This window comes from Electrophorus electricus, chromosome 26, assembly GCF_041902795.1.
Source record: "Electrophorus electricus isolate QZ-2024a chromosome 26, ASM4190279v1, whole genome shotgun sequence".
Taxonomy (NCBI): Eukaryota; Metazoa; Chordata; class Actinopteri; order Gymnotiformes; family Gymnotidae; genus Electrophorus; species Electrophorus electricus.
Genome location: NC_137522.1, coordinates 3168917 through 3239723, shown reverse-complemented (window position 1 = coordinate 3239723; position 70807 = coordinate 3168917). Strand labels below are relative to the sequence as shown.

The window sequence follows — 70807 nt, the reverse complement described above, 5'->3', positions numbered from 1 at the left end:
GAAGTTACTTTTGTCTCAGTAACAGTTGGGAACACTGTTACACTCACCCACCTGCCCACACAAACAAACGCACAAACACACTTGCCCACCCAGTCACACACACGCAAATATGCGTCTGTGCATGTGCATACGCATGCGTATGCATGCACACTCACACACACACACACACACACACTCACACACTCACACTCACACACACACACACACACACACACACACACACTCAAAGATGCATGTGCATACACATGCATACATATACACATACATGCACCAACACACACACATGCACACACATAAACATTTGCAGTAAGACAGAATTGTAGTGCAAAAGCTTTGGAATGCTGCATATTTCTAGGTGAGAACACAAGCACGATGCTCTTATTATTGAGAAGTATTTTTGGAAAAGATTTTTGGAAAACCTGACACAGGGATGACTCCATTGTGGCATTGAGTTTGGGGTATGTAGAGCACATAAGAACGAAAAGAATCTACCACCCTGATGAAAAAAAAGAACACAGATATAGGAATTCTTCATCGGGTGCATTTTGACGGATCTTTCACGGTCTGTCCTTTCATCCAGATACCAAATGTACACATGCAGACAGGATGTGCATCACTTCCCCAGCCGTCTGGTCTGGCTCTCTATCTGCGGAATGTGGACGCCGTCACAGTTCAACCTGAGGAGTCCATTTCCACTGCTCTGATGTGCACGCCGGTGTGTGTCCAACCTCCTTCCTGTTTTCATGTGGGGAAACAGTCGTTTGTGCATATTGAAAGCCGAGAACCTGAAATGTGTATGGCAAGCTTATAAGGAAATCCATGGTGTCGAATCCTATTTAATCAGCTCTGTTCAGCTCTGTTTGCCACACTGCAGTTCTTCAGATGAGGGGAGGGGCTTACAGTAAAAGCTGCACTTGACTGTGCAATGATTAGTGACAGTGAGACCAGTTTGTGTATTTATTTTCTCAGTGAAAAACTCGTTCAGGCTCCGGGAGCACCTGGGCCTGTGTGCGACGGCATGGCCTGCAGCCATTGAGGCGGTGGTGAAGGCACAGTCTAGCCCCAGTTTACACTGAAAAGATGTGGAATCATCAGTTCCTTTGGTCCCTCTGTTAAACACCTACAGTAAATTTGGTTCAACTATTTTTTACTTTTCCCTGAATCCTGGGACTATGGCACTGGGTGAGGGGCCTGCACAAGCCACACCACCGAGCATATGTTAGGCACATGAAACTTCTGATCCTGCTGTTTGTCACATGCTGTAATCAGTTGTTGTGCTATCTGGGTCCTGTCCATGGAACACACAGTGCCGAGACTGATTTATGACCCATTTCCCATTCTCTCTCAGCTGCTGGCCTTAATGGAGCTTAACCAATCCATTGCTCTCATTCAGGTTTTATGTGGCTGTTGGGCACAAAGGGATGACTTGTTGCTGTGTGGCATACATCCAAGATTTAATTTCAATGTGAGGCATTTGGTGTCATGTCAAATGTTTGTTCAGCATTGTGATTTGGGGATGTGCAGAACAAGCTGTCTGTGTTTGCAGATTAATTCTTATCATGAAGGCATTACATCATTATAAATAGATCTTGCAGCAGGAACATTGGTTGATCTTGGTTGTATCACACACTTGTCTTATTCCTAGAGTACCCTCGTGGCCAAGAGGTCAACTTTTAAGGGCCACGTTCCTGTTTTAAGGTTCAGTGCTATGCAAGAATGCCCATTCTAAAAGGAAAGGTCTTACATAATAAGAATAACTTTATGATGCACCCTGACATCCAGGCCTTTTTAAAAAATTTTTTACATCTAATATATATGGACATTTGTGTCTGTGCATTCCATTGCTGCAAGGCTTCCAACAGCTCCTCTCCCCAGTCTCACACGGAGAATCCCATTGCACCTTTCTTCGGGAAAGTACGGATGGCTGGTTTGGACTTTTATCTGGCTCCGGTCAGCAGGGCAGTGAGTTAGTGACCAGCCACAGAGCTGTAAAAACCCTGCCACCCTAATAGCCTCCATCAGTAAGATCAACACACAGCCGTGACTCTTCTCAGGCTGAGGCGTCGCTCTTGGCTGTGGCCCGAGGTGTGCATTCCCACACCCCGCTGTGCTCTCCCCTGCAAAACCCTCCTCACCTCTCAGCCTGCTCCTTCTCTTGCTCTCCCTCCAGCTCTTTCAGGCTCTCCTTCACACCGTCTGAAAACCTCTCAGACCGTGCAGTGGAATAATCGGATTTTATTGCGCTCGGATTGTTATATGCGATATTCTCACCCTCCAGTATTTTCATGTGCAGGATTGTAATTGAGATATTATGTTTTAATTAATAAATGGCATTGCTCCAAAAACAATGGCAAAAACAATGGTAATTTGATATAGCAAGTCATATACCCCTACAGCTTGCAAGATAGAAAAAGCAGGAGCTAGATCTCATTTCCTAGGGTGGTTTATTTAGAAGCACTCTTTTTCTTGGATTTTTCTTTTTTTCTCTGCTGTGTCATGCACAGTATTGCCGCTCCCATGACCTGAAGTGGAGGTGACAGACCTGAGGGGTCAGGACTCCCCTTGGAGCTGGAGCTGTGTGCTCACACAGTCTGCTAAATCTGACACCTCGTCCTGGCTTCAGGCCCTTCCCCCAGCTCCTGATGGCCTGGCCCACACCCTGATCATACCCCGTAACTGACTCGGGCTGTACCTGCTGACAAAGTTTGAATACATTTGTAAGCTTGTTTACACTAGCCGTTGAACGACCTCGAATACTCAAACGTCAGCTGAACTGCAGTAGATGAGCAGCATTTTAAACCTCAGTGTTCCAAAACTGATTACAGTCAGTATTGCCAAAGCTCAGCTGAATTCTAAAGATCCTTACACGTGTACCAGATAAGTCATGTTCTTTAGTTAAGATCCATGTGTTAAAATAGACTTGTGTAGGGTAGGTTTTTACAAACTTTATCGCCAACCAAATATTCTTTAACTTTTTACACTTACAGTATAAAGAGAAAGATAGACTAGTGCACATTGTTTGCTCGTGTAGTTCTTACACTGCAACAAGCATGTGTCTGTATTCTCTTCACTATCAAGTGTCTTACATTTTCATTACTCATTTTCTACTGTAAAAGTCTGGATTTTCCATTTTTTCCTTGACCTCTTTTATGAACTTTCAACTAGCAATGTGTTCTCTTCCTTTATCCACCCATTTTTCCCATAAGTCAGTCACACAGTTACCACTTCCCTGTGGTGGTGCGTCGTTGTTCAGTATTTCTGAGTCAGAGAAACCTGACAAAAAATGGACTTGGAATGCCAACACTGGTTCAGATTCAGTTTCATTGTCACATTGCAAACACACAGTATTAATAAGGAAGTTATTTATGCACAAGTCCCAAGAACAATGCGAAGTGTGGGGTGGGGGCAGGGGCAGTACAAGATACTATAAATAAATCTAACTGCAAGTGTGCAAAAAACAATGTATTTGACGGCAGAAAAGAGTTAACACTTATTAAGGTAATTAATCATGTTTAAATAGGTGTGTAAAAATTTTTAAAAACTTATACCAGTAGTGTTTGTGTGTATGGGTGTGTATATGTGTGTGTGTGTGTGTGTGTGTGTGTGTGTGTGTGTGTGTGTGTGTGTGTGTGTGTGTGTATGTGTGTGTGTGTGTGTTTTCAAAGCTGCAATAAGTTTTAACCATGTAAAAACTAAAATAGATAAGACCAAGCAATCAGGATCACACTTATGCTCAAATTAGTCCCATAAATGCTAGCTGAGTTCTTTTTCCACACAGAAATGTACTGTAACTGACTGCTTGCAGAATGATTAAGAGTCCTCTTTTGTGTGCTGGTCTATGGAAATCTGATTCACACATTCCAAGGGATGCTATGAATGTTAGTTGGGCTTCTTATAAGCCCTTATTAACCAGTTCCCATTTACCACAGACATTCTGAGGCAATGTTGATTGTTCAGGGTGTCTTTCTATGTCCAAATTAGTCAACCAAATTGATCACTTTTCAACAAATTAGGACTTCAGTTTTACACTTCTACAGTCTAGACAAATGACTAATCTTTAAAGAAAGTGACAGTAGTACAAAGGTAATCGAGTCGTGCCGGCTCTGGTTGGTCTACTCAGACCGCTGCACTTCTCGCTGACTCCAAAAGCTACTGCTATTGCAGAAAGTTGGCCATGTTATGTAACATGTCTTGTTTTCTTTAAACAGTCTGCAAGGTATTGCTGATCCTGTTGGTTTTGAGCTTGGGCCGGCATTTACTTCCTTATTTTTCTGCACATATTTTCAGTATTGTGCTCCTCTGTTACTGAAAACATGCATCACTTTCTTAAGCTCTGAGTGTAACTCTGAAAGGGATCAGACATGCTGGTGATTTTGTTTCAAATGAATGCGTATGCAAACTTACCATGGTGGATTTACTCTTTTCTGTGTGTTACCTGTGCCTGTTCCAGATCAGACGTCAGGATTATTTAAGATGATTTGTAACGGGGGAGCTCTTGAATATTTTAATGAGTAACACAGGTTGTCAGATACAGCTTGGTGATGCCTTGATAAGAAGAGGCTTGAGTGGTGAGATTCCGGTTCTGAAGTTTGAGGTGAAATCTTCCACAAAACAGCCTTCGATTTGTGCTGGTGGTTCGTGTGCCTCCTATAATGTTAATTACACATCTGCTTACAATTTTATAATTAAATGATGATGGATTTGTGGTGTTAAAGCAGGCTCTGTTTGGACACTTAGAGCAGTCAGATAACTCCAATGCACCATTCCTGAATCCACAGCCTGTGTCAATCTGCATCTCCAGTACACATGCTCCCATCTGTGATGTATTTAAGAAAAAGAGAACTTTAGAGATAAAAGCCTGCTACATGTGCCAACCTTTGTTGTTTTTCATAGCTGTGCAAAAGAAAGACAAATCACCTTCAGATGTTTTGATCATTTATGATGTAGTTCATTTGACAGTGTTACAGACAAAACATATAGACACAGCGTTTGGAATTGTTAAGGTTGGGTTTACATGTGCTGCTACCGTTTGTTACGTCTCAGCCTACAGATGAATTTGGAGTTTTTTATAAATGTGATGTGCAGTTTCACTTTCAATTGCCAAATTCAATGGCCTGCTAAGAATAATGTGGAGAATTTATAAAGCAGCTGCAAGTCCAACTGATTAGGAACATAAATAATGTTTGGTCTATATGTTAATACAATGCCTGAATACTGCTGCAGTAGTTTGTTCAGATCAGGAGCCTCTTTTAAAGGACTGTGGATTTCTGTTCCATCGTGTTGAACAAGTAACTAAGCAGATGTAGCTTTGCCCTTGCCGTGAACGGGAGTGCGTGTCTCTCTAACTTGTGGGAAGACGGTTTAATCGCAGCACTCAGGACAAAGGCATGAGGCTTTCACACCTTCGCAGCTGAACCTCTGCTAGGGGGCAAGAGGTCAAAACGAGGGACTGAGGGAGATAATTAAAAGGGATTGTTTACCATTCCTATTTTGGGGGGAGGGTTCTGCTGTTGTTTGTGTGAGCCTCCTTTTTACATCTCTCTTGTGCAAAGGTGTGAATGACCCCCACTACACACACACACATACACACACACAAAATGGGGGAACGAAATAAACGTCTGGTAATGTGAAAACTCTTTAAACTAGGTTAGACGCTATAAATGGAGCAGTCTGCTGTGTTGATGTGTTTGTCTGGATGATGGTCTTGCATTTCCAAGCTCTGCCTAACACAGTCCGGTAGAAGTGTGGAAGACCGCAAGAACTAGAAATCACATCACCAGAATCCGAAAGGCACAAGCCCAAAGGTCTACACGTAACCGGCTCTTTGTTTTACCATACGCCTGAACACTAGATGTGCTAATATCAACCTGCTGTCCTCAAATATGAATATATCTGAACATGCTTTAGGAAGACCTGAGTAGTGCCTTGTACATGACAGTACATGCATAGTGATACAGAGCGCTTTGACATGTCTGCATGCTTGTAATGGATTTATGTTTACTGGTGGAATTTGATTGGAAAAAGATTTTTGGAAAACTTTTTTTTTTTTTTCTAGTGCACCACTTTAAACCTTTATGTACAAATAATATGTCATTTTATTCCTAATTTAAATACTTAGGATGTTTGCTGAAGGTTGAAGGTGATGCATTGCTTATTTGGTTCACTGAAAAATGAAAACATGATTTGCAGTAGTAACCACCTGCATGGCGGCTTTCTCTTAGTTGCAGGGGGGATGTTCTTTGTACTGCAGTAGCAACTAACCCAGATATGGCAAAGTGCTAAAGAGCGGCAATGCACTGCAGCGCTTGCAGTATGCGCGATCATGAAATCACTCACACCCTTGGTCACGGCAGAGGAGAGCGAGAGACATAGAGAGATTAACTGAGAGAGTGAGCGAGAGAGAGTGAGCGAGAGAGAGAGAGAGAGAGAAAATAAGAGTGAAACTGAGATGGAGTGAAAGAACAGCAGTGAGAAGGCTGTGTGTGTACCCAGCACAGAGTAAAAACGAGTGGCTGCGTGGATCAACCACTCATCACCACCAGGGTCGGCTATGACTCATTTGCTCTTTCAGTGGGCCAGAATGACACACACTCAAAGGCAGCTCGCACACAACTCTCAGACAATGCCTTCGACTTGCAGGCAGCCGTGCTTTGAAGCCTGCCCTTCTGTTGCTCACCCACATGGGGACATGTACCTTCACATAATGTTATTGCCTCTTGGCCCCCACCTCCACCCCATCAAAACCCCACACCCCCAAACCTCCACCCCCTCCACCTCTTCATGTCCTTTCACAAAACCTTGTACTCTCATTAATGTTTTGATTCTAGGCGAAAGTAATAGTTTTCATGCGGACTAGTCTCCTGACGTGCGAGCAAAGCTCCACAGGCATTTTAATGGTACTGTGCATTTTACTATGCAAAAGGCTTTGTCAAAGCAGTACTACAAGTGAACTGGAAATGGCAGGACAGGGATTCGAAATGTCTCATAAACGAAAGTTTCAATGCACAGACAAATAGCTTCACATTCCTGTACCGCTAAAAATACCTTGCTAATTATTGCTTATATGATTCCTGTGAACTGAGTGAAAGATAATTGTTATGAGAAATACCTGTTGCATTGCTAAGTTCTGACATTGCTGTGTTAGGGGACTTCCACTCACAGAAGGGGAAAACTTACTCAAATAGATTCCCATTTAACTCGTTTAATTTCTGCTGCAGATTGTTACCCCACTTCTTAGAAGAATGCCCTTTAGATCAACTCTCTTCACTTACTTTCTCTAGATGAATAATAATTGTATTCAGATTATGCAGATTATGTCCTAGAATTACTAATTAAGAAGATTATAGCATAGCATTGCATTCATATTTTGTTCAGTGACTCTTTGCTAGTGGGAGGTAACAGTTCATTATGCAAGAAAACGGATGAAAACAACGAGTAAAAAAAAAAAAAGACACCTGTCCACACGGAGTATGACAGTCTCATAGACGCAGTTCTCTATGCACACTATTGGTCTTTGCATGTAGAAGCATTGCAGTTGGAAGAGCTCATGTACTTTTAGGAGGACTTCGCTTTTAACGCCGTTTTATCACTGGTTGCAATGTGTTATGAAAAAGTCCAGATTTCCATGTGTAACGTTTCAGATGAGCCTTTGTTGTCTCTGTGCACCCGCTAATTTGCACTTTCTTTCATCATTTTGTTTTTTTTTTCCTCTTTTTCTCTCCTGCTGCTTCGGAAGGGCTGACGGCTGAGCTGGTGCAGCCTTCCCTCCCTCCCTCCATCTGTCTCCTGCGCGCTCTTTGTCTTTCTCCTCCTCCTCTTCTTTCAGCTTGCATTAAAAACACGAGTGAGCACGGCGTCCCTGTAATACGCCAGCTCCTTTGTTTTTTCAGAGGAGTAGGGCAGTGCTCCGGGGTTTATGGGAGGAGGCAGCAGCAATAAAATGGCCATCAGGCAGCAAGTGCATTAAAAAGCACAATGTACTGTTGATTCATGAATATGTACCACAGAGTCTTCCTAGCCCTGAGTGACATCTGTTCAGGTTTAGTGTGAGGTGATAACTCAACATGGGGAAACTCAGATAACATACACTTACTGCAAGAATGAATGTGCTTTATTGTTCTTGATGTGATATTCTCCATGCTGTGATCTCCAAATGTCTATTGGTTCCTCCACAAGGCAAAGCTGTAATTCTTGCTATCATTCTTCTAATATTTAGACACTTATGAGACTCCTGAATTGTCATAGGCTGTAAAAACATTATTTTGTAATATTGGTAATTATAAAAGAGTTTGGCTTGGTGTGTCTAAGACAATGGAAAGCAAATGCTACTTGCACATAAGTTCTTTGTAAGTTTATTAGTTTAATCATTCTTCTCTATTAACCCATCAGACCAGCACTCCTGTCACCTGGTAATCTTATCTAATGTCTAATGTTAAGGTGATAGAAATAAGCAATTCTCCAGTTAGTGATATTCATTCAATAATTTGTTCATTTGGCCCCTGTTTTTTTCCTCCTACACATGCTGCATGTGTGTAAGGTTGTTGAAGTGGTGAGTCAGATCAGCCCATCACTGCTGAGGGGCAGTATGGTCCACCACTGCTGCCTCACACACACACTCACATTCGGTGATGACATCAAAGTTGGTGCGCTGATCTCATCACGCTCAGCCTCGAGTGGAGGATGACAGCTGTGTCATGCTCCAGGGTGAGCGAGTCAGAGGGCCAGCGTGTGCTCCAGGGCCGCACAGGGTTGGTATGTAGGTGGGAGCGAGCGCAGCACGGAGCTCCAGTTGGAGTTACTCAGGAAAGCCCCAGGGCTCTCCAATACTCCTGAAGGCTGACTCTCTTCCTGCTGTGTAACATTGCCTTGCACCATTTTAAAGTTTCATTACCACAAATCCGGTAAGTAGAACCCGCTGGCTAACTCTAGCTAACACCAGCTAATTGTATACTGTTGGTAATAGATAAATGGATCAGAACTTATGAAGTCCAATGACTTTTTGACTTTGGGCATGCAAATGCACTTACACAGAGGTGCGCATTATATATTTGCATGTGTGTGCAGTCCTGAACACCCGCATCTTAGCTGGATTCAAACCTGCTGGATGAAAACTGTTCCTGGTACAGTTTTTGAATCTGTATTTAGGAATTATAAAAGCTGAGTTTAAAATTTGCTCAATATGGCTTTAAGGGAAACCTTCTTTTGGACTCAACAGAGGACAAAAGCTGAAGCTGCTGCTATGGTAACAGTGCTGCCCAAACATTTTTTGTAATAATCTGTATTAGCACACACAAACACACACTCTGTCATTTACATCTACACACACCCATAGATTAAGCAGAATCCATAAAGGGGGATTTGAATAGTGGTCAAAATCCATAATATTCTTCTTTGTACTGTTGCTCCTTGTAAACAGAGTTTACCTCACCGTGGAGTGCGCAATATGGAACCTGTTGTTCTGCATCCCTGAGGTCATCCATGACCTTTCCATGACCCTGTAGTTCACGAATCTTGATATTTTTCTGTACTATATTGCATGCACCCTTTCTCAGTCATGCTATAGCTTTATATTAATACCACATAAATGCACATGTTCATCCTTTTACTGGTGTCGGTGAACAAGGCACCCAGCCTGAGGGACAGGCCCATCGAGAGATAGACACACGCGCGCGCGCACACACACACACACACACACACATATTTCATCTTCCCCATTCCCAATTCCCTGATGCCAACTCATTTGCCTTTTTTTTTGCTTCTTATCCAGTGCTGCGCCTTGTTTCCTTGTTGCTGTTACTAGACAAACTGAGTGTTTCCCACTCTGCTCTGCTGCATCTCAATTCCCCGAGAGTTACTGCCAGAGTTACACTTTTGCTTAACGTGAAGCCTTCCGTTCACTTGTTAGCCAGCTACACGCTGTGCTTCTTTGTTTATTCATTATGAACAATAAAAGCACTCCAAACTTGCACATGCTTCTTGCTCCCTTCCTGCATCTGTCACAACTGCAACCAATGAAACACAGTCATTTTGAATTTAAATGTCTAATTGAGACGTTTGCATAATATGATTAGTATCGCGTCATCCTTTAAATCGTATCTATTTATTTATTTATTTATTTATTTGCATTAGCCGCCTGCACTGTTCTTTTATTTATTTCATTCATTCATTTATTTATTTATTTTTGCTTGCGCGCGTATGTGTCATGTTTTCACAGCTCCTGGCCCACACTGCTTGCGTACACAATCTCATCGCAGTGCGCCGTGGAACAAAGTAGAAACCGTTTCTGCGGGGTGTTGCTGAGGGGGAGTCGCACTGACACTGACGTGCGCGCACGCACCGCTGAGGGGGATTGCCTGGCGCGGGGGCGGGAGCATGCGCGCCACAGAAAGACAACACTGTATGGAACGAGAGTGAAACTGTACTGCGGTTACCGTGACGATGTGAGTGGGCGCTAACCACCCAGCTCCACGCCACTGACCCACAGCTGGTGTTTGGCTGAGGTAAAGGAGAGGCATTCCAGAGGTTGGGTTTTTCTCTTGTGGGTGAGAGGCAATACCTTTTATTTACTGTGAGAAATGCAGAAAACGTCAGGTGTTGGTATGGCCTTTTTCTCTCATTCGCACTCTCACTTTAGTGCTACAGTGCACCAGCAAGCTGGCCTTGAGTTGAGCTTATACATATAGCTTCCAAACTCCCTGAAATTGAACGTGTCATGTGTTGTAACATTTTAAACTGTTGTGACTTAAGAGTCTCTGTGTCCCCTGATTCAGACACTAGCAGGGTAGTGCTTGGCTGTTTTTCTATCCTCTGGAACTATGTTTTTGGCCTTTTACCCTGGCCTTGTGCCCTGAACCAACACGCCTGGAGTCACAATTTTGCGTCATAAGCTGCCTTGGCAGCCCACACTGACCCAAACTCAGTCACACTCATACAGCACTTACCCAGAAGGGCAAGCTGCCTGTAGCACAAGTAAATTGTAGTACATTTAATTGATTACTTTATGCATTGTAAAATGTCCAACTTTGTTGTTCTTTTTTATTTTGTTTTATTGAGAGCTGCTTTAAGCTGGGTGTTAATAACATGGCATGCTGTTGCAGTCTATTTGCTGGTGATGATACAATGAACCAAATGATCGGCCTCTTTGTACTGATGTCATTTACTGGTTCAAGCCTCCTCTATTGCATTAGGTTGCTAAATAATGTTGTTATAACTTCCAGGAATCGAATTACTCAATTTGTTAGAGATCTGATTGCAAATGCTTTGATCTCCTGTTTATTTTATTCCAGCTCTCTGGTGAAATTTTGATCATCGTGTTCTGTGTTTCAGCTAATCAATACATTTTGGTCTGATGAACTAGAAGTGTAGAAATGTATGCTTGTGAGTATACACGACCGCGTGTGTGTAGAGGAGAATATGTAAGCGATTAAACCGCAAGGGAGGGGTGGGGCGTACGCGGGCAAGATTTCCAGATTGTACTGGAAATCACGTGACACCTCAAGTGGCCCACCACTTCCTGGTTCTCCCACTAACTCCTCCCCTTGCCCTAATATGGTCATGCAGAGGGGCGCATGAGTTTCGTCACTGCCTGCATCACGCAATCCTCTCTCGCGCGCGCTCTCTCTCCCTCTCTCCCGCGCTCCCTCTGCTGCGTTCCCGCTCTGCCTGCTTTTTTGTTCTGAGCCACTTGGTTGTCTACTAATATGCTCTCTTGCACAAACCGTGATGTGGTTTTCAGGGACATCTCTAGCTCAGCATTGGTTCTGAAGTTGCTTGATTACCCTAAATGTCATGTAATTTCTATACTGACACCTCAATATACAACTAGAGAATTGATGTGTTCGTTTTATCACTCATCAAACTTTGGGAAACTTAAAAGCAATTTGACATTTGTTTTGCATGGGAGGAAATCTGATATGATTACTTATTGGCTTTATCACACCAATGAGTTTTTACTGAGAAAGTGCAGTCTGTGGCAGGGGGACCTTTCAGAGACCTTTGAAACCCTACACTCTCACACACAGAGATGTGCACGTGCAGGAGCCTTCCCTTATTTTGCACCCTTTTGGTGGCCTGAGGAGGAGCAGGAGCTGATGACAAGCTGGTGCAACAGAGTGGCATGTCTTGCTGGGCAGCCTCAGCTGGAGTTTCAGCGTGCATGCAGCCTCTAACAGTGGTCCTGGCTATTCTCGGCTTTAAATCTCTCAGGGCTTTCAGCATTTCACAGGAAGCGGGCGTGGGTTCTGTAATCTCATCCTGAACACTAAAGTGGAATTGTAGGCGTTATTCAACACCAGGAGCATAAAAAAGTGCATTTCGTGGTGGTGGAAGGAGAGGGGTCCAGTGGAGAAGAAGGAGAATGAGGGAAACGCTCCTTTCTGGCGAGGTGCTAGAGCCCACAGCTTCTGCAGGGTGGTGGAGTGAGAATGAGCGGTCCTTTGCTTGCTGCTGTCTCTGTTCCCACACACTCCCTGTCACTAGCATATCCTCCCCGATCGCTGAGCAGTGGCTCTGGAAGCTGCCAGAGCACTTGGCTGCTACGCCTGGACATTCACCAAGCGCTAACTAGAAGAGGACAGATAAACTGCATAGAGATGAACCAGCTGCTTAGAGGTTTTTGCATGATATCTAATTAAATGATAGTTGCTGATCTGTGGTCAGCTGGTGCTGGGGAAAAATCCTGTTTTTCAAGCATTAACTGACCACAGATTCAATTCTGGATTGTGATAGCCAGGTATTCTGTTACATTTTAAGGGTGTGCACATGGGCATCATTTACAAATGTGTGCAGGTGTGCATGTGCATGATACTGCATGCAAATTTATGTCTCCTTGGAAAGGTTTCCCTGAAACTCATTCCTGATGGAAACAATTGTACAACTTCATGTGAAACCATGCTCTTAGGTTAAACAAATTAGGGGTGGTACCTTTTAGTCGTTGTTCCTTCCAGATGAAAAGGTCAGTGGTTTGCAGTCTCATGCTTCTGCAACACCATGTGGAGCACATCCGTAAAAGGCTTTGTCGGTATTCTAAAAGACAAGAACACTAAGCACTCACCTTGAGCATTCAGCCCATGTGGATAATAGAACAGCCACTCCGTGCAAGAATGGAAGAAGCTTTGGCATCTTCCCTCACAGTGAAAACATGGCCAGTTATGACCTTGTCCTCCTGGGGACACGACACTGCAATGACTTTAACCTAAATCCCATCCAACAGGTGAAACCACTTTAGTTATGTGTGGCATCCTCTTAATAAGCACAGGTCTTGTGTAGTATCAGCAGGACTAATACAACTTGGATTTGCCTACGTCATATGACATAAATCTGTGTAAGTAAAATAAAAGCACCTTGTGCAGTTTTGATTGCAATCTTGTTCTGTGGTGAATAGGCCCCTGAATTCAGGTGCTAGAGCCTCAGACTTATGAAGAGTCCGTGGAGAGAATGGCTTCCATTGTCCTTTTTTTTTTGTGTACTTTTTTTTCCCCTCTTTTCTTCCCTTTTAAATGTTTGGTTTCTGCCCTCAGGCAAAAATCTCCTCTCTCTGCTCAGCCTGCTCGACTTGCCTGCCCCGCTTCCTTCCCAGATGAACTGGTTCCCGCTCCCAAACCTCTCTCCATGGGGCTAGTATGGCGTCCCACCCAACAGGGAGCTGCATATTTCAACGAGGTGTGGGAAGCATGCGCATTCCTCCTGTAACTGCTAGAATAAACTCAGTTTACACATAACTGCTTCTTTTTAAAGATGGTTTCGGCTAATACGCTGACTATAATTACAGTGATCATCATTATGACTGTCACCTTTTCATGACTGATTTCGTCATGAAAGTCGCAGTGTTTGAAAGGGCTCTTAGTGTGAATTAAAGGTGCCCAGTGTATGCCAGAGTAATCATGTTTTAGAATAAGTCAGCAAGGTGTTGATTCATGAATATGTACCACATATGCTTCTGGTTTCTGACTACACTAAAACCTTTTGTTTATAGGACTAAGCAACACTACTTAATCTGACTGTGTTGAGCTGTCTGTGCGTATGACACAAGTTAAAGTGAAGCTGGCTGGCATGGCTGAGTGGTGCATTGCGTATGTTAAACACTCTGAGAATGAAGAGCAGGAAGTGGAATAGGGAACAGGCATTACATGGGAGGAGGGAAATGTGGATGAAACGGCATCCTGTCACACCAGAAGCAACGTTTGTCTGTAGGAAGCAACTTCAGTATGATTCTCTTTAGTATAATTGTAGTATAATTTGGTATAGTGTACCAATCTTGAAAGAACTGAAATAGCATGACACCAAACACACCAGTGATTACTGTAAATCTAATCTGATGGTAATGCTAACTGTGTTCACTGAATAGTTCACATAGTCATCTAGTTCTCTAGAATACAGTAGTGATTTAAAACTGAAACTATAGTTAAGAGTTGTAGACCCAGTATCAGTGACTATTACTGTCATACGCTCATGATTACTGTTGTTCATGAATGGGATTTTCTCATGTTTTCGTTCATGTTTCATGAGCGAGTGTCACATCTGCAGACTCCCATGAGGAACATTTTCACCTTCATTCACCACCCTCAGATTTTTAAAATATCTTTTTGTTTGTTTGTTTGTTTGATGAGAAAAAGTTCCAAGATGTGTGAACAACTGCCATCAGCTCTGGGAGAACCGTGAATGAAAATCAGAGCCTTAAGCAAAACACAAAGCATTTCATGGATTTCTGGGACCTTTTCCTGTCTATTTGTATAAAACACATGCCTCTCAGCCTTTTTTCTGTTCCTTTCCCAGATCTCTCAGTAGCCTCCGGGATGGCTGGGGCTGATTTGTGTGTGAAGTGTGTGGGAGCTGGCTAGAAGCCCAGTATCACATGACAGCTAGCTGAGAAAGTGATCTTAGAATCCTGGGAGGGGCTTGGGAATGTCAGGTTCTTATGTGTCCATAAGAGCTGTTCTTGGATCAGTTTTGTCTGCCTTGCTTCAGAGCACATTCAGAACTAACCAACAGCAAAGCTTTTCCCATGTCACGAATTCTGGGCAGAAGTTGTATTTCCCTCAGTTTTTGTGAAAAACTTGGAAAGATTGTGTACCTTATGACCAGTCACCTTGTATGTTGATCTGGTATCTGTTTTTTAGAGGGTCAGATCAACATAAATTCATTTGCAAAAAAGTTCTCTTACAGGCCCCTTTTACCTTACTTATAAATTGATAATATGCATATCAAGAGTTTTATAATTGCAAGTGGGTTGTCCAATAATAAGTGTTTAGCACAATGCCAGTGGTCTTTTAATGCAAGCGTGGAAGAGATCGTCTTCCTTGCACAGAAGCAGGGCGTGTCCCATCCCGAATTTTCACTTTGATGCCATTAATGTGTAAGCTTTGAATAGACAAGCAATGAATCATCTTGCAAATGAAAACCGGTAATGTACGAATGTACCATTTTGGTCTAGAGTCAGCACACCACGGATCACTTGGACAAAAATGAAAGAAAACTTTAATTGTCCAAATAACACATAATAAATCATTGGGAAAGATGCCGCAAATGCCCATGACTTTGCTTTTATGTTCGAAGTATGTGTGGAAGCTATCAATATACTTTTTCCCAAGATTGTGCCATAGAAAACTTCTATGATAAAGCCTATTGGCACAGGTTCCTGCCATAAATCTGAGGCTCTGTAGTCGTCATTTCAGTACGTTTTATGAGTTTAGTAATACAGATCTAAGCATTCAGGTTCACCAAGCAACCTTCTTCCTTCTTTCCAGTGACATGAAAGCATACCGTTCCTGCCTTTTTTTCCCATGTGGCTTGGTTTGAGAATACCTTTGTCGCAATCCAAAAAGCACATCCAGGGTTGAGGGGGAATGTTCTTCCAATGCTTCTGTGAACCAGGACAACTTGACCCTGACATCATTCAAAATGTGGAGTAACCTGATTTAAAAACTGAGAGTCTAGGGAGCAAGCCCATCTTTGTGCAGTTGAATTTCAACTAAACGGTTGCCGGCATTATGTGTTTTCTAAAGTATCACCGTTTTAAAAGCAAAAACTACTGATTTGTTTTCCCTCACTCCCATTATTCTTGTCTCCTTTTTAGCTGTGGAAAGGGAATTAACAAGGATCATGCCGTAAGTGGACTTGGCCTGTTGTGCTGGTCTGTCTTCACTGCACCCCCAAGATGAGGAGATCTGATCCGGGGTCAAGCTGACCCCTTTCCTTTCTTGCCCTGACTGCAGGGATCCTATATGACAGGCAGATCCTAATTCATCCTAGGCCACCACAGTTGCCTGCTGTGTCTGGGTATTATCGGTGCTAAGGGTACTGCCTTGAACAGAGTGGCCTGTTCTTTTCCCAGCCTGACAGCATCTCTCTTGGCTCTGCAGTGCAAATGAGGGACAGTTTCAGGTTTTTCTAGCCTTGAAAATTCAGTACAGAGAGTTGGTGTGTGTGTGTGTGTGTGTGCGTGCGTGCTTGTCTGCGTGTGTTTGCGCACGTGCACGCAAACGTCTTAGCTTAACCCAGAAATTTTAACCACCCAGAAATTCAAAAGCTCACCACAGACAACCCTGCTCTCAGGCTATTAATAATGCCTCCGCAAGTCCATTTAATATAGACACACACTGTATCAAAAATAACCTCCCTAAGTTCTATTTATGTTCATCTTTCTTGCAGCTAAACAAGTACCAATTTTCCCCTTAAAACATGTCAATGTAATGGGGTGGTCTGTGCAGAAGGCATACTTTTAGTCCAGTCCCTTAGTCTTTTAAATATCAGTGCAGCTTTCTAAAGAAGCAAACGACATAGTGCAGCCACATGACTGCAGCCTTGGTATGAGGTCATTCTGTGCACCCCTGCTGTAGTCGGGCCTGTAATTACTCATATACCCTTCATCGTCACGTGAGTGACTTAAGCTCATCAGAGGTCGCAGGACATTAGGAACAAAGAACAATCAATCAGCAAATGATAATGTGATTCTACATTATCAGAAAGCAGCTTAAATCAGCTTGTTAACTCTTAGGATCTTTCCCTTACAAGCTGCACCTTTTCTTGCATGTTGGTGAAGTGCATTTCCAAGGCTGTGGCATGAAAGGTGCTGTGGACACATGTAGATGCAAATGTGCAAATGCAGAAAATCCAAAAATTCATAGAAATCTGGTGTGCAGAAGCTCTTCAATAAGGACAGACACATCTAGGTTAAGCCCCAGTGGCAATGTTGTGCTGAAAATAACATGTAATGACTTTGGTGAGAGGCTTTGTTTATCTTCTTTCTCCCACAGTCAAGCACTTGGAGGTGGTGGTGGTGTGTGCTCCTCTGTTGATGTGTCCATCTTAAGGGGATGCATGCAGTGCTGTTGTGTAAACAACGTGTGATGGTGGTCGAAGGAGATGCGAACTGATTGGCAGGCCAAAGGCGGAGCTGCAGCTTCGTAATAATCTCGTGCAGCGTGAGTGGCTGACGCTCACGTTACACAGGCACGCACCACTTGGTCATGCTTGGTCTTTCCTCTCCTCCTATCTGATTAGCCGATACAGCCTCTCAGCATATTGCTGTCTTCCAATCACTGGCGAGCTTGTGTTAGAGTGAGCTCATGCGCTTACTCACCCATCACATGAGCTCATCTATCCCCTGTCCTCTCTCTCTCTAAAACACACATGCTCGCACGCACACACACACACACACACACACACACACATATACACACACGCACTTTGGTCCCTCTGCATTTCCAACAAAAGGAGCCCTGCTTTTCCGGGAAACCAGGAGTGTGTGTCTGCAGGAGTGTGCATTTCCCCAGTGAGGTCAGACTTCATTTTGTGCAGCTGATCTCAGTGCTGGAAAAACCGGTGGCAGTGCGCCATCTTCACGCTGAGTGGACAGATATTAAGTGCCGATCGTGCAAATGGGAGGGCGGGCTTTTCGTATGGACAGATGACTTCAGCCCAGCTTCTAAACCTACCGCATTGTCTTTGTCTGTGTGCTTTTGACTCAACAGTCCACCATTGTTCACCCCTCTTCCATCAAAAGAATGCCTTGTTCTCCTTTTATGGTCAACGTGTGCACAGAAGTTTACAAAATGAATGCAGACACATTCATTGACTGCCTTTCAACGGGGGCTTCCCCTGAATGCTGAGGGCCTTTACTGTGGTTTAGTCGGCTATGACAGCAGCAAAGGGGCAGGGAGGCGTGAGCGTGTCATCTGTGACAGGCCAATGACAGGGTCATAGAGCCACTGGTCACATGGGGCTGAGTAAAGACGTGTGCTCATGATAGAGGAGGCCCTGACTTGAGCGTTTGTGCTCTCCAGATGTCTTTCGCTTGTTTGTGTCAATGACTTTCAGGCAGTGCATGCTCCAAGTGTAGAAACCATGCAATTACCAGTGGCTGAGAACAGAGTGTAGTGTGTTTTGCACTTTTACCTCTTCGGGATTTCACAGCAGCTGCAAGATGCAATGTGTTGGTCTGTCTGTATGTTTGCTTGTTTGCTATTATTGTTGTAATGTTATTTATATATTTATGCTTAATCATTTAGCTGTGCAGCCAAGAATGACTCCCAATGAAAGTCATGTGAAAGAACAACTGTGTATTTCCTGTCTCTTGAGCTGGCTGTTCTTGTGGAGACACACATGCTGTGTGTGACAGGATGCATGAGTGCACCATCACAAGAGAGGAGCTTCACTGGTCAGAATGACTTGGCAGCTTAGAGAGTCAGGCACAGCAAACACACAAGAGGCAAAGCAAGCACAATGTCAATCTGACCAGCATTACTGTTCTCCTGTGACAGGCTGCCCTATCACAACTTCTAAACACACTTGCTAAGAGCTAGAGTTAGAGTATACTACTGTAGAATTATACTACTATAATTATTCGGCAATGGTAATAGTTTTTATTCTAAAGAGTAGTCCTAATACTTTTGCAGTTGCTCAGGGCACAATGTGGTGCTTTGCTGACTACATGAAAGTTTGCATAGTCAAGCAGTCAAACTCTGTTGTTTTTGCACTGAAATTTCTTGAAATCAGCATTTCACTGGAGACAGCTGAGTTTAACGGGTGGTGAAAAGGCGTGAGGTTAGGCTTGAGGTCGGAGTACTTCCCCCAACATCAGGCTTGCAAAAATGGGGCATGCAGCTGAAGAGATAATCCCTTTGTAGACATAGTTCAGTGCATTATCAGCACCTGAGATCTGCTTATTGTTAACTCACTGTCCATGAGTGTTTACTACTATAGCCCCATTATGGATCACTAACTTCATAAGCCAGGTTTACCCTCGTCTGCCCCAGTGTGTTGTCCTGTACTGTAGGACGGGGTGAGAACATAGGTGGGAACCCAGAATGGAAAATCATGCTTTTATCAGTTTCCTTAATTTATCAGGTATGCCTGAAGTTTTACACAGACTTTTTCCATTAAGAAATTTTTTTTTTTAATCATTTGCTATTGGTTTACTTAAATGCTCTCATACATGGAGTAGATGTGCGTCAATCTAAGCTCAGCTAACATGAAACTAATAACAGAGGCATAAGCTGCTAGGTGGATCCCTGGTGGGTGTATTTACCACTGGAATGGAAAAGGTGCCTTCCTTAGCCACCACCCGCTATAAACACACTCACACCCTCAAACATGCACGCACTGTTTACCCTGTACCTATGCACTTCTGTGCACAGTGCTACCTAGAACAGGATTTTTATCTTATCTGCGGTTCCTGCTGTGAAACACAATCTTTTTCCTACTTCCAACGCCCAGGTGGCCGGTCTGTCTGACTGCAGCCAGCACAAGGGGGGCCGTAAGCTGCCAGGCTGCACCGGCAGAGGCTCTGCAAACCCCAAGAACAGGTGGGCTCAGCTGGGCTGCGAACTCAGGGTCAGCTTCTCCACAGCATGGTGGTCCCTCAGTCCAGCAGCTCTTCGCAACAAACAGCGGCGGCTGTGTGCTGGGTGACGTTGACCACCCCAGAGATCGCTACCTCCACTGCAGCATGCTCGTGCATCTGCATGCGTCCGAAAGCTTAATGGACTCCTGAGACTTTGGCCTACTGTATTAGCATAAGGATTTTTTGCATGGAGACAACTAAGCAGTATTTTAAGCTTAACGCTCTATATGTAAATTACATGCATTTTCCAATAACTGGAGCTCACATTGTTGCTTTCTTTCACTGTGGATTTGAACCAGAACTAGCTGAACACATTGCACAAAAAACAGTACACTACACGAACCACTAATTTGCTTTCTAAAGATATTCTCAAATGGAACCTTTCTTTCAGTTCGCAGTTTCTTTCAGTTATGCCAGCAGAAGAACTGTGTGTGCACCATCCACGAGAGATCGTCACGCAGTCTGCAGGAAAATGCTTACATGTGACTAACTAAGAAACCCAAAGCTGATGCAAGCCTGGCATTTTTTTCCACATGCTCCCAGCAGTATAAGTAACAAATCAAGCTAAGCTACACACTTGTCTAACTGCAGTCCCTGCTCTTAAACTCTAGTTCTTGGAGATTCTAGTTCTTGGAATCCTGTGCGGTTCCTCTGGGGGGAAAAAAAACCCAAAAAACACAGCACAGATAAAGGGCTGGGAGTGATAAGGGCTTTCTAAGATCGAGCTGTTTTACCAGGAAAGGAGAGAGGCACAAGTCCCAGGTCCCGCCTTCCTGACTGCAAGACTGTAACCAGGCCCTGCGTGTGCCCTCTACATCATGTCAAACACCAAGCAGAAGAGTTCAGGGCCTGCAGCGTGGAGCTGCTTTGCATTCAGGTGTTTGACAAGTCCCTGCTTGATGATACAGCACAGTGTGTGTCTGTCAGCACACAGGAGCTGCTTTGGTTTTAGTGGGCTTAAATGGTATCATACTTTTTGCATTTTTTCTCCACTTATTAATATTCTTTCTAAATCTCTATTTGATCTCTCTTATTCCTTTGAATAATGATTTAGTAGTTTCAAGTAAACACAATGGGGACTGTCAATTCAAAAGCTAACAAGATAATGCTGTCAGTAATTGATTCTTACTTTACTTTATTGTTTATTTATGCTCATATGTAAGAGAGAACAAAAAGGAAAGACATGAAAAGTAGGTAGGCATTTTGTTAATTATACAAGCTGACCTGAGATCAGAATGCTTTTTGTTTCAGTGAAGTTGGCTACTGGTGACAGCTGAACTTGGACCAGCTGTCCGAACCTAGTAATGGTTTTCTCCCTGGGTATGAGAACATGCAGCTGTCACCACATCCCCCAGCAGGAGGTCTGAGTAATTAGGCCAGTCATGTTAATCTTCTGATGCTACTGACTCCTTACTGACTGCCAGGGAAAGCTTACAGGCAGGGTTATCAGAGGTTGCTGTCACTGCTTGTGGACCGCTGCTGAGGTTTACCTCAGTGATTGTTTTTATCATCATCCCTCAAAAGGTTTCTGCCATGTGAAATGGGCCAGGGAGATTTGCTCAGACTACACAAGAGGACGCTGTCTCCGTGATGTCTACGAAAGCTTGCCTGTGTATAGCCCTGGTTTCACCCAGCTTGCCAAGTGGACATCAGAATGGTTGTTTTCTCTCTGAATGGTTGAGGTGTTGAGACACAAGGGAATACTCATCACTGGTCTCTGCTCAGAGTCTGTCCTGAGTGGTAGCAGTGCGGTGGAGGGGCAGGTTTGTAGTTAGAAAACCCCTGCTAAGAGCCTTTGTCTGCAGGCTTAAACAAGGCCAGACCCACGATGACCCAATTACACACAGCCAGCCTGCAGACGCACCAAATCCCTAGTTCACTCAGTTTAATTAGCCGAGCACACCTCCCTCTTCTGTATAATACACACACACACACGCATGCATGTGCACTGACATGCCACTATTGTCTGCAGAGTACTGTTCTGTGCATGCATTTACGTAAAGATATATTTATCATACAACCTCTCCTCCTTTGCGGAAAAACAGAACAAATTATTTTTTCCTAAACTACTCTTTCAAAAGTAGGCACAAAAACACAGATGTTTTCTGTGACGTATGACAAGCCAAGCAGCGGTACAGAGTGCACTGTCCACACCCAGTAATTCACTAAAACTATTCCTTTGAATTTCTTCTCACGCAACACATTGTAAAGTTTCCTTTTAATCCAATCAGCACATGAACTCTGGTAGCAGTAAGAGACTCTCTGTAATGCTCTGTCTGTTCCGTCTCCCTAGTAGCAGACGCTCTTGCTCTTATTGGTTCTTTACGTTTGCTCTCCTCTCTCTCTCTCTCTCTCTCTCTCTCTCTCTCTCTCTCTCTCTCTCTCTCTCTCACACACACACACACACACACACACACAAAACAAAACAAACAAACAAACAAACAAACACACACACAATTACACATGACTGCAGAGGAGCAAGACATTCTCTCTGGAATAGTGTGTGGAAGTCAAGGAACAAAAAGTCCTAGAAACAGAGATAGAGATGGTAGAACCATGCACATGAGTCTACTTTGATATTCCACTTATGTGGTTGATTTTTTAATGGAGGAAATCTATCACCTTGTCAGCATAAGCAGAACTGAACATCACACTATAGGCAGCAGCCAAAATGTCTTAATATATTATAATGAAAAAAATGCAGTTAGTATTTTTATATTCATTATTATAGTTCTTTAAAGGGATATCTTTTGGACACATAATGAACCGAAAGCTTTGAAAGATCAACTCTGAGAAAGGAACCCATATTCTAGGTATTGTTATGCTTAGTCATGAATAGCCACAGTGTAAACAGTGTTTGTTTGTATGTGAGCGTGCATATGTGTGCATGGCTGTATGCATAGTGCAGAGTACTGTGTTGTAGTTCAATGCAGCAACACCTAGACACCACTCCCACGCACACACACAACGTGTTCCCCCTCTCTCCGGGGCTGCAGCCAAGGACTCCCTCTGTGGTGACCTGGGTGTGAGCACAGCTGTTTTCAGATGACGCTTCTTGGTGTGGTGGTAGGGCCCATGCCGCTGATTCACACTTCTGCTCGAGCATCCAGATGTGAACTCCCTTAGCCTCACCTGTCTGGGGCCTACAGTAGGACATGCCTAAACGAAGGGCCTTAGTGACATAACTCTTCTCACCACCATTAAGGAAGGAAAGTTCTTCCCTCAGATAGTAATTTTCAAGATCGTTTTAAATTTGACTGATTGTTATAGCCTAGTTTTAATATGTATCAATCAATTCTGTATAATTTCTGTTTCATGTCAGTATTCTGTTAAGTGTGCTGGGCAATAATGATCTGTCTTCTTAATTCTCTGTTTATTCTGCCTTTTGTTGCTGTTTAATAAGGATTCTCTTGTGAGTAGTTATCTTGCCTGCGGCCTGTGTCATGGTGTTGTGGTTCACCCTGGGTAACTTTCTCTGAGAATTTGATAGCTTTGACCTGGCTGCATCATTGCCATACAACAAGACCCTGTTACCACTGGTCAATGACACACACCTTATCTGTTGCTCAGTGTTCCCCGAGAACCTTCATTGTGAACATGAATGTCGTTGTTTGGGTCGAAGTGGTCCCTATGGAAACACCTTAGCACCCTGGGATCATCAGGATGTTTTATTTCTCATGAGATATGATTTCCACGGCCTGTCTATTACTGTTTGCTGTTCCTTAGCGCATGACCTGCACAAAACGCCGCTTGTTTGCTTTTCTTGTTTGTATCTGTTTGCAGGAAATAGGTACTTAAGACCAAAAAAAAAAAAGCTTTAAACACTATTTCCTCATGACTAGCTGTCTTCCAAATGCAGAATGAATTGAGCTAAAATAGGATATAGCTAGAATTGAATACAGCTTGAAAAGAATACAGTGGCCTGTATCAGTCATGGGCTCTTATGACCCACAAGCCTCACAGAATTATGGTCACTGATATGAATCTCTTCTGAGTGGACTATAATGTGAACAAATGGAGGACTGTGTGACATAGTCTGTCAGAACTGGGGATGTTCAGAATTATGCAAGGAACATGTGACAGTCTTATTGCCTGTCACATGAGGCTGCTGGATGCAGGCCCACATGGCCATGTGTGATTGTGTTAAATGCATTGCTATTAACAGCATCCCCTCACCATATTTTTGTTGGCTCAGAAACGGCTCCGAGAGGGCTGCAAACACACCCCAAGCAAACTGATGGAGGAACAAAAAGACTGGATTGTGAGCTTTGATATGTGGCCTGACATCGGGGGCAGCCCACACTGGCCTTTGGCGATGATTAAGACGTGCGTGGGGCTGATCCCATGGACATGACAGGGGTCTTACTCAGCCCCTTAACGCAGCACATGCTGTTTGGCTCATTTAGAGGAAAATATGAAAACAAGTGGAAGAATAGGCTCTTAGTTACAATCTGAAAGCTGACCTTATTTTGGTGCGTGACTTTCACTTAATAGGCTTCTCTCACTGCATTGCTCACAAACGTAGCTCTTTCGTGTGAGTGCGGAGGGCAACATGATAGAAGCAAGCAGATCCCGACAGCATGAAACAGGTTTCTCGTGTTTTAAAGAACATCACCGAGGATGATATTTAGCAAAGCGGAGGCTGCCATACTGCTCCAGCTGCATGCACCTATGCCAGAATGGAAATGGCAACCTGAACCTGAACCTGGGCAATTTTGATCAATTATAGAATACTCAGCAAGTAATCCGATAACAGCTCTTCAGTAGTGTTTTGGTGATCACCAAGGAGATCCTATCAGTGCTGTAGACACTTTGATTGTTGGATCACCTGACTCCTGTTGCCGTGAGAGGTTTCCATGGATTCTGAGCTGGTCAACAGTGGCTGTGGTGAGACAGGGCCTCCCAGTGCTGAGGGAAAATTGTGTGAAGTCACTGACTCATGCCTCCCACTTCCATGGAATTCAGGGTCTTACTTGTGTTGGGGCCAAATTTATTTCCACCACTGTGACCAAGCCACCCAGAAAAGCAATGTGCCAGCAGTCTCAAGACATCCTATGCCTGTCCGAAGACCATAGTGGATGGCAAAACTCCATGAGCCACAAAGGTTGGTTTAAAAAAGAAAAATGACAGAGAAGGAGCTCAGCTGAGACATGTGGCTAGCCAAGCAAAACTGCAGGAATTTCCCTCCGCTTGAGGCCCTGTAACAGCCCTGAGGGGAAAAGGCACTGTTGCCATAGCCACAGCGTCACATGTTTCCCAGAGCAACCCAAACACATTCCATAGTCCTGCCTCTGCTATTTGATCTCTGACCATGTGATGAGGCAATTAATTTTTTAACCTTATTGTTGTTTTATATTTCCTTCCTATAGTTGTCCAGTAATTATTACTTACTCTATTTATAGGCTGTGATATCCTAATGCAGTTGACACATTCTGAATTATTCTTAGTTTTTACAGGCCAAGCATGTGGGGAAAACATGTATAATTGCTGTTATGTTCCTGCATTGGTTGGAACTGCGTGTCTCCAGCTGGGTTGTTTTGGGTCAGTACGAGGAGGGCTTTTAGTAATTGATGCAAATTTGTTTGAAAAATTCCAGCACTGAGCAGCTTGTATTGCTCCTTGCAGTTCCTGTCATTTATTTTGGCCTCTCTGTGATGTCTGTGTTTCCACAAAACAGGCATGAGAGGGACTAAAGACTTCCAACTCCACACCTCCCTAATAAGGAAATGTATTGATGTTTCCTCGGAAAGAATCTTTCTGAAATGTCTTCCATGCATGAGTGAGATGTTCTGTGTATGAGTGTGTATGCACATGTGTATTTGTGTGCAGTGAGGTAACTTCTGGAAATCTGGTCATCTGGGGTTGTTCTGGGGAAACAAAAGAAGAGAAACTTGCATTTCTTATACAGGAAATATAAAGAATCTTGCCATAGAAACAAGACAAGTTTGGTTTATTTGTCACATACATAGTCATACACAGTATAACTCGCAGTGAAATGGTTAACTGCAAGTATTGGTTATAACTGCAAGTATTCCCATATTGCTGTGAATTTTAGTAAGGGAATAAGCTTGTGCTCTTTATAAGAGCAAGTTGTCTCCACTTAAGAACTAGAACTCACATGTGTACTACTACAATTTGAATCCATTAGTTAGTTATCCGAAAGGGTACATTATTAGTAGATTTCATTGCCAGACTGCTAGTGGTTTAACCCCAAGCTACATTGTGGCTTTGAATGTGCAGAGAAAAAGCAGAGATTTCTCAGAAGGACACACCTGTGTTCTGTGTAAGGGTTGTCTCAGCCAGTTGATGCTGTGTTTCTGTTTATCTTTATCTATTCGGAGAGCCCTTTGTCTCAGTGGTGTGTGTAGCAGACACAATCCTGAGCTGGAGACGGTGCACTCGTACTGTGTAGTGTGGTATGTTTGGTAATGAAAGGCAGGAAGCTGATCGCTAAAAATATCAGAGGTTACTAAAAGGGACACGTTGTGCCGGTGAGACAGGGGCCATATACAAGCAGAGTGTAACACATCTATGACCAGAGGGGTATTTTAGTTACTAGAATAGGAGGCTCCTCCTGTGTTTGCTCAGGTGACTTACACACACATGCACGCACAGAGAGAGAGAGAGAGAGAGAGAGAGAGAGAGAGAGAGAACAAATTACCAATAAGTATGTTCATGTTAAAATAAGCCATAAAGAAAGTCATTTAGACTATAGCCTTTAAATTCTATAATATATATAACATTTCATATTATATTAAACTGTAAATATTATATTAAATTGTAAATTATTATTGTTTAGATATTATTCATTGATATTTCTTGAAACAACATAACTGACTGATGTCATAAATTACAATGTCAACAGAAACACTTCTTTTGCTAGCAAAAACACAGAGGTTACAATGTTAAGTAATGAACTATGGAAGCTCTTGCCATTGTTAGTTTGCAAGTACCTCTTCCAGTGACCCCGGTCAAGCTGTCCCATGACCCAACATCATAAACAAGCCTTAGCATAGGCTATTCAATCTGTTTTCACCCAGTCCTTCTAGGTAAGCACTACTTTCTAGGTATTCATTGGCCCAAAGCCAGAGGATAGAAGGAAACAGTAAACATGTTGTATTCATGCACAAACACAACAGCATAAGTTAAGATCCAGTATCTCTCTATCTCTCTCTCTCTCTCTTTCTCTCTCTCTCTCGCTCTCCCTCTCTCTCTCTCTCTCTCTCTCTCTCTCTGTCTCCCTTGTTGTTTTGATGTAAACCTCCTCCCACCCCCAGTCCCTACTCACACATAAACAAAGATTCCTCCTTGACATGATGCATAATGTAAAAGTGATTAATCATTCATTGCCCCCCCCCCCCCCCTTCTCCAAAGGGAAAACACTGTCATAACATGTTGTGTTGTTATTCCTTTGGTGTTTTCCTCATATCTGGCTGTTTTTGTAGACATGAAACTTTGTTTTTTTTCCCTTCCTCGTGTGAGGTATTGATTAATAGTTGTATTGCCATCCCACCAATGTTATTCTAGTACAGGGTGTTGCAATGAGGTACAGACCATCTTGCAGACCCACCCCACCCATGCAAAAATACACCGCCCTCCTGCAGGCAACTGTTATTTTAATGACAGGGATCAGAGGACATTTCTGTTACTCATTCCTCTGCTTGAGTGTATAGTCCTAACACAATGTGCATAGTGTCTAGCATATAGTCCACACACACTGGTACGTCTCTGAAATTTAATTTAAAACACAGCTGTGCTGCAAAGCTGATGAAGACCCTTTGACTGAAACATTGTTTCTCTGGCAACCTTATGTACTGGAATCTGATATACAACACAGTTTTAAAAATATTTATTTATTTCATTATTGAGTTTTTTGGAGTTCAGAGTTAAAAAAAAAAAAGGATGTAAGCGCGCGTGCGTGTGTGTGTGTGTGTGTGTGTGTGTGTGTGTGTGTGTGTGTGTGTGTGTGTGTGTGTGTGTGAGACCAACGCAACTGCTACTGGCCAGCAGTGCCCCAAACACAAACCTGACCTTCCCTGGTTTTTTCCATACAATCATCAAAAACAAAGAAGCATATACTGGACCATCACTAAAAAAAGAACTCAGTGAGTGAAAAATAAATAATCTTCACTTGTTTCTCTTGCTTTCATTTATGCCATTGACTACCACGCACAGAAATAACTGTTAATTGCATTTTTAATGCATATATATTACCCATTCAAAAAAATATTTTTGTGTGTGCTTGTTGAAGTACAAGTAAGAATAAGTGCAGATATAAGGGAGCCTTATTTGAATGACAGACAAGCTTTGGTGCATGCTTCTAAGTTAAGTTCTGCAGATATTTTCTTAGAACACAACCCTGATCTAGTAAGTGCTTCTTTCTAATAAGGTCTAACCACTGTATTTGTGGAGGCATCACCTTGCTTGCATCACAGTACTGGAGATTTATTGGATTCTTTTGCAAGATACAGTGTGTGAACTGCTTCTTTCATATACAGAGCTCTAAAACCATTTATATATGAAGTTGGAGGTCAGCCTGTAACAGTTTGTAACAGAACTCTGTCCTCTTTTGACATATGCATGATCTCTCTCTCTGTCTCTCTCACAAATACAGTCTCATATAAACATGCAATATATATTGTGCAACAGAAAGGGGGTCTGTGCATGGATTGGAGTGGAAAAGGTGCCCTCCCAGCACTGTTGTTTTGGCACATACCTACCCTTCTGATTGGCTGACTGAGAGCATGAGTAAAACAGAATGTTCCAGTGTATTCTGGACTTTATTTACAAGCTCAAAGGGGAGAGGAGATGTGGGTGGGGGATTGAACTACCCAGAAAGAAAGGAAAAGTGCTGCAACTGCATGAACATATAAACGAATGAGCAGCAGGACAATTCCCCTTCAGATATTCTGTGATATATTTGCACTACATGTGTCCCAAGTGGTACACTGCAACAGTGCACCTTTTACTTGTTCAGGAGACCATGCAGTCTCCAATATTAGACTGCAGGAGACCGTGCATTCTCTAGCATTACACACCTCTAAAATCACACACCGTACCTTGCAAAAATTCCACTAAACAACCATACTAAGTTCAGTAACATGAGCATCCTGCTGTTTGTGCAAGTAAGTCCACCCCAGAACACACTGATCTGCACTAGGTGATCTGAACCTTTGATTTAAATGATGTGAGAGTGCACAAAACATTCTAAGAAATGGAACATCTAATGGGCATGTCGTTATTTTTCCCTTGACCTCTTTGCACATAGACCTTGTGCACCGACTCATGGAGCCTTCCGGTGTCTACACAGAAGAAGGTAATTATCTTTTTGTCTATATACAGCAGTTACAGAAGGGTGCACAATGTGCAGATTTATAGATAATGTCCTCTGTAAATAAATGTAGTACCATCACCACAGTTCCTTATGATGAATAAAGGAAATGCACAAATGTTTCCACCTTAGGCCTGCACTCATTCGGTGTCTCCTGTCTCAACATGCATATTGCAATTGTTTGGCATAGGTACCAGGCCAAGAATGTCCCTCCCTTTAGATCTTGGCGTTGTATCAGGACTATATACTATTGATCTTTCAAACATTTGCAGACGCCCGATTCCTCACTCACATGCTCCTGGTGGTCGTTTGTCATTTAGTTTCTCAAGGCCATCTCGATACAAATATTGCCATATCACTGTCGTAAAAGTAATATCTCATGGTCAAATTGATCACTGCATGCTGTTGCGTGCTGCCACAGGTAAGGCTGATGACGTGTGGCCTGACCCTAATAAAGGCTGGTGTTGCAATGCCTGCTGCCAACACTTGGCACAGGGAGAAGTACATCCTGACTAGAAATGTGAGAGCTGGTCATAAACTGAGCAAATGAACCACTGAGGCTACCGAGTTCATGGCATTCGTAGCACTAATACAGGAGCCAAAATTAAACACATAAATATATATTTATACTAAACAAGGAGCGTGGGTTTTAAAAAAGTATAATGTGAATCAGCAATGGAATCAGCAATGGAAACAATGTCCATTTTGACTGCTTGGTGAATTTTCCTGATGCAACAGAGATGTCAAAGACACTGAAGTCCAAGATTAGTTCGCTTGGCATTTAACGTGAGCAAGCCGTAAGGGGCATTATTAATGCGCGCTGCATTACTAGTCAGCCTGCCAAGTGCTTTGCTGACATTATCATTATCAGGTGGGTCCACACTGACCCACGTACAGTTTCCAGAACAACGCCACCTGAACAGAATGTGTCAGCGAGTCATCGCCTCCAACGACAGAGGGTGGAAGGGGTATGGAGGGGGTACATTCCTCCTTGGCCCTGTCATTGTATTTCAGAGCTCTGCGTAACGGGCTGGGCTGCTGCTGCTGCAAAAAAAAAAAGCCACTATGCATGATGTCCAAATCTAAAGCTCGTCGCAAAGGAAAACAGCTGGCGAACAAATAAGTCGCTGCTCGACCCGTCTCTTGTGCTGTTAAGAGTGACGTTGCTCCTGTTTCGCTCGACAGCCGAGATATAATAAGCACCACTGCCACGTACATCAGAACAAGTTTTATACAGCCTTCATGAAATACACAACCACAGTAATTTCATCACACATTTCATTGTGGCATTTCACGTGATGCGAGCCAAATTGCTAAGCATATTGAAAATGTAATTAACGTTTATAATTAGAAAATAGACTGTGTGACTTGGGACCGACTGCTGGCGTTAAGGGCGCTGCCTGACGGACACGTCAGACGCGCTTACGGCTGTGGGCGAGTGACAGACACGACTGGTTTTCTAAGCGTCGGTCTTCATATAATAATCCTCCAACGTTTTTGGTGCTGGGGATCGATGTAAAGGGTCAGATCCGATCACAAGGTCTTGATTGAGGGCGCACAGTCCGCGTTTTAGACGTTCTCCTCAATGTCTTCCGCGGAAAGTTCGATTTGTGCCTTTGTGGGCACCGTGCTGCTTCTCATGCGGGTAGATGGCTCACCATCGTTCAGCCCGTGTGACCAGTATTTACTCTTCCACATCGTGATGTTTCGTGATGAGTCGTGACTGCCAGTCGTCTGACTTCCTGTCATGACCGACACAACTGCAACATGACACCGCAGTTTCGAGTAACGGACCGGTATTCTGTGGGGACTATGTCTAGTAGCCGAAACTGCATTAATATGCAACCTGAAAAAATGTTAGGTAATTGATACATGTTAGCTATCAATGTTAGGTATATGATAATCTCATGTTTTATAAAAATGCAAATAAGCTAATGTTTTGTTTTGTTTTTAATTATTCATGGCTTTAATTATTCGTTAAAAATGACAAATCCGAACGTCTAAAAAACGCATGATTGAATGCAACAGACATAGATAATAGCCCTAAAATTGGAATATGCAGGGCTACCTTAGCGCATTAAATCGTAGTCACACTGTGTGTGTGCCTGCAGCCAATTTTAGACTGTCCTTTTCCATCGTAGTTTTCAGTCACACTTTTCTATCTGAGGTGAGCATGACCCACCCTGCAGCTAAATCCATGCTGGCACTGCTTAGTACTCGTGCTTGGTTATATAAGGTCTTTGAAGGATGTGTCCTGGTGTGTCAAAGTTCTTAACTCTGGGCAATGTGTAACCCTTGAGCTTAGTGCACTTCATGTTTTCTCTCGTACATTGTATTCCGGCATGCACATCCAATCTAATCAGTCTGTGCTCTATTACGAGTTCTGCGGGTCCCGGTGTGCAGCTGCTAATGGTGTATAGGAGATGGAGTGAAATAACAGAAGCAGGTACAAATATAGTACAGTAAGGTAAAAGAGCTTAAAAGCAGTTCTCTCCCAGAACTGTGCTGAGATCTAATGTCCAGAAGCGGACTGTCTGCAGAAGCAAACTGTCTTTGTTCCATTCTTCCTCCCTTTGTGACAGAGGAATACAGGGGTTCTGGGAACAGAGCGAATCCCTTCTTCCTGCAGGGTGCAGTGGAGACAATGAGATAGTGAGAGGTGCTTACCCTTTGGGAAGCGCAACCTTGACCCTTCCTCCCTGCCTTGAGAGCTATATTCTCACTTGCCTCGCTCTCCTGGCTCTGGGTGCCTTCATTGTCATGCCAGTCAATGCTGGGCTTTTCTGCTGAAGCTGATTCCCAAGTCTTGCCTGGTTTTATTGGGCCAGCACTCGGACAATACACTTTTGTCACTGGAGCCATGGTGACTTCCTGTCATGCAGCCTCACCATAGCATAATGTCAATGATGGATGGCTCTCAAGGAAGTAACTGAAATACACATTGTAATGTTACTGAATGCCAGTTTCATGAAATATAATAAATATGTGTTAGTATTGTGGACAATGGATAAGCGCTTTCCCTATTGTGCAGTTGTGCAAAGGTCATCATCAGGTAGCTTGATCCAACTTTGTACAGTCTAACTTACTGAACTGTTATGTTTAGAGGGTAGAACAGTACTTGACGTCCCAGTCCAAACTATGCAATGGTGCTGAAAATTAACACATGCACGCACAACATTATCATGTTTACTTGAACTGGAGGTGATTGTTTATTTGTGTTTGTGAAGGTTGCATTTTCAAGGTACTACCGATTTCACTCATCAGCTTGAGCTGCAGTATTGCACTCATTCTGGAGTAAAGGTTACCCCTTTGCGAAGGCCATCTTCCAGGAAATGGGGCCCTGATGGCTCACTGCTGTTCTGATCTGACAAGTATGGCGAGAGCAAGAACACTGAGCACTTTGCCAGTGTCTTTGGCACCGGCTCAGGTTAATGAGTGCAGAGATACCTCCTGTTGTGCTATCACGTCATTGCATGTTTTAGACACGGTTCCGAATGTTCTAGAAGGACTCCTCCTGGGTGGTTTTTGTCACCTCACCCTCTTACACCACAACTGCAATCAACAGAAACTACTGGTTAATAAAACATGAAAATAAACTTTAAAAAAATAAAACAATCTTTAATGTCATGGTTTCAGGCTATATATTTTTCTGCTTCGTTTGGTGCACATTTAATTTGCAATGGCTATTTGCTTTTTATATGATGATCTCTGCCTCACCAGATCTGTTGGGTCAGTCAGTCATGTGCTGATCAGTTGACAAATGCATGCAAAGATGTGTGACCTGAGGCAGCATAGCAGTGCTCGTCCGGCCTCCAAAGGCTCCCCTGCACTGGAACAAACAGATGTTCTGAACAGAAGCATTCTGTTAGACTTGAAAAATCATCTCAACCTTAATGTCGCAGAAACTGTGTTTGACTAAGAATGCATGTTTATCTATGCATGCCTGTTTGTGTGTAGGTGACTGTGCGTGTGCTTCCAGGGTGTTCATTAGCAAGCGCATTTGCTTTGCTGATGTTTGGGTAACCCTGCTTTGCACTCTTCTCGAAACAGTTAACAAGAAGAGGAGTGGTAGGTCATCGTTTGTGTTGGTGGGAAACTTTCAAATGACTTTTCAGGAAACAAGTCTTGCATATCCACACACAGTCCTGAGCTTTGCTCACCTCTTTATGTAATGGGGAGGGGGGGGTGTGTGCTCGGCTATCCGTCAGAGACGGATGGGAAATGAGAGGGTTGAGTGGGAGGATGGTCATTCCCACACCCTCAGGACACGATGAGAAAACAGCTTGAAGTGACAGAGAAACGAAGCGTAGACGAAACAGAGAAACAGGTTTATCAGGCTTTGCGTGGGAAAAGAAAATGTAACGGGGCAAAAAGAAAGGGGTCTGAACTCAAAACCCACCTTGAAGGCACGTCTTTTCAGAAGCCCAGTAAGAATGCAGACAGATCCTGCCCCAAGCTAAGCTCAGTCACGAAACAAGTTCGACTCTGTCAACTCTGAGCAGTAACCCAAGTGTAAAGCGCTGTGTCCTTGCTGAACGTGACAGAGAAATACTTGAAGATATGGTGCACTGTGGTACAGTTAATCCTTCACGAACTGCAGACGCAGGCTGCACTTGTATGTTTGTCAACATTTGCTAGCGTTCTTGTTAGCGATCGGTCTCCACGGTAGCAAGTCTCTCCACTATGACCTGTTTGTCCAAGGCCACTCTAATGACTCTCAATTGCCCTGAATGTGGGCTTTGAGCTGCTGTCTGTGTAAAAACATGTACTTAAGCGTTGCTGTCTGCAGCCGTGGGAGGAACTAGGCAGCGCGTTGTTCTGCCTTTTACAGCTCAGGGAAATCCCTCCCACTTATTTTTGGCTCATTATTTATGGCATTTGAAAGGTGGCTCAGTATTCTTAGGGAGGATTACATGCCAAATGCCAAATAGCAGAGTAGCATGTTCATTAGATGAGCGTAGCGCTGAAGGGTTAGTTCAGCATTAGCTCTACAGGTGCATTGGCCTTAGGTTTCTCCTTTTCTGTGAGGCCATGCTGACTGTGTCCCAGAATGGCCCCGTCTCTTCGACCAGAGGCCTACTGCACACTGCTCTCCCACATGCTTCCTCTTCTCAGCCGAGCCTGTGCATGTCTGGGAAGTAAGATTTATTGAAATCGAGCTAGGAGGAACTGCTGACAACTCTGGGAAAGCTACGCTAGAAGTTCCTTTGCAGTACCCTCCCCCCTCTTCACTTCTGCAGCAGCTGGAGAAGCGTTTGTGTGTGGTGGTGATGGTGGGGGTCTGGGGTGTGTCTCCTTAAACAGTTGACATGTGCAGTGGGAAAGCAGAGTCTATCAGTTCACTGGCTGTTGTTCACACGGTAAAAAAAGAAAAAAAAAAGTACCGCCGCTCTTTAATTCAGGCACAACCACAGCAAAAAGGCCGGATTCTCATGGCTGAACAGAGCTCGTTGATGTGCGTGCGCCGTAAGGGAACTGCGGGCATCTTCTCTGCATTCCCAGGGTCACTTCACATGGTGCAGGCCCAACACTTTCACTGTGCAGAGCAGCAATGCCATGGATTCATACTGTAGTCCAGAGAGCATGCCAGTGTGTTGCAGTTGGATGGTGTTTTCCTGCTCCACGCTGATCTTAATCATGAGGCGCTAAAAGAACAGATCTGGGAGCCATATCCCTGTCACAGACTTTCCTTATGGACTTGACTTTTGTCTGTTTAAGAGGCACTTGCTGCTTGTATTTTTAAGCCTCAGGGTCATGAACAGGGCCACGGGGGGTGGGGGTCGGATTATTCTAAGGGCCTGTGAAAAACAGGGGCCCCAAAAATTTTGATTATTAGGTGGTGAGGCCCAATGTAATATCATTTCATGGAGCCTAAAATCCTTGGCAGCAGCCCTGATCAGTGGTGCTGTCTGAGCATTGTCTCACGACTGTGTGTGTGTGTGTGTGTGTGTGTGTGTGTGTGTGTGTGTGTGTGTGTGTGAGAGAGAGTCTGTGTATGTGCTATGAGGACCAAGGACCATGAAATGTCTCAGGTGTCTTGACTTTTATCCCCACTCATCCATATAATATTCTCAGACAGAGGCAAAAACTTTGTCTGCTTGGCTCACTGTCTGCTTAGCTGCCTGCTCTCACCGCAGTGCTCCAGGCAAAAAAAAAAAAAAAATTACATAATCCTTTCATATCATAAAAGACTGCTTGTATTGGAATGACTCCAGACTTAAGATGGTCATTCTGGGGCCACTTACTGGAAAACATGTATTTTTGTTTCTGGAGTATTGTAGCCTGTAAAACTCAAAAGAAACCAGATGATGTCCCTGCAACAGTGATCTTTTCCCGAAAGGACTTTCAGTGTGTTTCAATGTGTTTTACTGCACATCCTGCAGATTCAGAGGAGCTGGTGAAGCATGTAGTAGGTGATCACAGGTGAATTATTAGTCATAGCATGACTACCAAACATGTTGAATTATTTACTTTTACACAACTTGCTGATGCTTGTATATTATGTTAAGAAGCACCTTAGCTCTGGAGGGCAATTGCCTAATTGACTATATTAACTATAGGCTCCTAGCAACCAAGAGATTGCATTCCTGTCATATTTGTGCTAGGAATGTTTTCAGTTTAGTCAATAGAGCTACACACCGCTCCCTGTTTATAAGGCTTATATAATAGGTTTTGTTAGCAACCGCAAGCCCCAGTCAAGTACACTGTGCAATACTTGCCCTCGTGTGTGCCCTGCCATGCCAGGGTTCCAGGTACTGGAAGTGAGAACAGAATGTGCTTCCAACTCAACAGAAAGTGAAGGTGTTTTAAGAGTTCATTTAGTTATTTGCATAATGGAATGTTGTGTAATTAAGCCCTAACCTGATCATCCGCTGAGTCGATCAGCATAAGTGTACCAGCACTTTGTTCTACTAATTCTGCAATTTCATACAAGCTCCCTGAAACCTCAGTGTGAGGTTGACCACGAGAGGCACTTTTCTTAAAATTCCGCTGCAAACAAAATGCTTTGTTATTGCGAGCATACAGCGCTGTAAGGAACCTGTTTGTTGCATGTGTCTCACGCAGACTTTGAAGATGGCAAATGTCATGGTTCCTGCTATGGTGTGACACCTCACCTTGTCTGACCCACCCTGATTTTTGAGCCATCAGAGTATTTTCTTTTTCCATTTCCCACCTCTGCATTGAGAAATGCACGAGACGCAGTGCTCAACGCAAAAACATGTCAATGTTATTTTTTGTCAGCATTTTGGAAATAGCATTCCTCTGACTTAGTGCTGTTGTCATTGTTGTGCAGTGGTTTTAGCACACTTTTGTCTACATGTGGATGTGAGGCAGCTTCACCAAGGCATATCCTGGGTTTCTGGACATAATCCTACCACACCTGAATACTTCAGATCCTCAGTGAAGCCAGATATTTCTCTGAGCACCTCTGAGGTTCAGAGACTTGCCAGAAGGTTCATTGTCTACACTGACCGGTCTGCTGCGAATGAGATATTTGTTGTCCCTGTAAACAGCGTTGTGGCATTTTGCAAGCCTCAGTTCATATACTGGTTGATTTTCTTATCTTGTGTTTAAGGTATGAATAAGCTGGACAAATGTGCAACTACATGCTTACTTTCATATGCAACCTTTTTAATCTCAGAATCCAAAATCCCCTCAAAAACATGAAAACATCATAAAATTCAAAATAAAAAAACACCTTATACTGCCAAAAGTTGCAAATAATTCATCTCCCATTGCTTATCATTTTAGGGGATTTTCTAAGACTGCAGGGAAACATTTTTTAGTCCCTCAAAGGAACTACACAAGAGTTTAAAATCAAAGCTCAATGGCAGCCGAACTTTTGCGCAATCCCCTAACCGTGTTTATGTGGAATCTGTGTGATCTGCAGTTGGGGTGAAAGTTAAAAGCATTTTTCCTCATGTTTACTGACACTCATGCCCAGCTGTCTCTGGGAAGTGTTTGGCTTGAATTATGCATGAACATTCTTGTTATGAACCAAAAATGATGGATCAGAGAGTCTTTAGAGGGTGGCTGATAAGAAGAAGAGCTGTATGTGTCCCACATAATGACTAAGGTCATATCACAACTGTGGTGACTTTTAAATTCACCCCCCCCCCCTCTTTTTCTTGCACTGTATCACGGTTTACTCCCTCTTATTTAATAGCTGATTTATGCACTGCTGTCTTAACAACTCATGCAAGTTTAGCAAATTATATGATGTTACATGCTTTCTTCCAAGTCCTTAGAGTATTTATGGTCAGCTCCTCAGCAGCAGAATGAATATAATTTATTTGATTTGATTGATCTATTTTGGCTATTCAGTTGGTCCCACTGGTTACCTCACACTGGCACATCTTTTCCACATTATTGGGAAATCGACTCTTTGCGATATGAAAAGGGTGATCAGTTTGGTGTCCGAGAATCAAGGAGACCACAGGATAACTCATCCTTATCTCTTAACTACATAAGACCACTTCTGCTGTACTGAAGGGTATGGTTCATATTTAAAGTCAGAAGAGGCATGCACACGAACATGCCTTATCCATTGCACCTTTGAAACATTTTTTTATCTCAGTTGTGTGTTTTTACGAATGGCTCATTCTGTAAGGAAAGGAACCTGGAAACAGGGTCTCAGTCAAATACTCATGAAGTGCAACATTGCCTTTTCTGTTTTTCCTGAACCGTTTTTCCACAGCGGTCTGGAGTGCTGAGAGTGAAAGACTTATGTTGTTCACTCTGGTAAAGGCGGCAAGACCACAGAGCAGGTGGACACCAGATTGTGCTGGGGAATAACCTGTGTTTACAGCTGTTCCATGCAAAACCTGAACTTTCTGAGGTGTCAAAAGAGCTGTTGAAATAAGCCAACTTGAATTTTGAGCTCTGATAAAGGGGAACTTGTATATGAAGCAAACCTGATCTAATGTGCTCAGTCATACGTGTTGGAAAATGACTTCTGTTTATGACTGTCTTTGCAGTTTTGCATGATTCACTGCTGTATTTATTTTCAACTGGCTATAAAATGACTTTGGTGCTTGGGTCCTTGTGAGGGCATATTTGCATCACCATGTCTGAATAGACATAAACAGCACCTGTTATTCCCAGTGCTAGTGATCACTTTAGCTTTACTGCCTTGCTGAAAATAGCTCTAATTAACTGTGACTCAGCTTGGCATTACATAAAATGGTCTCTGTCTTTGAGGTAGGTGATGAGACAGCCCATATGAGGCTCTCGTGATGCTGAGATGCGTGATTCAGTACTCCCTGTGGGGCTGTATTTGGGCTCTGCTTCTGACATGCTCTGATCCATCTGTTGCCTTGCGACACATTGTATGTTCTAGTTAACCGGAGAGCCACTCAAGGTACGTGTGTCTGCCTTAAATCTTTTCCAGCCTTCACACACACCAAAACAGAAAGCAATCAGTGGGGATTTCTGGGTTTCTTTCTTTAGCTTTAGAATGTGAGTAAATTTGTCTGGGACTTTCATTGAGGTGCTGAGCTGTTACACCCAGATGTGAAAAGGAAATGCAGGGAGAGCCCAAACCATGACCTGTTTGTAGAAGCAGGGGGTGGGGGTGGGGGTTAAGCCATATCTAGAAGCCATGAGCAGTTTGTCAGTTCTGAAGCCTTGGGAGGGTGAGACAGGGCAGGCCAACCACTGCCTGCACTGGAGCAAAACAGATTTGTTTTCCAAAGAGAGGTCTGAGTCCTATTTACCCTGTCTAGAAAGCCTATCCCCTCAGCCGTCTTGGCACACACAACTGGGTTTTCCCTCTGACTCAGTGCTGACTGATAAACTTTCTCTCTCTCTCTCTCTCTCTCTCTCTCTTTCGCTTGCTTGCTCCCTTGCTTTCTCTTCTCTTGCACTCTGTAGTGTCTTTTGTTACAGACACAGACAGTGGGCCAGGGCGTGCCGTCGTCAGCTCCTGGGCAGCCGAGACGAGACAGGGAGGAGGGTCCGGTAACAGCCACGACACTTCCTGCACATGCGTGGGTCTCAGCCTGGGAGGGGTGCACAGACAGACAAGAAAGCCGGGTGGGGCTAGACGGCGCCTGACTGGGATCATGCAAACCCATGCAAATCCATGCAAATATATCGCAAAGGCTTTCTTTTAGCATTTTACTATGTGTTTTTTCCAGATATGAACTTTTTTTTTTTCTGCTGCATGAGTCAGAGCCATAGATTTAGCTTTTTACTCTCTAAGGTTCCATGGTCACTTCTGTGATTAGTCATTCAAACATTCACCACACCTGTTGTATTATTCATCACTGTCCCTAGTACATCCTCTCTGCACATACCCACCCATGAGTTTACATGTCTGTCATGACTTTCATGCACTTAAGAGGTATTGATATGACTCTGTTTACCAGGAGAACCAACGTCCTGCAACTCTCTGCATGTTTGAAGACTCCCAGAGGAAACTTTTGCTGTCTGTGGTGCACTAGAAATTGTAAAATAATGGGGCTCTGCGAGAGCATCAGACCAGACAAAACTGCTTGTGATCTGTCAGATCAGAATGTCCTATCCCTGATCTTAATCTGCTATGTGGGAATGATTTGACTTCTGCTGAAAGGCTGTCCCTTAGATAATCATCTGCTGATTGGTTTTATGTAGACTGTGGGAGTAGAAAGTCTAAAGTATGGTCTGAGTTTTAAGCACTGGTGCAGAATGCAATATCAACATGATACAGTCATTGCTAAGTAAAATTTAAATGCATATCCTGATCACTTGCAATGGAAAAAGTCAAACAAATTTCAAAAGCAGAAACAAAGACTTGTAACTTAAATTGGGTCAGCAGAAGCTAAATGCCTAGCAACAGCCGGTTAGGGGTCAATGGAGCTTGGGGGGTTATGCGGGGGTGCAAGGCAGAGAGAAGCATTTGGTCAGTTAAGGCAGGCCAGCAGCTGCAACCCTGGTGCATATCTGAGGCATCTAGCAAGCTGACTAAGCTACCAGGTTTTAGCCACACACACACACACACACACACACACACACACACACACACACACACACACACACACACACACACACACACACACACACACACACACACACACACACACACACACACACACACTGCACCTCTGCCCTTTGTATAGTAGCAGTGAAGCGTCGGTGTACAATCTGCTAATGTTAATGGCAGGCTACCACAGAGCACTCATCAATCTTCCCCCATAGTCTTGTCACTGCTGCAGGCCCAGACCGATACTGACCAGTGTAATACAGAATCGCAGACACTGACCAGTGGAATACAGAATCACAGACACTGACCAGTGTAATACAGAATCACAGACACTGACCAGTGGAATATAGAATCACCGATACTGACCAGTGTAATACAGAATCACAGACACTGACCAGTGGAATACAGAATCACCGATACTGACCAGTGTAATACAGAATCACAGACACTGACCAGTGTAATACAGAATCACCGATACTGACCAGTGTAATACAGAATCACAGACACTGACCAGTGGGATATAGAATCACCGATACTGACCAGTGGAATACAGAATCACAGACACTGACCAGTGGAATATAGAATCACCGATACTGACCAGTGTAATACAGAATTAAGCCAGGACCCAGAGTGATCATTATAATACAGAATCTGACTATGTGAAGGCTAATGGATATCAATGCCAAACAATAGTTTTTAGTTTAGTTTAATCTAGTTATATAATAAATAATTTATTATGGGCTATTATGGGTTACAAAATATAAATAGATGCAGACAACAGTCATAGCAGAAGTTGTTTGAAGTACATGAACTGCCTGTAGGCTCATGTCAGGACATGCCTGTTGACTGAGGGACGCAAGAGGCCCCACGATGCAATAAGTGTGTGCTATCAGTTTTTCCTTCTGTTGGAAAGCAGCAGGTGTGTTTGCAGAGTGACGCTGGTCATTGACAGTAAGTGGCTGTCTGCTTGACAAGGAGGAGGTTCCAGGATGCTTCTTGACCTACATGCTTTGGGACAAAATCTCTCACTCTCTCTGTGTCTCTCTCTCTCTGCTACACACATTCTCTCAATTCTCTCATGCAGGTTCTTTCTCCTCGGTCCTGTAGATATTCCATTTTTGTTTATTCATCATTGTATGTGTAAATGCTTTAGGTTTAGGTTGCTGGTCTGGTATGTCAGTGGAATGAGAAGTCTCTCTGTTCAACACCACACCACTGGACCACTGAGGCAGTTTAAGGATCAGCTTGCAGAATTTAAACATTAAGCATCGGGGTCACTTCTGCTTTCTATGTACATTACACAAGTTCTCATGAAGACACTCCAAAATAAAGGTTGTGAAAATGCTTGGTGTCATATCCCACTCTGCCCTCTCTGTTTTTACACTGAAATGTCTTTGAAGTTTTGTTACCACTTCTCATTTATGTGTAAATGTATCCTAAAAGCAACCTGAAAATGAATTTAGCCTAATGGTGAGTGATGATGATGATTGTTTAAAGACTATTATGAAAATGGAATCATTTTTGGGATTTCCCCTTGAATGATTTTATATTGATAGTGACATCATCATAAACAAGTTCTTGTTTACATCAACAATTATCTCTTCAACATTCCCAATATACCAGAGGAGCTAGCTAACCAATAATAATGTCTGAAATGATTGTTCCAGCATGCACTTTGATATTATTGTAGAAGGATCTGACATTTTGACGAAACCAAAGTAAGACCAAAGATGTATTTTGATATGGATAATGAAAGACTTGATCCCTATTCTTACTGAAACACAGACTTTGACATTTGGATGAGTGCTATATTTATAGCAGGCTTCCCTTCTTTTGTTTGGAATAGGGTGTTTTGGGAGGATCTGGCTCGGTTGCAGTCTGATTTAGAATAATGAGTAAAACGTTCAGCTCAAGACCACGTCTCTCTCCTCCTCATGATGCTAAGAACGCACGTTGTCTTGGTTCTTTCACTGGAGCACCAGTTTCTCATTTTTGTCTGAGCATGTGGGCGCGCAGACGCACGAATGATGAGGTTAAAGGGTAAATAGGAGCACGCGTGAGTGTGTTTGGGATCAGCCACTCAACATGTGCCTGGCCAATTCCTGTGGTCTGCTTCATCAGTGGGCTTATTACTGTTATGATGGGTTTGCTGGGAACGCCCCCTTGGCCAGACACTTTTCTCAAGCCTCTGGGGTATGTGAGTCAGAGGAATACTGTGTGTGTGTGTGTGTGTGTGTGTGTGTGTGTGTGTGTGTGTGTGTGTGTGTGTGTGTGTGTGTGTGTGTTTGTTTGTTGGAGGGGGTGGTGGGAATGTATGAGTGGGCATGTATGTGTGAGAGAAAGAGTGTGTGATCGAAAGAGAGAGAGGGAGTGTGTGTGTGTGTGTGTGTGTGTGTGTGTGTGTGTGTGTGTGTGTGTGTTTTCATCCATAAATAAGCATATTATCATTAACCCCAGCCAGCTACTCTTATCTTGTCTCAACATCTCTTTTGGCTTTAACATTTACACTTTTCTTTCTTCCTTCCACACACCTATTTTTGCCAGAAAATCCAGGAGTAACAGGAATAGTGCTGAACATTCTGCCAGGGATCTCTGGGAAACTGCTAAATGTGTCCTGAGAAGCAGGAGGACCTTTCGCCTCCTTACGTCACAGTTTCGGGCAGCGCCGACAGTTTGAGGTCAGTCTCGTGTGCCGCGTCTGTGTCTCTGCAGCCAGACCATGCCCTCCTTCTCATTGTTGGGTGAAAAATAAAGACAGCATGAGGAGGAGGTGCAGAGTGTTGGCGGGCTGGCAGGGGAGGCGGAGTGTGGGAGGAGGACTGACGCCAAGGGAGGCGGAGTGTGGGAGGAGACGCTGAGGTTGGGACATGTGTGCATATTTTTAGGGCTATGGCTAAAGCAGTCATGTGGCAGGGTTGACAGAGTGCATTCACTCCAGCTTTATAATGGTAATGGTGGCACGCACATATGAAAATGGCAGAAACTGGCAAGAGATGTTGCTTGACAAAGTTATTTTGGGACAAACTGCACCAAACTGTAATATAATGTGTCACGAACATGCACATTTTTTGACATTTCCTCTTCCCAGCTGTGTATGATTTTAGATTATTAGATTTTTTTCCTCAGTTTCTCCACTTTGAAAAGACAAGCAAATGCTTAGTCTAGTAAACTGAACTTTGCACCCACAATTGTGTCATCACATGAAGTCCAAGGGCCCACTTCCTGACCATTTCAAATATAAGTAGAAAACACTGAGCTTTAAAAATCCTCACAGCACATCAGTGCCTTAACGTTACTGTGCTCTTCCACCTTTGTTTGGAAGCAATTAACCAGACTAGTGGGTAACTGGAGGACTGTCCACAAAGGGCTTGATGAGCGTTTGACTGGAAATGTGTCCGTGAACGAGATTCGAGAGTGCTCCTTTCAGAGTGGCACGTGTCCCAGAGGAGCAAAAACAGATGTCATTCCAGCTGGGGAGGCCGGGCAGGGCTTCGAGAGAAAGCGGGTCGGGTCTGTCTCGCTTTATGTCAGCCTGACAGGGGAGGGTCACAAAGGATGAAATGAAAGGGCATTTTAGGAATAACGTTAAAACCATTTGGCCTTTATCTGTGCTCTTGTTCTTTGTCACTTTTTTTTGGGTAACGCATTAACAATTTTCTTAAAAATATCTGGAGGGAAGAAATCATTTAATAATAAGTATTGTAACCAATAAGTATCGACTGTAAAATGAATAGTCCTCAATTACTTCATTGGACATGGTTAAATTAAATGTTTTGTCAGTGTGTTGTGGCATTATATATCATGTCTCAAAGCTCCTTTTCAGTAAGATGTTATTGTTTTTCAACCTTATTAACATTTGTGTTCTTGATTGCCCTCTGTCATTTCCCAGCACAGGTAATCATTTACCTGCAAATTACATATTCGATAACAGACAGCGAAGGACTGAAGAATTTATGACGTTGTACTGGAAGTTGTAAATAGTAGATTGATGTATGCATTTAACCTAATCATATACTGGGTAATAAACTGTGATAAGGATGTATACTTTGTAACTTGTCTAGAAGAAACTTTGAAAATGTCACACTTTTTGAAGAAATGTTTATTTCCTGCACTTTTATGGTGCATCTGGGAACTGCCAAAACAGGGCCACAGATGCCCTGTGATTAGCCCCCAGTTTACCAGCCCAAAGCAGAATACACATTTTGGTGATTTGTTGTTTGTTTGGAATTCTGTAGTACCATCAGATGCTGTTTATGAACATTAGCTCAAAACATTTTAATAATAATGGTAAACCAGTGTTGCCCTGATGCCTTAGCTTTCCCACATTTTTGTAGGTATTCTTTTCAATTTTGCTAAAGCATGCCTTTCTGCACTTTCTGTTGACAACATATACCAGAGCTTGCTGTTAATAGAGCGTTGATTGCATGCATGCATGTTTCCTTCATGCAATTTGTGCCTAGGCTGCAAACAACTGAAACTCTGAGTCCTCAACCTATAATTCCATAGCCTGCCCTGCACGATCCAGCTCCAGTCTCCACGTATCACCACACCCAACAAACCCCAGCGTGTCCCCCCCCCCCCCCCCCCCCCGACTCTGCTGCTACACTCTGGCCCACCACCTCCTGATTGTGGCTGGGCGTGGGGCTCAGAGAGGGTGGGTTTGGCCACGCTTGAGGTTTTCTTTCAACTCTCTGGGTCCGTCGGGTTGGTTGGCCCCCACCTCTCCCTGAAACCCATCCTTAGCCACGGTTCGAGTCCTTTAAAGCTTCCTGCTGGTTTTACACGTACCTTTCAATTACACTTTACCCCCAAACAAAGGCAAATACACTCAGAAGCTAACAATGGCCTCAGCTGTATCAAAGAAACCAGAGGCTGGAATTCCACAGTTCAACAGTCCCTCAAAGTTCACTAGACCTCATTAGAAAAGGTTGTGTGTGTGTGTGTGTGTGTGTGTGTGTGTGTGTGTGTGTGTGTGTGTGTGTGTGTGTGTGTGTGTGTGTGTGTGTATATATATATATATATATATATATATATATATATATATATATATATATATATATATAAACTATTGTTTCATTTGCATAATAAAGATTTTTTAAAAGGCCTTTGTGTGTGTTATTCTTAAACAATACAGTGATCAGGCTAGACACTGAACAGTCTACAGTGTGATGTCATGACATACAGTAAAGATGACACCAATACACACTGTGCTGTGTATGCAATTTTTGAGACCCAAAGGTCTTTAAAGCCCTGCCCCACTGGAGCCTAAGAAGAAGTTTGCACTTGATCTCTCTGCTGTAAGTGTCTTATACAGACTGAGTTTAAATGTAGCACAAATGTACTGCAATCACTTTTTCTGAGTGATAGTTGCGTTTAACACTTAATTAGACCACCCAAGATTTGCACTGGTTTGTTTAATTGTTACCATTCTCTCTCTTTCTCTCTCTCTCTTACCTCACTGTCTTTTTCTTTCTTTCTTTGTCCTCGCCCTGTCTGTTCATCTATCTGTGTAAATGTATATATGTTTCTCCTATTTATGCAATCGTCACAGTAATAGAATAAAGTAAATAGTAATGCCAATGCGACTGCAAAATGATTCCAATCATTCACGTTCATTGTGGCACTAAATAGCTGAAGATATCCTGATTTTTTCTGTCTAGAAGAGGAAAGGGTTGGCTTGCAGGGTAAAGCCAAAAGATCACCAAAGTTGCATTGTTCTTCAAATGCAGGGCAGAAAGCATGCTGCTAGAAGGGATGCGTTCATCTTCCATGCTATAATGTGATAAACTAGTGTGCATGGCTAGCTGACCATAGATTATAGTGACAGATTTTATTTTCCTTTCATTAAATTTTATTTTCATTATAAATATGCATTTATTCACACACTAGAGCAAATTATCTTCTATAGTTTCACATATGATCTTGATGGCATAAGCATTAATTTTTAGCTGTTTCACCGAATGTGTATCCCAGTGGTATAATGTTGGTTCCCTTTGAATAATCACTGTCATGTGCATTTGGTTTAGGGTGTCAAATGCTGCTAATAGCTCAATCTATTTATGAGCAGGTAGGAGCAGCATTACAGTCAGGCCAGTTGAGAAAACAGTAGGCAGAAATACTGTGGAATATTTTGCCTTAACAGGCTAAGGAAACGTGCAGCCTTTCCTCGAGCAACTGCATAAGTAATTGCGCTTATAATGGAAAGATACAGACTTCCGTGAACTGTCCAAATATGGTTCTACCTTAACGCCACTATCAAATATGAGGTCAATGAGATTGTTTCTCTTCCTGTTTTATGCATCACTTACAGGGAAAGTAAATACAGAAATGAGCCACTGCAAAAGCTTCACTTTTGGTTAGTTCTAGCTTCAGGTTTGTACTTCAGCTTTGTAGTTAAAATCAAGCAAGTTTGCAAACGTCAAACAAGTTTGTGTTGGGGGGAGGTTGAAGAAGCATTCTTAAGATGAAAGGGAGGTTATGGCTTTGGGGTGAGAGGAGCAGGGGGCCAAACCAACCTGTAATTTGGTCTGCTTTTGCACACTAAGCCTTCTCCCCAGTCTCTATTCCAGCAGCCTTGTACAGCAGTCTTGGAACTAAAGAGCAGCAATGAGTTAAGCAATAGAGACATGGGCTGATTTGGGCAAACCACTTGATCAGAAGGAAAAACTGTGAAGGACTCTGAGAGCCAGCTGAGGGCGAGTCCATTGCTAAATGTGGTCGTCCTTTATTCCACAACGCCGCCACTCCCTCATGTATAAATATAGCCTGCTGGGGCTAAAAATAGCCACTTGCGCAAGACTATTAATAGCTCATTCCTCTGAGTTTAGTGTCAGAAGCTCTCGCACATGAGGCATGAGTAATAGCTAGTGAGGAAAGAAAAGACTCTCTGTTCCCGGTCTCTCTCTTTCCCTCCCTCTTTCTCTGACGCTCTGTGTCTCCCCAGCTGAGGACTAGAGGCTCCAGTCTGCAGACTTCCAGTTGACTTTCATTCATGCCACCACAGCCTGTTCGACTGCTCATGAAGCCAGCTATTGTGCTCGGGCACGAGGCCTCAGGGGCACAGCTTGCGTACACACTTTTTCCACCAGTTTGGAGAGACGGCTGGAACACAGTGCAAAACATTGTCTGCCTCATACCACTATAGATCTGGTGTACAACAGCTTATTATTAACAAAGTTCACCCACTCCCTGTCTGACATATAAACTTCTTGTTTTTCCTCATAGTGAAAATGAATGTCACAACCTTAAGATAAATATAAAATTAGTTTGTAACCCAATCAGATCACACACACACACACACACACACACACACACACACACACACACATATATATATATATATATATATATATATATATATATATATATATATATATATATATATATACACACACACACATACACACACACACATATATATACATACACACACACACACACATATATGTGTGTGTGTGTGTGTGTGTGTGTGTGTGTGTGTGTGTGTGTGTGTGTAAGCTATAGGCCAAAGCCCTACCCAGGGAGTCTGAACATCAGAGTAGGTCCGTAATAGCCCACGCATTTTTACACTTTTACACTTTTTTTTTTTTTAATGTTTTCTGCTCAAAAGCAAGTTTATTTAAGGTCAACAGAATGTAATAAGTGAACTTGTGTATACACTATTTACTAGGAAACAGCAACAAGGACATTTTGCATTGTTTGGGATCATTAAGCATGTTTCCTTAACAGTTACTATGACAAGCACACAATATGCTTGAGGTTGCACGTCAAATAAATCCATTCACTGGTAGTGATTACAGGTCATTGTTCTGCATCCAAATGCAATATTCAATAGAAATTAATAACACACTCCCTTGCATTCATTTCCTGAATGTGCTTTCAGTCACATCCTTGCTCTAGCTGTGCAGACAGAGATGCCACATGATTTCCTCTGATCTCACCTCGACATCTGCTCTAAAACCAGTAATTGGTGTGTTTAATTAAGCATGAGCTAAGTTTTTTTATGGTAGTGCTGAAGCTGCCTTGATTAAAGGCGCCACACGGTGTGCCGAAAAAGGGGAGCATTTACAGTGGCGTTACAGTTCGCTTGATTTGGTTGGGGATGCGCGATGCCACCACACCATAAAAACGGCGCAGCGCTGCCTCCGTTGCGACCTCAAAATTTGTCAGCGCGACTGGGCTATAAAAGAGCTCCATTCTGCGGGCGGAAAGCGGGCTGAACTCGCAGACTCGTACCTGCCGACCTCAGGGAGGGGAGGCAGACTAGTGCACAGAAATAGCTGCAGGCTGGGTGGCACACGCTCATTACAGATCACACACAGATCAAGGCTTTGTGTGCAGGAAGAGCGAAAAAAAATTAAATAAAATAAAAAAATCTGGAGCCAGGCAGAACGTCTCTGCCTGTGTTTCTCTGTGAAGAAAGCGTGATCCTGTCGTTTTCCTGGGGAAAATGCATCCCTCCCTCTGTGCCTATTGAAGAATACATCCCAATTCTGTTTTCCTGCTTTCAGAAAAATAGCACTTCCTTGGCTCCTTTATCCTATTATGATAATACGGTTATGAAGCTGTTTCTTTTGTATGTTTTGGCTGGTGATATGCACCAAATTTACATGTTCACCTAAGTGAAATATTTCCTGCTAGCAGGCGTAGCGCTTCGTGGAAATGCTTTCCCGCATTCCGGACATACCTGAAGCGTAAGAGCCAAGGAAACGCAATGCTGCGTTCGCGAAGGCATTTTGAAGGAATTTTGAGTGAATTATCCATTCACCCTTACATATTTTTAATGAGCGTGATTTGAAACTGCAGTGGAACCTCTCAAACGCGAGTGTCTCCAAATTGTCCATATATGGTCAATGACGTTTCCGGAGATACCGACGCGTAATCGGTGATAGGCTACGCAAGTGGAGAGAAATACATAATTAGCTCAGGGAATGCCCCTAAACAAATGCGCACGACCTCCATGGGTAAATGGATAGGAATAATATTGTTTGAGGGGAATATTAATCCGTTGGCTTTTGTCAGATGACTGTCTTATTAAAAGTTAACACTTTAATGTCCAGGATATCTTAGAAAATAAGGGAAATAAGTTTTCATCTTGTGGGGCACCAGATAGGATATGTTGTTGCCAATTGTCGTTGTCTTCGTCTCTGAAAGGTTTATGTATTTTCTTTTTAATGCTGAGGCTTTAACAAATATTTTAGGTCACTTGTTTACGCATAGTTCAAATTGTTTAAATATTACATACTTAATGATGGTCTACATCAATGTGAAGGCATGCTACCATAATATTGTGGCCTACTGCTAACCTTCACTCATATATTGCCTGGTTTAGCAGCAAGGGATGAGAAATAGAGTAGACACCTCCAAACCCAAGAAAGGGTAACACCGGAAGAGCAAGTTTACTGAGAATTTCATTATAACCTGATAGAACGTTCAACAATGGGAGCCAGGGAACCCAGTTATCCATGGATCAGCGGAAAGTGTTTGTTCAAATGTAGAATTGTCTCTTTCTGGGCTTATCTGAACTTGTGTGAACAGCAATTGCAGCATCTCAAACAGCAGAGCATACAGTTTTCCAAGGTAAGCAGTTTCTACATGAATGACCCCTGGAGTCCCTGTTTCCTCTAGTGCAGTGTTGCAACTGGTTTTGTAATAGTAAGGATATGACGCAGATTCCACTAGATGAGGATGTGAAGACTCTCCTTTAGCAAACGGAGTGTGAAATGCACATTACTTAGGGCGGTTGGCTTGAACAGTTGCACCAAGTCCCTCGTTTTGTTGTATGCAGGCAGAGATCATAAGTACTCGAAAATTACCTGCCCACCGCCCACCACCCCAACACCCCAATTACAACAAATAGTCAAAATGTTTCACTTCCAAACAATAATTTATTAACAGCATTGCAAACATCATTGACTTTCACATGAGCTGAAACCCATATATTACTCTGTTTAAATTATGGAAAATAAGTTAAAACATTAATTCATATGTTGCACCAGTGGCTTAAAAACATCAGGATCTCTTACAAAACTGGCCTCTCTGCAGTCACAATAAGCAGATGCAGTCCCCATGTCTATCGGCTTCTACAGATGATAGTCCAACAAATAAATAAGTTGGCTAAAAAAAAAGGGTTAAAAAAAAAAAAAAAAAAAAAAAAAAAAAAAAAAAAGAGCCAGCGAGTGACCCGCAGCTAGGTTTCCACACTCTTGACGACGGACTCTCAGTTTCTCTCCATCGCCCAGATGAAACCGAGTGCGCACGCTCCCACGCGACCCACATGCAGGAACTCCAGCGCGTCGTGCAGCGGTAGGCGAGACCTCCGCATCTCATGTTCCTATGGCTCTCCTCCGCCGCCGCAAAAAAACCAACCAAAAAAAACAAACAAAAAAAACGCTCCCTTCCGTGGAGGACGCAATGGCCTGCGGAGTCAAACGCACCGTGCGCACAGTCCGAGGAACTTTCCTCTCTTCTCAGCCCCTGCACCTGACGCGGCAGTCAGCGGTGGCTGATGCAGAGCGCTAAAAAGCCCTTTTCCGAGCGCCCCTTTCATTCTCAGAGAGCGGCGGTTCTATTCTTTCCACGCGGTGACGACTTGTGGAGTTCAGCGCTCTTGCAGAGACAGATAGGGGACCCACTGGTTTTTGCAGCGGCTTTCGTCGCAGTAGTTGCCCACCTCCTTCAACGCTTGGCATTTCAGCGGCTGGCACTGAGGGTTCTGCTTTTAGGAAGACGCAAACAGAAAGCCATATTAGGATAAATCGCTTCAATAGCATCCGCCACTCATTCTATTTAACGCAATTAATAACAAGCAAGCAAATCGATACTTACAGACACCAAAATGCAGTGGAAGTCTCTTGGCTCGCTGTTATTGTTCTCCACGGTGCTCGGCTCCTCGAGGACCTGTGCCAGGCGTCGCAAGCCGGACACGCGCAGGATATTAATGTCGTTTTCACAGCAGAATGCTTGAAGGAGCGTGAAGTGAATCTGAAGTGCAATATCATCCTCGTCTTCTTCATCCGTCGCCAGAATGCACAGCACCACACTGTCTGGATCGCTGCGGTGAAAAGAGAACTCGTTAGTTTAAGTATTTTGGTCAGTAAAACATGTTTCAGTGTATTGACACTAACAATGTCGTTCATATAGGCAAAAGGGGTAAGATACTTACACATTCATCAGTTTTGCAGACTCGTAAACGCCGACAGTAAGACAGTCTTGTCTTTGGGCTGCTACGAGTAGCTCCTCTAAGGCTTGGCTCACGGTTTCCATCCTATAAGGAAGTGCAAACCTGGTAAGCAACTAGCTTCATATTTGCAGTTATTATTTGCACATTACCTAGAATGGCCCTAATGAATCGTGCCATCCCGTCACGATTTGTGCTCATGCATGCAATATGTAATGCGAGGTCAAGACAATGCACACTTCAAAGTTGAACTTACTTTTTATCAGTAATATCGCATCCAACGACTTCTTCCAGAGTCATGTTGTTTAAAGATAATATGCAATCCAAAAGCTCCGAGAAGAACTCCAAGTGATTAATTCCAATAAGAATGTGTCGCCAAGACAGTAATCCAAACACGCTTTGCTCAAGTCGAGTTATCCTGCTCGTCGGTCTCACTCCTTTAACTTGACAAGTCTCTTCTGCCGGGTATTAGCGAAACTGAAGGACTATATCTACTTTCGCTCTGAGGGCGTGACTTCTGCCAACGCACGTTCTCTCATTGGTCAGAAGCCGTCAGCAAACGTCTTTGTCTCTCCAGCAATTGGCGGTTTCTAGAACCTCATGTCTAGAGCCCACGTGGGCAGTTTCAAAGACCCCCCCCACCCCATCACAGAATCTACTTGTTTATGTCACATTAAGTGAGATGGAATTTCCTTGGTTTCTATTTTCCTTTGGATGCGCTCATTGCAGTAAAAATTGAGAAAACTGCATCATGAAAATCACTGTACCTAATTATGATGCAGGCCTGCTCGATTTGCACATCATATACATGGTATTGGTAGTTTAAATTCCATGTGGGCCATATAGATTAAATACATCACATTTAAGTGTCTTAAAAATAAATAAATAAATCCGTGCAATAAAGCCCGTTAAACCTTTTAACGTTTGCTATAGTACTAGCTTTTGCAGGGGTTGCCTTTGTAAGTCTATGCTATAGCTTATATAAAGGTACTTTAATAAAGGTACCTTTAATAAAGTTGCACTGTGAAAGAAACATGCATGTAAGAGGAAGCATTTCAGATTAAGCCTTTGTCGAGCCAATGCGCATATGTTGTTATTGTTTTATATTCATATTGTCTTTAGGCCTGAACGCTGTATTTGCATTTTGCATAACGCGCTGTTTTTGAAAACTCCCCCGAGGGTGATAAGAGTTTATCCATATTACCTGGAACTTTCTTCATTCGCTGTTCAAGTTCCAGTGGGTCTAATTATAGTCCGGGAAAGTCACAGGACCTTAATGTTATGGGTTCTTGTTGTGCTTTTGCTACAGCGGGAAAGAAATCTATATACACTCTACAAGGTCAGTTTATTTATGGGATGAGCTAGCTGATCGGCGAGCGCCACCTGGCGAGTGCCACCTTGCGATAAAAAAATCTAATGATAAATGGAACCCGATGCAAAGTTTTGTAAATGTTAACAAAAGAGCATACACTGTCATGTACGGATCAGGTTTGTGCGGGACATAAGAAAATGCAAGCCATCGATCTGATTTCCAGCAGAGGTTGTATGTACGTATTGCTTACTGGATAGTTTTTTCCCATAAAAGCTGCGCGCTGCCTGCTCCCTCTTAATACACAAGGTCGTAATACACAGGAAAGTAACTATAAGGAAAAGGTAGTGACGTTCTTTACACGATTTTATGCAATAGTGGTGTTAGTGGGCCTAGCTATCATCATTGTCCTCTCTGGAACCCCTGTGGTATCCACGGAGTTGTAATACACACCATTAGACAGACACCTTTTCAGATCTGGCTAGCATATACTAGAATTAACACCTCAAACACGTAGGCAAGATCGTGGAGAAAAGCATGCTTACACGTTTGTTTAGTTTCTTTAGAAATATTAGAAATTGTTGTGTATAAAACAAGGGGGCATGGCACTGCGCTTCGATTTCCTTTAACAATTATGGGTTACTCGTATTTATGTAGACACAGCAACAAAAATAAAACCGTTGTTATTTACTCGACAGGAACAGGTCAGCCAAAAAAGGGCAAACGGGCTCTTTCTCGGGCCACTTTAGCCAGGCCTTGTGCACACCGTTGAGAAGCTCAAAGCAGAACAATTACGACTTTGCCCAATGGTCTTGTTTTTCACTGGTGACGCGTGGCCATTTAAAATCAGGAGTCTAAAACATTTCAGCTGGCCTTAGGTTACGCGCGGCTAGACGGGAAAGCCCGTCCAGGAAGGGCAACAGGTTAGGAAACGTCTTAGTAGCAGGAATATGTGATCTATTTATGACTTTCGCCTCGTGTTTTTAAGCGAAAACCTGTATTGTGCATAAAAGCACCGTTTGTCCGCAGCATGTCTTTACCCGCCTTTACGGGCATCTTTCCCAGTGACGAGAATGCGCTTTCAAAAGATCCGTTCTTATACACTGATGATGGACTAAATGATAGTTTGGATGGGTAAGACCTATCGCCTTTAACTAATCTGAACTGATCTAATTGCAATAATCTGGCTTCTTAAAATAAACTCAGCCAGTAATAAACATGTTTTCAAGTCACAAATGAAAATTGGTTTACAGAAGTTCAACAGAACTGACTGATGTCTTTGAAGAGGAAGGGTGTGAGGCTGAAGTGTGGACTCCACCATCAAGCGAGCTGAGGCAAAAAATAGCCACCCAGCTTGAACACTACCTTTCTGATGAAAATCTGGAGGCTGACGCTTTCCTGTTAAAACACATTCAGAGGAACAAGATGGGTTATGTCAGCCTCAAATTGTTGACATCATTCAAAAAGGTGAGTCAAAAATTCAGATTAATCACTTTTCGGTTTCTAACCACAGGACCTCTACCTGACACTTATGGATCCAGCAACGCTGATATTGTAGTTGATGTTACCATGGTGTCAGTGCAAGAGTCTCTAGCACAATGGTGTTCGTTACTGCTAGGCAGAGATTGGTCCTCTGATCAGAAAATAAACATTGATCGAGAATGGCTAACACAATGCATAGCCTACAACTGTATAATTGCAAGGTGTTTTATAATAAATAAATAAATACTAATGAATTTGTGTAGCAAGTGTGGAGTCAATAAAGTGATGGATCCAACATTTCACAAAAGGCTGGTTGTGATTTGCTGGATGTTGGCTTTTGTGCTTCGCTAGATCAGGGATCTGACGCGTGATTGGCGTACCACACTGGCTGCTGCACGGATTTCTCAGCAGCTGGAGGTGAACGAGGCAGGCACCAAGGTACGACGCCGATGTCCTGTTCCTGACTGGCTGCTGTGTGTTCCCACCACTAAGCTGCTGCTGGCTTGGAACTTCCTGGGGAATACCACCGAGGGAACAGAGAGTGGGGGATCTGGAGCGGAGCAGCAGGACTTCATGGAGGCTGCAATGTGTGTGTTTGGTCTGTATGGTACGATCACATCCCTCCGTATCCTCCGGCCAGGGAAGGAGGTCCCTGCTGAGCTCAGGCGCTATGCCAAGAAGCATGCAGAGCTGGGGCGCAAGTTATGTGCAGTGGTGGAGTTTGAGTACCTGGACGGTGCCCGCAAGGCCTATGAAGCCCTCGGAGTGGCGGAGCAGCAGCAGGGGGGTAAGGGTATCCGCGTGGCGCTCCTTGGCAGTCGAGGCACGCGCAAGTCAGTGTGCCACGGTGAGGAGTCGGAGGAGAGCATCGAGAACGATGGCTCCAAGAAGCCAAACCGGAAGGCCAAGAGGCACCTCTACTCTATGGAGGACTCTGCCCTCTACAGCTCCTCTGAGTCAGACTTCACCCCAGCCTCACCGCGTCCTAACCGCAGGGTGTCCCGTCCGCAGGCCCTGTACGGCAGCCCCCTGGCCATCCCACGGGCGTCTGCTTTCTGCTCTGACCCCTACAGGAACCCCTTGGGCAGCCCTGTCGGAAGCCCCCTCCTGCCGCGTAAGCTGTTTCCCGGAGGCCATGCCATCTCCCCTCTGGCAACGCCTCCATTTAGCAGCACGCCAACCTCAGTTGGCAGTGCCACTTACAGCAGAAACAAGTGCTCTGCGGATTACACCCAGGACAGCACAGGGAATGTGGGGAGCCCGTGGGTCCAGCGCCGCAAAAATGCTGCCCAGGCCTTGCATCCAGAGAAAAGCTGCCCTTTGTCACCTAGTCACGTAAAAAGGTCACTGGGTGTGCTAGTTATGCGCCAGCCACAGGGACCTGACGGCACCAAAGGATTCCACAACTCCATTGGGAGAGGAAAGGTGCTATTGCCATAGTGATGCACTGGTGATTCTCTGCAGGTGACTTGTGGGTCTATGATCAGCAGTGCAAAGCACTTTTTACCACAGTTTAATTAGACACCAGCATACACTGCTTTATATCCAAGAGAAGAATTGATTGCTATATAAAAAAAAAAAGAAAAAAAAGTATTCAATGAAAATGAATAAAGGTGACCTTGTGATGAGTATTTGAGTGAGGTTGCAGTTTTCTTTGCATGTTACATACTACAACAGTTCAACCAGTATTGTAAATTACTAATGGGAATGTGAATTCACATACAGAGGCTGATAATGTCATGATCTCATCTAACCAAACCAACTGATTGTTGTCCTATGTTTAGACACCTGCAACCTGAGATGGGGAAAGAGGCTCTTGCCACTCTCTCAAATAGTGTATTTTTATTTTATAACAAAGTGACACTAAAATTTAGCCATCACAGAATAACAAAATAGTTTAATGTAATCAGAATAAATAATTCCATAGACCAAATGACCATGTTTTTGAGGCACCAATTAACTGTAGAAAATAAAAAGGTAGCATTCATACACTCTTCTTAATGGGCAGCAGCAAGACACCCATGCCCTGATAACACAAGTACTCTATCATGATGCAGTAACAATTTGCCACTGCACAAAAAGATACTGAACAGATTTCTTTTCTATCTGTACTGTTTAAAATAAGACATTGAGACACTACCAGAAAATATGCAAGTTACATACTGAAATCAGAGCCTTGGAGAACTTAATGAAAAATGGGTAAAACTTCTTTCAAATAATCATGGACAAAGTGTTGACTCAAATACAGATACAGTATTTTTTTTTAGCTTGCATAGACAGATTTCATAAGGATTAAAATATGCAGCTGGAAAAAGAGTTTATGACCCAAACATCAACATCATACCCAGACAAACAAAACATCCTGTGCTGACATCAAATAAATATAAATAAAGCAGCAATTACAGAAAGCTGCAAGATCATTATTAGTTGCAAACAAAACACTTTCAGGCAACATTATGGTTTACTTCATAATGGAAACTTCCAACTCATCACAAATTAGAGGTTTGACTGACCTGGCCCAGTAAAACAGTAGCTCTTCCATTTAATCTATAAACTGTAACCTTTTTGATATGTACTTGACCTGTGATTTATTACTAAAAATATTGGTAGAATATACAACTAAGTGCAGTATACCTTTTTTTAAAAGAAAGGAAAAAAAAGAAAGAAAAAAGCTTAAACAGATTGGTCAAATGTAAAACGTTTTAAAACTGGCTGATTTAAAGCAAATAACAAAACCTTGAAATAAATAGGAATTAGGCTGTGATCCAAATGTACAAAGAATAATGTAAAATTTACATCACCTTGCCCATAGTGCTAGGTCTGCTTTCCCAACACAGTTCTGCCAAGATACTGACATAGGACCAGCTTGTTCAAATCACATTCATGCTAATATAATGAACGGCATTGGTCTAAACATGGATATGGATACACAGCTGGATGGGAAAAAAAAAAACTAATAAAATATATATATATATATATATACTGAATCAGATGCAGGTTAACAATTCTCATAGTATTTACTGTTGTTTCCACCAGCACCTTTAAAATCTGCCCAAAACACAAAAGCATGGAAAACAAAAGTTCCATCCCATTTTTCATACCGTAGTTCCAAACACCACACCATCTAACTCCTGATCATCCATGTCGTCCTCGCTGAGTGAAAAGTCTTTGTGATTTGAAAGTCCACTGGGGCTGCAGTTGGACTCTCCATCGGTGAGAGATGCATCTCCCGTGGGTCTGGTCAAGTCAATAACAGGGCCCATCCGTTCTGCCTCGGCCATTTGGGCCAGCATACTATCTAATAAGGGACGGCTTTTGCAGATGTTGTCCAGCAGCTGACAACGGTGCTGCAGCTGGCCAATCAAAGAATCCTTCTCCTTGACCATGTGCTGGAGTTTCTGAATGGAATCCTCTGACTGACAAAGCTTTTCATGGAGGTAGGAAATCTCCCTTCAAAAAGGACAGAGAAATATAAAATTAGGCTAGTTGGTCAAATGGGTGGAAGTAATGTTGGTAAGCAGATTTAAAACAATATTACTAAAGCATGGTGACCTCAAACCCCAGTGGTGCTACACCTTTCCAAACAGTGAAGAGAAAAAAAACACACTCATGTACGATATAACTCAAGATTATTCCTTTTACCTGTCCTTGTTGTTTGTTATTTCTTGGGTTGCCGCCCTCAACTGCTCATCTTTCCGTATTAAACTCTCCGCCTGCTCCCGCACAGTGTTTTCAGCTGCCTCTAGCTTGTGCTCAAGGTCCGCCACTCGTCCGTGCAAAGCGGCCAGGTGCGCATTCGCCTCCCTTATCTGTACCGGCGACGGAGACGACATGTCCGAGACCCTGCCGAGAAGCAACGAGAGCTGGGATCAGCCGGATGAACGGATATTAGTGGCCAAGTGCGACTACACGCGGGTTTCACTGGTCATTGGTACTGGTGTTGGTGTTCTAGCTAGCTTGACCCGCTCACCTCGCAACCGACGCGGTCACATTAGCGACGTTGGCGCGGCGTAACGTTTAGGTTACCGGCGTGATGAGGCGCTGAGTCACGGGCACAAGGACGTCGATATCAGCCTACTTCACATTCATCGCCGTTAAACGGTAGCTAGCAACCAGCTATCTTAGCTTAGCTAAGCTAAAATTCATAGCCACAAACTTGTTCAATAATTGCGTAGCCTGCTTCCTTGACCACGGCTCTTGACAAACGGAAAAAGCCTGTCACGAAATGAGGAGAGAATTTCCTCAGCCGTAATCCTGTGCGGAGACAACAGCGCCAAATTCTGTTTTCCACTCAGTTTCAACTCGGCCGACGTGCTTGGGTCTTGCTACAGCAACTTCGCAACAAGATAGCAACCTGTAGCTACTCCGCCCCGGAAGTGAAGCTCAACAACAGCACCCACACTTGTTTGCATGTGCCCGCTGAAGTGTGCGAGGTGTCAAGTCATTTTTATGCAAGCGTCATGTACAGCTCTGCTACAAATTAACATGTACATTTAGTTTCCCACGCAAGCCATTTCGGACAATTCACCCAAAAGCGTTACTTGAGCCAAATGAACTTCCCAACCTAAATACATAAAATATCTGCATCCAGATATTTTTTTAGTGAAAACAGGTTGGGTCAAACATGACAAATATACCGTATTCCTAACCAAAAATAGAATTGCAGGATGATGCAATCTATTTATATGGCATCTATAGTATGTTTCTGAGGGACAACTGTGGACAAGAATGTAAAAAATGGCTTTTCTAAATTAATATGGGACATATTAACATATGGACTTGTTTTGTCCCGTTGTATTTTCTCAGTGTTACTTCTGTTACAACATAACCCACTGTGTAGTGACTGGACGTTACCTTAGCTAACTCTCATTGTGATTTATATACATGCTTCAAGACTGCACTACATTACAATCAGCACTGGGGAGATTCAAATAATTGTGAATTCTGTGATTTATGCAACTTACCCTCACTCAAGCTGGCAAATAACATTTATGATTAAAATAGTTACTTTTGTGGTATAAAATCAGTTTTCATCATAAATATGACAAGATATCTGTGCAGATATAGTAAAAATTCACAGATGACATTGCAATGGGAATCTAAAAAGATTAGCCGCAGCACATACTCCTGGAACGTAAAAATCTGCTACATTTTGCCTCACATTAGTTTATGTCCTTAGTATTCCCAGTTAGTAAGCGAAAAGTACCCAGATTATATATTATTGCAATTGAACATTGGACACCATTCAGTCCCATGGTTCAAATGTCACGGGAGGTGTGATTTCTGAAGCCAAATAATATAAAATGCCATACGCCAGCGAAGCTTTTTCAAGTGTATGAATAACGCTTAATAACATAAGTGATTCATGAACCGATTATTCTTCCTTTAATACGTTTTTTAAGTGTTAAATGTGGCAAAAAAAAATCTTATCTAATTTTTATGAGCTAATATTGTTTGAAGCCAGTTTCTGTTGTTTCTTCTCTTGATGAGTTTAAGCATTGTAAAAACGCTTCAAGACACTTTGGTCTTTCCGTGTTTTTTTTTAACCATTGCACCGTGAACATTAAGTGCTAGCAAGGTTAAGTGGAGTGAATGGTGCAGGAGTTCTACTGTCAAAGGGACCCCATAGTGACCAGGTGGTACAACTTTGATTTGGGGCCCAGTGAGAACGCCGGTAGTATGTAGTAGGCTATTTTGTGATAACCTATGTAAAGTAAATGAAATGGTGTTGGATTCCCATTGCCTAGGTGGCGGTATTTGCTTGCGAGCAACAAAGATAAATTAAAAAAAAAAGAACGCGAGAATCACAGAAGTATTCTCGCGATGCTTTGTGTGCCCTTGTATCCAAAATGGGTTATTGGGACCTCCAAGAAGGTAAAGACTGCGTCGAAAAGACATTCATTACTACTAAACTGGGCACTGCCATTGGTAAGTGTGTTGGGTATTTCTGTCGCACTATCTCAGATTAGCTAACTGCGTGTGAACATATTATGTGGGTGCTCTAGTCGAATAGGTGACGCTTACATGCTAATTTTAACGAGCTAGCTAAGATAAGATAACTAAGGTTTTAGGTTTTATCTCTTTACTGCAATATTAACGAAATGAAAGGTAGCTTACCTGGTTTACTGAGCAGTATTAAAATGTTTATCAGAAGCCCAGAGCTCTTTATTCGCAGTCTTCTTACAATGCCCCCCTCATACTGTTTTATCCCTGGGCTTCGTTCTTTATCCCTTTCCCCATTCTGAACCTTAATATGCAATATGTTGAAGTAGATAAAGGGTCTGTTCAGCTTAGTAGCTATATTTCTTGTCTTTTAAAGTGTCATCATACTTTAAGGTGTTGGGCTTCACTGTGAAATTCAGCTGAGCAATCCAATCGGATCCGTTCAGCAAACACAATGATCCTGCCTCATCATGTTCACTTTTATGAAATACTATACATAGTGTCTTATTGGTCTATATGTAGGCCTCTAGAAACCATGGAGGGACTCCTACATTGACAATTAAATAGCACTGCAGTTATTGGAAAATTTGAAATAGTTGTTCTATGTAAAAGTAATAGACACCAGAAATATAAAAGAAACTGGGTGCTGTAAACAGTTCATATATACTCAACACCCATTTTAAATACCTTGTGTATTGCAAAGGTAATACAGCCCATCTTTTGTCCTGAGAATTTTTGTAAGCCACCCTGAAACTCTTCAGGACCAAAGGATTCAGATTTTTGGATGACAGACTGTCAGCCCAAGAGTGACACATGTGGGTGTAAAAACACCAGAACAACAGTACATCACCCTCTACCTGACAAATTTTGTTTAGCAGCAGATACCCTGCTGTCTCTAATTGTAACATAAATGCATAATCTGTCTGAATAATCGTATACTTAACCAACCTTCTTATTCTTCAGAACCTTTGACCTCCTACTTTCAAACCCACATTTTCTTTACCAATTTTCGATGTACAAAAATATGTACGGTGTATCCATCTAAGCAAATGATTGCTCAAAATCATAATATTGCTGCTTCTATCTTTTACATATTGATCTGTGTTTGGTGTAATTTTGATCTGTTAATTCCTCTGTGTTCTGGATGGGCAGGCATGATTCTTTCTTGTTTAACTGTTATAACTATAATATGGGATTTCTTTCAGGGCTTATTGGCTCAGCATATCATATAGTGGCATTCAAGCCTGATACAGCAGTTGAAGCGTTGGCAAGGGCAGCAAATGGCACAGTCACTATGGGTATGTAGTAAACATCTTACTGTTTTCTACTGTTTAAACCTGACTGCACAGCATGGGTGCCAATTGTGTAATTCTCACAAAATCCTGATTTAAAGGCTCACCAATAGGAACATTTTTAAAAAGGTGTTTAGACACATTTCCTTTTTGAGGATTTAAGATTAATGTCTAAACCTGCTGTGATCATTTTCAGTACATGTTTTGTTTTGGATTTTTTTTTGTAAATGTATTACTGTTAAATATTAATTTTACAAAAATGTATTATTACTGCAATGTGACGTTGCATCAGATATAAGTCTAGGCAATTTTCAAAGTAAATTATTGACACTCATGTACAGAGCTACATAAAAATCTGTAGAGATTAGTTTTTCATATTTGTTTTCCTTAATACATCTAATTTCCCCAACATACTTGATTTTCATTTTCCACTTGTTATTAGGATATTGAACTGAAGGCTTGCAGTATTTTTTAGAAGCAGAGATTAAATAAGAATTATTATAAATAATTTAAATACAATTACAAACAAAAATATAATTATCTGATAATAGATTAATTGTCAATTAGATACCAATAAACATCAGTTGGTTATGAGTGATGTTTTGGAAATTAGGTTGTATATTTCAGAAACTAGATTTAGCAAAGTAAAGCTGTTGAGTATATTCACAGTTAAACAAGGGTTCAGATGTCTTTTCATCTTATATTAAATATGTAACACGCCATATCCCATTATGAAAATAATGTTTTTTTGTGGACTCCATTTCCTATTATCTAAAAAATTTAACAAAACATTTGGTCATAAAGAAATAATTATTTCATGTAGACTACAGCTAAACACAAATATCTAGAAGTTCTGATAGAAGTGGTTTTCTGATATCTGGTACTGGAAACTATATTGGCTTTTACTGCTAGGTTTTAAAAACCTGGCTTTTACCGTTTTATCAGTTTGGATCGAGTCTCATTTGTTTAAAGAATTATAGTACCTAAAAATAGTTAATATATAAGTGTATTCACATATTCTGCAGACATACACACTCCTTCCATTTAACTAACATATCACAATGATGGTTCCTTAATTAACCCAGAATGATTCATGTTCAGGATAATTTTAAGTGTGTGCCACTGTGAGGAATGGCTTTTTAATACTTTCATACCTCTGAATAATGCAGCTGATAAATTTTTTATTAGTCCATCCTCAGGTGATTCAAATGCTTGTATCCCCATTATGTATAAATCTCAACATACTTCTTATTCGCGTTATTTATCTTAGTACTCGTTGGACTTGCCGTAAATTTCAACTAAATGCCTTCATAAACAAGGAAAAGCACTGTAGTGATGAAACAAGAAGTATCATTAAATGGTGCTGAAGTATATATAATAACCAGTTAGCTGTAATGTTTCCAGCATCTCTAGGGGCGATATTTGGAGTCGTCACTTGTCTTAGCGCACATGCTAGGGATGCTCCTGATGACCCCAAAAACTACTTCATTGGTGGATGTGCATCGGGTGCCTTTGTTGGAGCTCGAAGTGAGTAACAGCAAGCACTTCAAAATGTCAGCCATAGATGTGGACTGAAATACCAGTGACCAGTAAGACTGCTAAAAAAAGATCGATGTTTGGAATGACATTCAGTAAGACTGTGATATCAAATAGAAATGTAATTGTCAGCTTTGTACTCTGAGCCTCTAATCTGCTTTGTTCTTTACAGCTCACAGTGCTATGACTGGCATAGCATCATGTCTTGGTTTGGGAATGGTGGCCATGTTTACCAAGGTTGGCAAGATGGAAGGTTGGAGGTTGTATGGTCCACCCAAGCTGTAAAACCATGATCTTATATTATTACAGTGTTCATATTGTATATTCCTTAAATAAATCTGTTTGAAAAAAATGATCTTGAGTGCTATTTTATGCTCAAGCAGTACTTGGTCATTTTTGGTAATATTTGTTTCAAAAAGCAAAATAAGGATGAAGAGTAGTATATTTGTATTTTGTACACTAATGTAATCTTTTTGTTAACTAATAACTTTGTTGGAGACAAGAGGTCGGTGTGCACAACAGTGAAATGGGTATTATCCATTTACCAGTACAGATTTTCAGTTACAGTTCTGCTATACACAGTGCCTCTATTAGCTCAGCAGTATCTGTGGCATGCAAAGTACTTGTCAAGAGGACCATTTGTTTTTGTGATTGTTCCTGGTGATGGCCGCAAGATGGCGATGTTCATCATCAACTTATCTACAATACAATAAAAAATCTAATCGTTAGTGTTGCATTTCACATTTAGTAATTAGTGTGTTCCTTTTGCATCTGAGGCATACCAGTTTTCTTAACCCTGTCTTTGTTACATCTTTGTTTGTTTTTTTTGCAGCAGAGCCTGCTCTAATATCTGTAGATCAGTGAAATTTCCACTATGTTCTCTTTTTATTGAACTGCCAATGAACTTACTCGACCATATATACAGGCAGTTACCACAGCATTTACAATGAGCCATGCAAGATGCAAAAAACAGCTGCTAGCAGTTGCAGTGTTTCACCAGTTGGAAAGGGAGAGGAAATTTATGTAGATTTTGATTGATTCTCTGGTTTTTACTGTTTTATTTTTTAAAAACTTTTTTTTTTTTACAAATCTAGAAATCAAATCAATATAAATGACCCTTAATGTTGCATTCTAGAAAATAGTTAGTGTTCAGTGATCTGGACCATGAAACCTGTATCTGCAAAACATCATCTGAGAGGCTTACCAGGCCTTTAAGTGTTATGACAGCATAACCTTTTTTTCAGTATTTGGTGTCTCTAAATGGCCCTTTTTTCAGTCTAAACTTTTATTTCCTTACTCGGCATTAATTATTTTCTAAGTGTTTCATCTCATAGGGCATGGGGAATGTGATGAAGTACAACAGAATGATCTGAAGTGTTAGGAGCTCCTTTTAAAGTGCTGGAATACGTGATTGAGTTTATGGTGAAATTTCTACCATCTTGAAACGGATTCTATTCTTCATTTTTCAGTCATATTCAGCTATACCACAATTGCGATTCAATTTCCTTCTGATTTCAAAATTTAATCCAGTCTTGTTTTGCGCAAAAAAAAGGGAAAAAAAGACCAAAATGTTAGCAACACTTTTTAACCAGCTGACTTTCATATAATACAGCAACCATGTCGTTTGACTCCCATCTTCTCCCATTCTAATGACTGTGCAGGGAAGCCGGAGCCTTTTTCTCAAAACTTTTTTATTTGATATTGATTTCATTTGATACCTCTTTCTGGCATGATTTTCTTGCACAGGGAAGCATAGTGGTAGCCATGGAGCAGATTATTGTTATTTAGCAACATCACTTGTATCATTAGTAAAATAAGTCACGCTGATGTGCTATTAGTATACTAGCCAGAATTCCTACCAGGCTTGATTAAGAGATGGGGTCATGTGTATGTGGTGTAAAGCCTGCTGTCTGTTCTTGGCATCACCTGCAATCTTATTGGCCCGAAATGTTTGAAGAATAGCAAACTCAGCCAGATAAAACAAACCTTTTAATCTAAGGAAACCCTGCATCTCTCTGGGAGCCTAAATGCAGTTAGCATCGACCCAGGTCATGTCTCACTACGACTTGACGCAGACATCCTTCTTCTTTGTCAGAAGACCACCTCTGCAGTTTCTCACTGTTGCTATTTGTGGGGCATTAAAACATGTGCAGTGAGGGCAAGCTTAAAACGACCTGCCCTTCCCATAAGCCACTAAAAAAAACAAACGTGCAATATGTTGTGTGTCTGGTGGGTGTAGCACTAGTATTTTGGCTGCCTTTTTATAATGCAGAGGACCCTCAGTTGCTATGAATATCTTTTGATATGTGTGTTTTGAAAGGCTCCCTGCATAAAGGATGGTATGCTGATAATCCACTCTTTAGCTTTCAAAATGATTTAGCTGTTAGAGGTATGTGATTTTTTTTTTTCCAAAAAAGGTTGTCTTTTATTTATATGTGGCACTGAAAAATATTGCTCTCTTTTATGGTCATCTTAGTAAAAGGACATGATTATAATTCAAAATGAATAAATAAATAAATATATATAATTAAACTGAATATAGTATATGCTCTTAGATATCACTTATATCTCACATATAAGAAGGTTAAAAGCTTAAAGCAAAGCCTTTCTTCAAGCCATTCCTTATTTGAAAAGTGGAAAAGGAATGGGACACAAATACACGTTCTAACCAAGAAAATCCCAATCCTCCTACTGAATAATTTATAGGATGCTGAGTGTATGGAATCCAATACACTCAAGCAAACCTTCTCACATTTGTCTTCTCACGCATACGCATACACACACACACATACACACACAAGTATACAAGGATGACAAAATCAGCACCAAAAAAAAAACCACACTGAAAGATGACAATACTTTGTGTTTGATAATATGGTTTTGAAGGGCTTCTCTTCACAGAAAAGATGCTGTTTTGTAGACATGCAAGATCTCCCATCTCAGTCCTGCACGCCAACAACCGCCTGTCCTCTGAGAAGAGGTGACGGTCATACAATTTGGGCCTTTCTGTTTGCCTTGAGTAAGCGAGCCCTCGGCTGGTAGTGATTTTAATTGCGTACAATTTGGTTTGACTTAAATATAAAGGAAAGATGTCTCAGTGTAGTGTCTTTAAAAAATACACCTAAAATAATATGATGCTTTGCTTAGTGTAAGAAAATTCAGAGGGTAAAGTCTTGCAGAGCATTCCCAGAACTGCCTTTAGCTTAAAATTCTAATATAATCATTGCCTGTGAATCTGACATCTTTTAAAAGTGCTTACTGTGAAAATGCCAAATTGGGACTCACTACATAAGTAAACATTAGGCTACTATGAACATGGCAACAAAACATAAATCACTGAATATTTGTCAGGTAATGAGAGTGAATGTGGTAAAAATTGTTTCTAATTGTAGCAGATGTTCAGTTTGAGTTTATCTTCACCATCTACACTGTTTACATTATTTCCACATTTCTCTGCCCCAAAATTGGTTTTCTGAAGATGAATTTGTTCTGAACTGATGTATGGTCTTGAGAACCATTTCTAAAGCTAATTTGGCCTCTGCAATGACTGACTTCTTACAGACCTATGCTCAAGGATTACACACTATGAGCACGTATTACATGCTTTCTTTTATAGAATAGAGGGGAATGTTCCCATAAAGCACTGGAGAGAGAGAGAGAGGAGCAGTCCATAATCCTCTACAGCTGCACACCTCTTTTCTTTAGCATAAACTCCCCTTCTGTCAAGATTATGGCCAACATCATGAGCTTTTTCAGGATTTTTGAGCTCACTTGTTCACCGTAAGACTCTTTTCAAAAATTGTTTTTTAATTTTACTGGGGCAGGCCCTGTAATTTCTAGAGAAAATTACAATACATCCACCAGTTAAAATGCAAGGTGGTGGAATTTATTCAGTGCTTTTTGCAACATTCTTTGATGCACAAGAGTCTGTTTTTAGAAAAGTGATATTTGAGGTTGAGCTTTTGATAGAATTACTTATATTAAAAGTCCTACCATTTGCATGAGTTCATTTATAGAACTGTTGTTGGCATACAAAGTGCAAATCAAAATCTGATTCAAAGTGAAGACGGAAACCTGATATTTTACTTCACTTTGGTGCACTTCATTAACGTACATTTGTACAGAACAAGTGGCTTTCACGTGACAGCACAATGTTGTCTGAAGCCTTTTGAATTGAAAGTAAGAACCCAAATACACAGTCAACAAATGCTTTTAAGTTTTCAATTCAGTTGGTAAGGAACTCTCTTCTTCCTCTTGACATCGAGAAAAATGGGCTTTATCAGATTTCCGAAGTTTTGCTCTTAATGGCTAAATAAGTTACAGAGAATCAGACGAGTCTTTGGTTCAGATTAGTCGGCTGTGGCAGCGTTCATCCTACATTGTTCTTGTTAAGCAGTTTTGTGAGTTTATTTGAAAGGTCAAGCTAAGTTTTTATAGTGCCAGCCCCAGAAAAAGCACAGATTCTTAAAAATTCATATATGTCGTGTAACGTTTAATTTATGATTTGTCAGCAAGGTTTTGGCTTCCACTAATTGGAAAGCTTTGCTTTTTCCAGTTCAAATTTTGGGACACTTTCTGTATATCCTCAAGAACCGCTTCACCTTATTTTTGTGTTTTGTCTCTTTAGTGCAATTTTCCAGCATTTTTTTAATCCATGCTGCAGTTACTCTCTTACTACTAGACCCAACACGCCAAAGCCGTTGGAAGCATGGCCAACCCAATCTTCCACCCCACAGATGTAAGGCCTCCATTTTCCGGCCAAGCACAGCTGCAGACCCTTCTTCTCAAGACTGTTTATAGTCGCTGTGATCTGAGGGCTCACTTCACAACCCCTCACCTGATCTTCACTCATTGGCGAGAACCCAGTCAGATTTTCCATAGAGAACAGTCTGTCCTCATGCAGTCTCTTGACCATAATGATGAATGTATAAACTAAAAAGGGTATCGAATGACTTGGAAAACTGAAGCGCAGGACTCAGCATGCTTCATTTAAGAGCGCTTTACTGGGTCCTCTTGCCTGAGAGTGAATGTGGGGATGGGTGTTTTTGTCTGTCACACCGGTCTCTCATTAGAAAGAAGTGAATAAAGCCTTTAGCAACAGACACTGTTCCAGCAGAGACATTGAGCCACAGTGCAGGGTTCACAATTGATTTGTGCTAAGCAGACCACACAAATGGAAGCTTTCATAGCACAGTGAGGCAAAAATTGGATTCTTGTTAAAATACTCGCACCAAGGAGCCAGAAACAAAATTTGTGAGCCATTTGAAACAAAATACTACTTGATCATGTTTTTCTTCCGCAGTGAAATAGAGTTTAGCTCCCTTTTAAATCTAATAAAACCAGGCAGTATTATCCCCCTGTGCTGAGTCTTATTATGAAGTGCAAACATATGTACAGGTTATTTAATCTCTTTTTAACTGACAACGATGATATAGCATCCTCATTCATAAGCACTTGCAGCTCTCAAACAGTTGATAAATTACTTTCAAGGTCATTCTCATGAAAGAAAATACTTTGATGCTGATACTTGACTGAATGCCTAGTGTTTTTATAAATGAATCCCCATGGAAACCAAACAAATATGTTGGTCATCTGTAGAAATGAGATGGATGACAAATACTGTACATGTTTGGCCAAAAATAATGATTTCCTCACATTTAAGTGACATCTACACTACTATAAATAAAGTTATTTTAAGCCTTTTTTGAAGTTTGACTTCAGTCAAATGTAAGACTAAACACTGATGAGAATAATAAAGTTAGTTTTTTCAATTAAGTTTCAATTTTGTTGTGCTAAATTGAAACTACAGACACACATTTTGAGTTAATTCTAAAGTCAGATGCTAGTGATTGGCAAGAAAGGTTTTAATGATAACAGACCAACTACAAACTGAAAAAACTCAAGAAAGCCTAAAAAAACCAAGAAAGCTCAGCTCAATAGGGTACAAAACAAGGAACAAGGTGACAGTAAAGATGGGAAAGCAGTGTTAATACTGCACAACACTGACATGCACTGACTGCAATATATAGTGCAGAGCAGATGAGGCAGTAACAGGCTACGGGTGTCAGTACTCAGGAGAGGTGAAATGATATTGACATGCCACAAAAAAATTTATAACATTTCATTCTCATCACCTAGCAATGAACATTTAAAAAAATTCTTTTCAGCTCGAAAATAATAACACCAAATAAATTTACTGTAGCTGTTCTTCATTGAACTTTCTTTATCGTAATTTTAAAAATTTGCGGCATTTAGAAAAATTTAAAAATAAAAATCCCATGTATCATTCTTGATTCATGTTGTCAATTTGTTTGGTAACTACAATCCTGAAAATGTACGCAATACCATAGACCTAAGACCATTCACCAACTGTTCCTCTAACTCCTCTGTGTTGAACTGTAAACTTACTGGTTTTATTTCCATTGTGTGAAATCCAATATAGAATAAAATATAGTAAAAATCCAATACAGAATAAAATATAGTAAAAATGAAAGGCACTATAAAGACATAGTCAGACAGTACATAGTAAAGTATTGAAACAGATACAGACAACTAGGCATTTTCTTTAGGGAGCAGACTAAAATGAACCTTTTCTCTTCCACTGGGCTGTGTGTGGTTCAACAGCAGGGGGGTTTAAGTAAGGGTGAAGAGCAGCAGTCTCTCCCACAACCCTCCCCACAGAGCCCCCCTCCACCTACCATCTCGCCTCCTCTGCCGTCCCTCCGATCCAGGACAGCATTAAGCCAGGAGAAGATGCATCTCATTTCTTGCAGACCAGTCTGTTTGCTGCACAGGACACTGGTCTGGTCGCTGCGGATGGAAATGACTAGGGGCTATTGTCAAAATAGTGTTTAGCGTGCTGGGAGCCAAGTGGCAGAAGCCACTCACTCCTAATCCCCTGAGCAGACAGAATCAGAGGAGAAGATAACATTCTGCTCCTAGCCCGAAGACAAGACGCACCGTATCTGCATTTGCTTGTGTAATCACCCACAAAGCTGGGATCATGTACCTGAAGATATGTCTGTAATGAACTCTCTCAAGAAGTGGTGCAGAGTGCAATCTCAATCTATGTTTTAGGAGGATTATACTGAGAAGAGACTGCTTTGAGCTTCACAAGAGGGGTATTTACTCGAAACTCTGGATTTTACCTTACATGTTTTGCATGAGTTATTGGAGAGACTAAGTGTGCTGCCATCAGCTTTTCCTCACTTTAGTGAATCACTGCAGAGGAATTTTGCAGAATAAACAACTTTCCCAAGCCATTTACCACATTGCCATCATCCAAGGGACACAAGCAGTCTGGTGAGAATTGGCTAATTACATGCGTAACATGTTTAGAATTGTTATAAAAACTCTATGACTTTTGTGTTTAAAATTCTCTATTTTTGTGTTTAAAAAACAATATTTCAGTCACTTCTGAAACATGAAATATTTCTGTCACTTTTGAACTTTAAAAAAATATATATCCGCACAAACATTCTGAAATTTATCCATATGACTCAAATATCGTTCTTTCACCCTACGAATTAAACGCCTGGATGCACAGTCTTTCCCTTGCCACAAAATGGGTATTTTTCTTATCCATAGTCAAAGCCCCTGGATGTCTGATGACCCTCTGAATGTTAAAGAATGCTGCACTTTCAGCAGCTAGCACGCAAACATCCCACTGTATAGACTGCTGGATGCAACCAGGAACAAGAGCAAGAAGCAGAGGAGAAGTGCCGACACTCCCTGTCCGGAATATTGATCTATGCCATTTTTACCTAGAGGTCAACTGAAAGCGCAGACCCACTGCCGAGTCTGGATAAGCTGGGTGTACGGTAAGGACACGTGCTATTATGTCATTCAAGACCATGTTCTTGTGCCAAGATGCCTCTTACAGATGGCTATGAAGTTCATTTGAAATTTCTGAAAACAAAGATAGTCTTCTGT

The 70807-nt window shown here is 42.2% G+C and overlaps 4 protein-coding genes and 2 long non-coding RNA genes across 8 annotated transcripts; 3 read left to right on the top strand and 3 right to left on the bottom strand.

The window, feature by feature from the left end:
- Positions 1–4712: 4712 nt before the first annotated feature.
- LOC145653906 (uncharacterized) lies at positions 4713–13464 on the bottom strand. The gene is made up of 3 exons (XR_014120144.1): positions 13341–13464; positions 12922–13023; positions 4713–4816 (listed from the first exon to the last, which is right to left on the bottom strand). It is a non-coding gene; the product is annotated as an uncharacterized LOC145653906 (long non-coding RNA).
- LOC113568361 (uncharacterized) lies at positions 12329–26420 on the top strand. The gene is made up of 3 exons (XR_003409583.3): positions 12329–12609; positions 13518–13659; positions 19714–26420. It is a non-coding gene; the product is annotated as an uncharacterized LOC113568361 (long non-coding RNA).
- Positions 26421–50001: 23581 nt separating this feature from the next.
- On the bottom strand, positions 50002–51774 carry gadd45ba (growth arrest and DNA-damage-inducible, beta a). Of its 2 annotated transcripts, none has more exons than XM_026996331.3 (4): positions 51570–51774; positions 51299–51400; positions 50962–51187; positions 50002–50851 (listed from the first exon to the last, which is right to left on the bottom strand). In XM_026996331.3, exons 1-4 carry the CDS (start codon positions 51611–51613, stop codon positions 50735–50737), a joined length of 489 nt encoding a protein of 162 aa, XP_026852132.1. In that variant the 5' UTR covers positions 51614–51774; the 3' UTR covers positions 50002–50734. The 2 variants fall into 2 exon arrangements, with proteins under 2 accessions (XP_026852132.1, XP_026852142.1); XM_026996341.3 differs by having other exon boundaries at positions 50002–50848.
- Positions 51775–53652: 1878 nt separating this feature from the next.
- On the top strand, positions 53653–55716 carry larp6b (La ribonucleoprotein 6, translational regulator b). The gene is made up of 3 exons (XM_081708037.1): positions 53653–53756; positions 53861–54089; positions 54456–55716. Exons 1-3 carry the CDS (start codon positions 53653–53655, stop codon positions 55542–55544), a joined length of 1422 nt encoding a protein of 473 aa, XP_081564163.1. The 3' UTR covers positions 55545–55716.
- A 263-nt stretch (positions 55717–55979) lies between these two features.
- vmac (vimentin type intermediate filament associated coiled-coil protein) lies at positions 55980–58480 on the bottom strand. 2 transcript variants are annotated; one of them, XM_026997063.3, is made up of 3 exons: positions 58075–58479; positions 57747–57947; positions 55980–57554 (listed from the first exon to the last, which is right to left on the bottom strand). In XM_026997063.3, exons 2-3 carry the CDS (start codon positions 57935–57937, stop codon positions 57200–57202), a joined length of 546 nt encoding a protein of 181 aa, XP_026852864.2. In that variant the 5' UTR covers positions 57938–57947; positions 58075–58479; the 3' UTR covers positions 55980–57199. The 2 variants fall into 2 exon arrangements, with proteins under 2 accessions (XP_026852864.2, XP_026852858.2); XM_026997057.3 differs by having other exon boundaries at positions 57747–58480.
- A 1393-nt stretch (positions 58481–59873) lies between these two features.
- ndufa11 (NADH:ubiquinone oxidoreductase subunit A11) lies at positions 59874–63616 on the top strand. The gene is made up of 4 exons (XM_026996525.3): positions 59874–60032; positions 61253–61345; positions 62744–62866; positions 63048–63616. The coding sequence occupies exons 1-4, from the start codon at positions 59954–59956 to the stop codon at positions 63158–63160; spliced, it is 408 nt and encodes a 135-aa protein (XP_026852326.1). The 5' UTR covers positions 59874–59953; the 3' UTR covers positions 63161–63616.
- The last annotated feature ends 7191 nt before the right edge of the window (positions 63617–70807 follow it).

What these genes read in the sequence shown, in the direction of transcription:
- larp6b (XM_081708037.1), top strand. Translation starts at nt 53,653, where the DNA reads ATGTCTTTACCCGCCTTTACGGGCATCTTTCCCAGTGACGAGAATGCG. An exon ending in CTAAATGATAGTTTGGATGG is followed by an intron (nt 53,757 to 53,860) that starts GTAAGACCTATC and finishes AAGTCACAAATG; the next exon opens with AAAATTGGTTTACAGAAGTT. An exon ending in TGTTGACATCATTCAAAAAG is followed by an intron (nt 54,090 to 54,455) that starts GTGAGTCAAAAA and finishes GTGCTTCGCTAG; the next exon opens with ATCAGGGATCTGACGCGTGA.
- vmac (XM_026997057.3), bottom strand. Translation starts at nt 57,937, where the DNA reads ATGTCGTCTCCGTCGCCGGTACAGATAAGGGAGGCGAATGCGCACCTG. An exon ending in ATAACAAACAACAAGGACAG is followed by an intron (nt 57,555 to 57,746) that starts GTAAAAGGAATA and finishes TCCTTTTTGAAG; the next exon opens with GGAGATTTCCTACCTCCATG.
- ndufa11 (XM_026996525.3), top strand. Translation starts at nt 59,954, where the DNA reads ATGGGTTATTGGGACCTCCAAGAAGGTAAAGACTGCGTCGAAAAGACA. An exon ending in AAATGGCACAGTCACTATGG is followed by an intron (nt 61,346 to 62,743) that starts GTATGTAGTAAA and finishes TAATGTTTCCAG; the next exon opens with CATCTCTAGGGGCGATATTT. An exon ending in TGCCTTTGTTGGAGCTCGAA is followed by an intron (nt 62,867 to 63,047) that starts GTGAGTAACAGC and finishes TGTTCTTTACAG; the next exon opens with CTCACAGTGCTATGACTGGC.
- gadd45ba (XM_026996331.3), bottom strand. Translation starts at nt 51,613, where the DNA reads ATGACTCTGGAAGAAGTCGTTGGATGCGATATTACTGATAAAAA. An exon ending in TGCGATATTACTGATAAAAA is followed by an intron (nt 51,401 to 51,569) that starts GTAAGTTCAACT and finishes ACTTCCTTATAG; the next exon opens with GATGGAAACCGTGAGCCAAG. An exon ending in TCCACTGCATTTTGGTGTCT is followed by an intron (nt 50,852 to 50,961) that starts GTAAGTATCGAT and finishes TCTTCCTAAAAG; the next exon opens with CAGAACCCTCAGTGCCAGCC.